This window comes from Palaemon carinicauda, chromosome 43 (assembly GCF_036898095.1).
Source record: "Palaemon carinicauda isolate YSFRI2023 chromosome 43, ASM3689809v2, whole genome shotgun sequence".
Classification (NCBI taxonomy): Eukaryota; Metazoa; Arthropoda; class Malacostraca; order Decapoda; family Palaemonidae; genus Palaemon; species Palaemon carinicauda.
The window spans coordinates 10,081,246-10,153,334 of NC_090767.1; the positions used below are offsets into that span (position 1 = coordinate 10,081,246).

The 72,089-nt window shown below is 40.8% G+C and overlaps 1 protein-coding gene and 1 long non-coding RNA gene across 8 annotated transcripts in view; both read right to left on the bottom strand.

The window, feature by feature from the left end:
* Positions 1-13,849: 13,849 nt before the first annotated feature.
* LOC137634016 (uncharacterized) lies at positions 13,850-54,238 on the bottom strand. Its single transcript, XR_011042421.1, has 7 exons — positions 54,104-54,238; positions 44,847-44,917; positions 43,554-43,732; positions 28,545-28,753; positions 28,079-28,181; positions 20,006-20,118; positions 13,850-14,351 (listed from the first exon to the last, which is right to left on the bottom strand). It is a non-coding gene; the product is annotated as an uncharacterized lncRNA (long non-coding RNA).
* Positions 54,239-65,804: 11,566 nt separating this feature from the next.
* Positions 65,805-72,089, bottom strand: part of LOC137633945 (uncharacterized) — a 79,684-nt gene continuing 73,399 nt past the window's right edge. For 3 of the 7 annotated variants that reach the window (XR_011042370.1, XR_011042372.1, XR_011042371.1), the window contains 3 exons: positions 69,342-69,478; positions 67,816-67,979; positions 65,805-66,842 (listed from right to left, as the gene is read on the bottom strand). Coding sequence is in view for 1 of the 7 variants with exons in the window: in XM_068366189.1 (XP_068222290.1) it covers positions 66,701-66,842; positions 67,816-67,979 (306 nt within the window). In the remaining 6 variants the exon portion in view is untranslated. The remainder of the gene's footprint in view (positions 66,843-67,815; positions 67,980-69,341; positions 69,479-72,089) is intronic. The other 4 variants (XR_011042374.1, XR_011042375.1, XM_068366189.1 and 1 more) reach the window with 2 other exon arrangements.

The window sequence follows — 72,089 nt, forward strand, 5'->3', positions numbered from 1 at the left end:
ATTCTTAACTATCATAAACACTACTGTCAGTTTTTTCATTTGAAAATTTCAACACAGAACAAAGCGTAGAATTAAGTTATACTTTATTTGCAACTTGAAGTATCACTGAATCAGCACTTCATTAACTTTGATCACTATCTCAGTTTTTTGCTATCTTGTGTCATACTAAATTTCCTAGAAGCCTAAATATTAAATCTCTCACTTACTAATGTAGTGTATAATCATCAATTGAAAATTTTACTTATAATTTTTTCGTATTTATACAGGGTATAAAATGATGGTGATATCTCGTTTTATCAGGACTATAGAAAAATGTTAAATGATTTTCAGTTGTGTGCCACTTAATTTTAATTTGATTTGACCACAATGCTTGTATGTTAACCATTCGTCTAAGCACATATGAGGTAATGTTTTTATGCTATACCTGAATTTGCCCTTCCAGATAATTGATAGTTATAATTTCTATGTAACATTTGAAGTGACACAGACACTTGATCGTAGTACTTTTATAAATCAGACAACATATTTAGCTAGAACTTTTAATACTAATATTAAACGGCTAGTTTTTTATAAACAAGCATTGTGGTATCTTTAGGTCTATTTTTTTTCCTTGTTTTTACTAAAATAATAGATATATTCTGATTATATTGGTATAATGTATGTTTTTGAAATGATATATTATCACAAGTCCAGATATTTGATCTGAACTATATATATTTTTGTGACCTAAAGTTCAACTGATAACCAGTTTCTCAATTAGGTGAGGTCCTACTGGGTGAGAATCTTTTTCATACAGTGATTTCTAATGTTTATTGTATTCCTATGGTACCTTATCTCTTGGTGGTACCTGTGGATATTGGACTAAGGCTGATAGATTGGAAAGCTACTTAACAATTCCAGGGTTTTGACCTTGTGTTTTAGCTTAAGACATTTTAAGGTTTGGTTTCTATCCTTCCTTTCCATTAGGGCTTCATATTCTGTGAGGATTTGTTGGACAAGTCTGTGATTTTGACCTTGTTTTTTTTTTTTGCTTGTCATTGCAATGTTTTGTCTTTACTTTCCATAGGCATTTCTGTTCTTTGAATATTTGTTGGTCATTCAGCTTTGTCTTTAATTAGAACACATCATTTGCACCTATGACGATTGTTATGCTTTTCTGAATTCACTTCTTGGATGATGCATTTTCTGGGAATAACCAAGTTTCAGCTACAGTGATTTACTTCCATTCTTCCTGCTTTCTTTCATTTGGAACCTTGCTCATGATGTTGAATAATCAGGATTCTCACCCTATATTAATTGACTAGTTTGAATAGACAGTGGTATACTTTGGTTTATGTTTTTATTAACTGATTATACACAAAGGTTCTGTCATGTAAGTTATTTTCTTGGAGAACATGTAGTCTCTTTTCATGGATCTTGTGGAAGGCTGTTATTTTATCATTGGCTAATTATTGATGGTTCGAAGAGTTGGAAATATTAAGGTTTTTAAGGTGTTGTGATGGAGAGACAAATTGAATGTGTTTGAGATGAAGTGTCTAAGGAGTATGGCTGGTGTATCTCGAGTAGATAGGGTTAGGAACGAAGTGGTGAGAGTGAGAACGGGTGTAAGTAATGAGTTAGCAGCTAGAGTGGATATGAATGTGTTGAGGTGGTTTGGCCATGTTGAAAGAATGGAAAATGGCTGTTTAAAGACTAACTAGATTGTAGATTTATTCCTAATCAAGCTCTGAAACCTAATAATTTTTACTTTCTTAAGTTTATTTCCCTTTTCATGATAGGTTTATTGTGATTTTTTAATATAGAAAATATGGATCTCATTCATAGATGTAGTGATTATTTCACATCTTAGTTTCCTTTACAACTCAGGTTTTCTGAAGGATTCCTGTTTGTATCCTTTTTTAGGAATAGCTAAAATTATTTTGCTCCAGTGGTTACTGGAGGAAAGTATTGAAATTGAATTTGAATTTAGAATATTTCTAGATTTTGGGAATTGAATGTTTTTATGAGATCAGTAGCAACCAATAACTAGTTCTTAATAATAGTAAAATTGTCTCATGTTTGTTTCCACTTGGTGGCCGATGTGGTAACGCCCCTGACTGGTGACTGCCAGACTGGGGATCGAGTCCCGCTCAAACTTGTTAGTGTCTTTGGTTGCTGCAACCTCACCACCCTTATGAGCTAAGTATGGGGGGGGGGGTTGTTGTTTGGTGAAGCATATAGGTCTATCTACTGAGTCATCAGCAGTCATTGCCTGTCCCTCCCTGGTCCTAGCTTGGGTGGAGAGGAGGCTTGGGCACTGATCAAATAAAATATGGTCAGTCTCTAGGTTATTGTCCAGCTCAGTAGGGTAATGTCACTGTCCCTTGCCTCTGCCATTCATGAGCGGCCTTTAAACCTTTAAGGACACCAGTATAGTATATATATGATTTTCTTCTTTGATACTTTTTATTATTTGTAAACATTTATAAGAAAGTTATGTAAACAGTTATGATCTTCCCATATCAATTTAAAATATTTTCCTTCATACTTAAGTTGGCAAAGTTTTACAAGGCTTTTCTAAGTTTCAGGATTATTCTTACCTAAGGAATTTTTAAGCCACTTTACCTGACAGTTTTGGAAAGGCTAGTGTGGTTTCAAGAGATTTTGAATATTCCCTTGACTTGTTTTTCCTGAGGGGGTGATACAGCTTGGTTTTAAAGTATCTCTGTAGAGTGAATTCTGATGTTCTGTGTTAGTTCTCGAGTCTGTTGAGTTACATTGGGCACTCCTTTCTGTATAGAATTATTTGTAAGGAATCTTTGTTTACCATTTTTTCCAGGTAATTCTGTTTTAAAGATATATAATTGGTCACCTTGGGGTTAAAAGAGCTTTCTTTACTAATCAATTTTTTTTACGGCACATCATGTTTGAAAATGTCTCGCAGAGTTCCCTTGTCTTATGAATTTTTGTTGGGCAAAAATTGGCTGTTGTGTAATGCCTTGTTTTACCGAGCTTTCGGGATTATACTCCCCAGTTCCTATTTGATTAAAGCTTCTTTGGTCTATGGAGTTATTAGAGGAACTCCTTAGTCAGTTTGTGGAGAAATTCAGGCTCTACATGATTTTTAAGGTTATTTGCGATATTCTTTGTCGCCTCTTACGACAGGCAGGGATAATGTTAGCGCTATTCTAATTGTTTTTATGCCCCCGCGGCCACAGGGGGCATAATATTCATTAGTCTTTCGTAATCTTGGAATCATTTATATATCGAGTTATTTGAGGAGTTTTATTCATTAAACTATCAAAGGCACTTATTTGATTTACCAGTTTTTAGTATTCCCTCATTTGCAGAATATTTTGTAGCACACACTGGTTTATTCTGAACACCACTATGTCCGTGGGTTATTTTGACCTTATTCCTTTGCCCATTTGGTTATTCATGACCCTTCTTGTTCTTGGAAATTATTCTGGATACTTTTGTCTTTTGTGTTATATAGAACACATTTATGGGGATGCCTTGGCCACTCATTGGATTATGAAGCGATCTATTAGTTTTTTAAGCAGTATATTACCTATGCAATTATTTGAACAATCCGTTGTCCTCTACATACCTTAGTATAGGAGCTATTTTGTGCGCTCATTGAATTGACTATTTCATGTGACTCATTACTTTCTTGATTCTATTCAAGTAATTCCTTGTTTAATTTTTTTCAATCTCTCTTGTTTTCAAGAGTTCCAGTTTCCTTACCAATCTTTAGGTTCCAGAGTTGTTTGGGATTCCTCCGTGACAAAATATTTGTAATTGGCGAGTTCAAGTTTTATTTATATTTCTAGTAATTTTGCTTTGATTTTTGGGTTGATTTTCAAAAAGAGAACTTCATTATCAATAGAATTCAAGGTATGGTGCTCAGATGTAGCACCTCAAGTTTTTCTTCCTAAGCTGTCTGCCAAAACATAAACCTGGCTAGAGATTTGCTTTGTCCCCTTTAGTTTCTTAAATAAGAAAATATTAAAAGCATAATATTCTCTAAATTCATTGTATATTGCTAAGGAAAACAGTGCACAATAATTAACTTTTGCTTTTGAAAGTAATGTATTCCCCTTTTCAATTCTGTTTTCTAAGGATGAAAACAAACAAGAATAGTTCATATTATTTATATGCTAAAGATAAAGAATAGAATGGTATCGTGTATTTTTCTATTGTTCAATATTTGAATAATTCTTGAAAATTAGTCAAATTATATCTCTCTCTCTCTCTCTCTCTCTCTCTCTCTCTCTCTCTCTCTCTCTCTCTCTCTCTCTCTCTCTCTCTCTCTCTCTCTCTCTCTCTCTCTCTCTCTCTCTCTCTCTCTCTCTCTCTCTCTTTATTTGCTTGGGGCTACATGAATATACCTTGAATGAAATGCTAATTGTTAAAAGTAATGGGAGATTTTATACAAATTTTCTAGTAAGTTTGAATTAGGAAGAAGTTCTCTTATATATCAACCTGATCCTCAGCTCCAATTTCAGATCTCCCAATCCCTATCCTTGATCCTTCCTTATCCCAAAATTGGAAATGTTTTAAAAAAAAAAACAAAGACCTTCGCCTCATATGGCTGATGAGTCTCCCACTGCCCCCCTCCTCTTTGAGCATCAGCATTTGCCATTTTATTCCTCACCATAAAAAGGGCTGAAGGGTTCATAAGGTAGATCCTGATCTTAACTAGAGTAACCACTTGTTCTTTTAGACTGTTATTTTATTCCCCATGTACAGAACTTGTTCATTCTTTTACTGGTGTCTTGAGAGTTGTAGCACAATGTGTTAGCTTGAATATATTGTATTTGTCAAAGGCTGACAGTCTGTATTGGTAAACATGTTTGACTTTAGTCTGCTTCTTGATCCAGGTGTCTTGTCAGTGTAGGTTTCATCCTGACAGCTAAAGTCGTGATAAATCTGTGTGTTATGCCATTATTAATTTGCTCAAAAGCCTCAAATTCTTTAAAGTTTGTAATGGTTTATCAGATTTTAGAATTTAGTATAAACGATCATATTTAAATCAAATTTCAGAATTTTTTAAGAAGGTTACGTTGTAGGAGGTTATAATGTCAAATGTACAGGTTTTGGTATGATCATTTTCATTTCTAGTAAAGTTTTATGCACTTGTGTCAATGACAAAAACATCAAATTTGTTTTGAACTGTGTGATGTAAGTAGTGAAAAGTCTCTCTAATGTAAAAGGATTGTGATTTAATATACTCCAGATATGTTTATGCTCTTTTTGAAATTAATGTGTAATTCATGGTAACTTATATCCAAATATTTCATAAAAACTTCAAGTTCAAGTATAATTATAATGTTAAAAATGAATAATAAGTGTACTTAACGTAAGTGTTTCAAGGAATTTGGTAAGAGGGTCATATTAGAGTCTTGCATTTCCGAGCTTTCTATTATGGCGAAGATACCTGGGCTCTCTGAAAAGGTGCACAGCTCGGTTCATAAACTCCATCTTGTTTCTTGGCTTGTGTCATTTGTGCCCCTGACATAAAGGAGGGATAAATAACACTTTAATCATTTTTAGATGAACTGTGTAATAAGTTCTTGTCTAGGTGTAGGTGTGTGTGTGTGTTTATGCTGTTTAAAGGGTGGGAAAACTAATTTGGTAGGAAGAATAGGTTTATAAAATGTTGACAAAGAATCTCATCAGGTTTGTATGTTTTAAATGCTGTCTCCTGGATTTATGGCAAAGAAATCTTTATTTCCTTACATTAGTTAAGATATGCAAGTTCCATTTCCCTAAAATTGCTTGGTTTACGTATCCTCCTAACCTGTGTTTTAAAGATGCATTGATTTCTGGGTAGGTTTTCTTAGTAAATGCAATACTGATGTGCAGAAATAGACGTGTCTTGAAATAGTATCCTTCCTTGAGGGAAATTCTCAACATTGTAAGACATATTAGGTATTTTACACCTGCGTAGTTTACAACGTTTGGAGTGTCGTACTCAAAAGTTTGTTAATTCCCTCTAATATAGATCATTCATAATCCACTTTACTCCTTTTTTAATCTATTAACTGTTTCATGGTTACATATCTTTACAGTATACAGAAATTATACAATTATTAGATTATACATTAGATTAATGGTAGGTTCATACATGACATTTTTTTTTGTAGCCATCTTAGCTTTTGTTTGTTTGTTATATTGTCTGGTCTTTTGGCCAGTGTTTCTTATAACTCATTTGATAACTGGCATCAATTTATCACATTTGAAACTGACATGAACACTAAGAGTTGTAATGATTAAAATAGTTCCCATTCAGAACATTGATACTTGTCGAAGTAATAACAAACCTTACTTATTATTTGTAATGAGACATTCACAAATTGTCATATTTAAAGAGGGTACAATTTAAAATGTTACCATACAATACTAAAGGATATGTTTTTTCATTTCTCTAAAGTACCTGTTACTGACCTTGTAAGTAATTATGTCTGTGCCCGCACTCTTTGAGGATACCAATGATTTAACTGTTAGCTCATAACAGGTCATCGTAGCTCATTTGGGATGTTGCATAACCTAGCTACCTTAGTGTTAAATATTTGTTCCATGATGCTGTGATAGGGTTAATCTCTCTCTCTCTCTCTCTCTCTCTCTCTCTCTCTCTCTCTCTCTCTCTCTCTCTCTCTCTCTCTTATGTTTTCATTATTGGTAACAAAGTAAATTGTTATTTTTCAAGTCACTTTTACCATACAAGATTGTTATTCATCGCACATCAGTATAGCAAAATAATTAAAACCCAGTATATTTTGATCCTCAATATCAGTCCGATTTGATTGTGATGAGAATTTGCTAATATTTAATGTTGGGACTGGGTGGTGTAAAAGTGTTATGAATTCTACTGCAAGGAATGAGTGTGTTGTGCTGATATGTAGTGATTGGTGTGAGATTCTTATGGAGAAGTTAGCTCGTTCTTTTGATTATTTCTCTTCAATAGATCACATCCCAATGGGGATAAGGGAAGTCTGTAGTTTACCAGTGTTTCCTTGAAGTCAAATTAAAAGGATTGTAGGTACAGCATTTTATTTGTAGATAAATATGAATTATGATTGCAGGTTTTTTTTTTATGTAGAATTCGGTTGGGTTTTACCTTGTAATTTATGTAGCGTAGCTTATGAGAAATTTTATTTAACTGAAAAGGAGAAAAATATCATATCCATATAGTAAGTATAACTCGCAGTCACTCCATTAACTAGTTTCGAAATAGAGTTTCTTCAAAAAAAGGCAGTTTCAAAAAGCAGAATCCTAAGTTTCAGTAAGCAGAGCATATACAGTAATAGAAAATGTGATATTTTAAGTTTTTGAAACATCCTCTAGTTATAATCTTGAAAATGTATTAGAGTAAAAAAAAATCACTTGAAGTTTTAGTATATGCCTAAATAAAGATTTTTGGAGATATATGTGTATTTAACTTGAAGGATTATTTTGTGTTATTAATTCATATAAGAAAAATCTTCAAAAAGCAAATTCTTTTCTCCATTTTAAAGTTTTGTGATATTAATTATATGATTTTCTGAATTATCAAGGAGAAAATTTCCGTCTTCATAAAGTCACTGAGAAATAAATGATAGAATATTATAATTTGTCCTTTTGTTCAGAGATTTGAGTTTGACGGTTTTACTCTTTTACAAATACAGTATATATTTTCGTAACTATAATTAACTTCAACTTTAATAGAAGTTATGATTCCTGGTCCTGTGTTCCTTTATTACAAAAACGATTCTAGTCTTTTATCATTTTGAATTAAAACATGTAACGATTCATCATTATTAAATTTCATTACGTTGGTCAACTGCTGGTTATTATAGATAATTGGGTATTTAATCATCTAAAGATATATTTGCCTTCATTAGTACGTTTTTCTAACTAACGTATAAGGAAATCAGGGACGTTCATGTTCCAAACAATACTAAAATCATATCTGTAATTTAATATCTGTTCATCTTTTACTGGTTTTCAGCAGAGAATATTGTTCTTGGCGAACATAATCTCCGTCTGTCCGTCTCTTGTGTTTGTCTCTTGTTTCCGAGTTCATTTGGTGATGTTAAAATTTCATTTTAAACTCGGTTTCATGTTGGGTTAATCTAAAGTCTGTTAAGGACAAAAATCCAGAGAGTATCAAATTATTTGGATTACTAGAAATAGCATGATCATTTCTATTTTAACCGTAACGTGTAAGCGATATGTTAAGTTACACAGGACCTGCGTAAAATACATAATCAGTAATAAAGAATCATCTTTTATTAATGACTGAGGATGCCTTAGCAAGGAAGTATATGCTCATGGTAATGTAGTAAGGGATTATGAGCTAAGAATAGTATTTTAAGAGGTTATAAGATTAGGAGTAGGTTATAAATACTTATAAAATGATAGTATATTAATGACCTATATGCTGAGGATAGTATACTGCATTAAGGGATTATAAGTTGAAGATAGCAAACGTTGAGGATGGTATTTTGTGGGGTTGACTTTTATTTAATTCTATATGTGTATAAGGCATACTTTTATTTATAGGAGTAATGTATAGTTTTTGGGTATTGTTTATAGGCTTAAGTTTAATAGGATTCATATGAATTGTTTCAGGTTAAACTTGCTTTCCAGCATTACCTTTTCTAGGGTTTGCATTTGAGAACTTTATTACACAGCTAAAGTGATTCAGGTGTCCACGTGTAAGATGAATGCGTACTTCGGTCCGATCTGACTGTCTGCTGGGGGAAGTAGCAAGGATGGTCAGGGCAGTAGTCTTGCACGGCTCTTCTCTTTTACCTGACTCAATCACGTGCATTAAATGGGGCGAGACAGGGAGGCAACTTTGGCATTTGTGAATCTTGTCTGCTTTTCAGTGAGCTTCAGGTGTCTGTAGTAATGGATCGTTGTGAAACTGCACAAAGGCCTGAAAATGACTCTTTTATTACGTTTAGATTTTTTTATTTATTTTCCAATCTAGAAATATTAATGATGTTTTTCTTGTCTAAGTATATAATTTCATTTCATTAAAGAATTAATGTACTGTAACTATAACTAGAATCTGCCTTATAGTAATGTAAATAATGACATTAAATGCTTTACCATTCAACTTCAGGAGAGCTACAAACTATTCCTAAAGTCATTAAATCACAATCCTGATATCATTGTTTGTAAAATTATCAATAAATTAAAAAAAAAAAAAAAAAAAGGAAAAGGAAAGCATTCAAGGGCCTAGTACCATTGCTTCCTCAGAAGAAAATTTTTTGCATCAAGTTTCTGGTTACTAGGTGGGACAGGGGATGGCCTTGGTGGGCTTTCCTTTTTCTCCTTTTTTTTATTAATAATTTTACTTTCTATTAGAGAAAGCACTACTTACTTACACAATCATGAAATATGTAACCCCAAATACTGAGCTTTAAATGCAAGTACAGTTGTTAAAAAAATAGAAAATGGATATACAAAGAAAAGATTTTTTGTCATATATGAAGAGTGACTCGCTTAAGAGCCTTTCTTGGTCGAATCATGAGCTTTATTCATGACAAACATCAACTTTTCTTTGAATCTAAGGCATTTAAAGCTTTCAGAAGAAGGGGTTTCATGAATTTGATATATGTCATTGACTTGTGTTTATTTCAATTATTGTATATAACTAAATTGATTACACTGAAACCTGTTTCATGTTTGACATTTGATCTTCTACAATAAAAGTCTTTAATGAATTTCAAAGTTTTTCTTCACCCATACTGTATTAATTGGAAACTTTAAGAATAAATTTAGGTATACTTTTGTACCTATTATTTTCATTCAGTATCTCCAAGACTGAATAAGAGCCTTTAGAGGAATATTAACTAATGGAAATAAGGCCATTATCATCATGACTTTAGTTAGGAAAAAACCTATTGAACAGATATCTGGTTCAAGAAGTGGACTTTGGTCCAACATGAAATGCCAATACAGTTCAGCCATCTTGACTTGGTACTTTATATTCATCAAACATTTATACTGCTGCTCTCATCGCCCAGTAGGGGAGTGAACGAACTCTGTATGTGAGGGATTAATAACGGTCCTAAAGGACAAGTGGCTAGTTAGGAGAAAGGACTATTTCATTAGCCTTTTAGCTCATTTTTTCATGGGGAATAAGGCATTTGCTGGTACTAGAAGGGGCAGGGGGGCCATTTGAGGAGAACACTCAGTCATATGAGGTTTAGTAGAAGGAGAACACTCTGTCTCATTGCATTTTCTGTTTTTTTTTTTCAGGTTTTCTTTGTATATGTGAGGTTAACTGAATTAAATACTGTGATACCTTTTATATGCATTTTATTTCGGAAATCACGCTATGTTACATAAAAGAAAATTGATATAGGAAGTAAGCACTGTAGACATTTTCTTCTTCATGAAAATAAAGCAGAGTGCCATATATTAATTACCCTACTCAAATACCAACAAAACAATATTTTCAAGACAAGTTATAATGATCACTTCAAATATTTTATTGTAAATAATAGACGCTACTGAATAAGGTCTATTGCATAACTTGGAATAATTGGTATAGACAAGAGCTAGGGTCCTGAATGATTACTTATGACAAAAAAAGCGACAAAGCTAATGGTATAACATCAAATTAAATAAAGGTAGATGTCCCAGCATTTGGACGTCAGTGGTTAATACTATAGACATTAATGACTACTTTAGTCATATCTAGGGTTCAGTATAGTCTGGAACTGCTTAGGGTTTATTCATGATATGAGTAAAAGATATTTGACCAGCTAATTAGAAACCACTTCATCCAAACTGGAACTGAGAAGTCTTAAGTAGATTCAAATATCTTTAACTCAATACCACGAATAAACCTCTAGCAGTTATCTGACAATAACGAACCTGAGGCAAGTCAGTAATGTCCATATTGCTAATCACTGATGTCCAAATGCTGGGACATATACCTTATTTAATATATGTAGTTATACCATTTGCAATTTTGTCTTTTTTTTTTTTCATAAAACATCATTCATAACCGTAGCTCTTGCATTTTCAAGTATCATCTATACCAATTATTCTTATGCACTAGACCTTATTAAGTAGCAATAATTATTTACAACAAATATTTGAAATAATCATTCTAATCAATATACAGTACAGTCATTTGTTATAAATGCATCTCACAGTTATAATGATTGATATTTGTATCTAATAAAACCTAGAATGACAAAAGTATATTGTATATATAAATCGACTGGTTTTAAGCATTTGATATCTGGAATGCTACCTATATGTGAAAAAATCTAAAATTACCATTTTCAAATTGCATCCTATTTATATGAAATTATTTTTAGCAGATTTGCTAAGTAATTTTACCTATAAAACCACTTTCGGTAGGTTAAAGAACAACCTACATTTCTATTAAAACTGAAAATTTCAATCGCACGCTACCCTGTAATCTCTGTTAAGTGTTATTTTTCAAGAAATAACTTTTAAAATACCATGGCCCTACTTCAAAATTATTATTATTAGCTAAGCTACAACACTAGTTGGAAAAGCAGGATGCTATAAGGCCAGGGGCCCCAACAGGGAAATATTTTAAGAACAGTAACATTAAAATAAATATTTCCTATACAAAATAACATAAGTGGAAGAGAAATAAGCTCCAATAGTGTGCCCAAGTGTACCCTTAAACATGAGAATTCTAACCCAAGACAGTGGCTACATTGAAAGATTATCTCGCAGTATTTTTTTTCCTTTGAATTTCTCTATAGGTAATTATTCCTCCCATTGTCCTAGATATTTAATCACAAAAGGATTATTTTTTTCCCTCTGTAGCATCGACCTGGGTACAATTCCTTCTTTCCTAAGATCCCTTAAGTTTAGCTTACTTTTCAAGAACCAGATGTGTCTGCATATTCTCTCTGTACAAAAATATCAAACCTAACCCTTTCCTAAAGTATAACTACCACTTTAAACCTTTCGGGAACAATCTATTTGTTTGACATTAAAAACATTGCTAGAACGTCCACTATAAGTAATATTACGAGAATGTTAATGACAAAACTTAAGACTGTTTCCTTCTCAAGTCTATCATGGAAAAACTAATGCTTTGATATTGACAAATTTAGTCACTATTTGTTTCATAAAATCTTTAAATACAAATTTAATTCTTAAAATGTTTCAAACTACAACTGTATAACTATATAAGCTACATTCTAAACTAGAATGTGAGGCAATTAATTGTATCTTTTGTATAAAGAATATGCAAAGCTTAAAACCAGTGGACATGAGATTTGATCCTTTCAATATTAATTTTGTCATTTCATGTTTTGAAACACAAAAATAAGCTTTCATACTGTAAACAAGCTACAATGTTATTCGTGACTTGAATAATAAAAATATTGATATTTTGGGAGCATTACTCTAAGAAAAAATACTTAAACATATTCTATGTGAAGTTATGATATTAAACTCAAACACCATGGGATGAAAGTTTCCATAAAATGTACTTATCTTGAAATAGGTATATTTTTATTGTGAATATAACCCTTATATATATGAGAGAGAGAGAGTGTGTGTGTTTTCTAATGCTCAGTAATATTTAAGCCCTTAAATACAGTGATCCCGTTCACAAATATTACAAATTAATCTATTCATATCTACCCTTACTTCCAATTACACAAGACAAATTTAATTGCTCCCACAATATGTAAACCTATCTGAAAAGGCAAAACTTGACATAGCATACTTGGTTCTCCATTGGTTCAACTGAAATTTATAAGATAAAGTAATTCTAGTGAAGCTGAACACTTTTCATTATTGCAAGTGGGAAGGGAATAAGATGCTTATTTTGAAACATTAAGCCAAAATCAATAAGTATGTTTCTACTTTATTATATTTATAATACCAATATTTATACAAGAGTTGACTCTATATAAGATAAACCACAAATTAAAAAAAAAAAAGATTTAACAGCTCTGAAAAGGTGTGGCTGATCGGAGAACCAAGTTTTTTTTTTTTTGTTCAATAGCTACTATCTGAAATAGCTCTGCTTATACATTTTAAGATAACAGGGACCCTGATTGGACATTCAACGATAGATAAGAGAAGAAATGGTACACACAAGGACGAAATTATATTCATAGGTGTAGGTTATATTCACATACAATTAATATACTTTCATATAAAGATTGTAGAACGAATTTAAATCCATTGCTAAAAATGTTAATTTCCCATCAGTCACAAACTTGTTTACAGTACTTTAGACAATAAAAAAAAAATATGACCTAAAGGTATACAGTACTGAGAAGTCCAGAGGAAATTGACATTTGATTTAACATATAGATAATGAAAATTGAACAAAAATTTGCAGCAAATTTCTAAGGGAAAGGGCCTTCCTCAGTTACATTTGATAGTTGATTTTTATTCAATTTCCTCATTTAAAAAAAAAAAACAATACAAATATAAATTAATCCATATAATTTCAGCAAATTATCTTTAGTAATAGGAATCCATTAACACTGTCTATTCTTATTCACCAAATAGTTTTAGGAAACGTAATGAATCATTACACGTTTAATAAAAATAGAAAATTGAAAACTGAACTTTATAATTTGAATGTCAAAAAAGCTCATACTGTAAATGTTGATCTGGACCTAATTCTCAAGTTAAATTTAAGGAACTTGGAATTTAATAGAAAAAAATAGCAACATGTATTTTTCTAACAGAAAGATGTATACTGTATAATTTAAAATTAAACTAAAATTAGCTTCATATGGACTGACTAAAAATTAAGAGCGAATAAAATAATTGCTTAAATACTGGGGAAAAGTTAATGGCTTTAACAACTAAATTCATGTCTTCCAGAAATAAACACAGATAAACTTGAAATAATCCGGTAATATTGTCGTAAAAATAAAAAGAAAATAAATTCTTCTAATACTAACTTTTTTTTTTATCTTAACATTGTTGTAAAAATCAAAAACCAAAAAAAATTACTTTTAACTTCAGCTATTGAACCTATTGGATGTAAATGGTGTGACCACTGTAACACACAACCCCTTAAAATCTCAATAACTTTGGTAGAATGACCATTTCAAGATATTTATAGTATTGTAATGATATTCGAACACTACAGAAAAATTTCATAGATTGGCTACTCCAGTTGAGACTATCCTGTGCTTCTTTTAAAATGGAAAATAAATAAAAACAATCTATTATAATGCGTCAGAAACTGGATTTTTTTCTGTAGTAAATCGCAGATTATTCGTTGTTGATCTTCATCTTGATGTCATGAAGGATGTCTCATGTCTCATGATACATGATGGACAGTTTCATTTTCTGCTTTGAGCTGGTGAGGCTACAAATGATTTACTTCTTCTGATGAGTCTGGTCTGAAAAATAAATAAAAGATGTAAAATTTTACATATATATCAATCTTATTCAAATATTTTACTGTACACTTCAATATCAATATCACTTTCAATAAAAGATTCTGCATGACAAACTAAAACAAATATAAAATATTCTAATGTAATAAATATCAAAATGAAAATAATTATGGCTAAAAAGTATGTCTTGTGAATTACAAAAGTATTACCTCCTAAATATAACAAGGAAATCCTTCACTACAATAATCGAATGACTAGCCTCGGGTAATACACTGATTCGCAGTAGCTCCCCTGATTGATACATTTCCTTCAAGAGATACTAAATAAAACAATTCCTTGAATCAAATATTCTACCTTACATCAGAGGATATCTTGTCAAACACACACTACTCATGACATTTATATAAACAAAATGGGTATGTTTAAACACTATTCTGAGCATAAATAGAATTTATTGAAAGACAACTTCTGGAGAATACTGTTTATTATAATAGAGTATAGTGCTGCGCAAAATGACAAATTTGGAAATTTGTATTTTTCCTGACCATACAAACCTGGAGCTTTTTAAAACAGAGATAATTATGCGATAGCTAAAACTATAGTCCATTTCTTTTAGCGAGTCATATTTGCACCGACTCGCAACGGTGCCCTTTTAGCTCGGAAAAGTTTCCTGGTCGCTGATTGGTTAGAATTATCTTGTCCAACCAATCAGCGATCAGGAAACTTTTCTGAGCTAAAAGGGAACCACTACGAGTCGGTGCAAATATGACTCGCTAAAAGAAATGGACTATAGGCGTTAAGCTTTTTGCGAGGTATAACTACCCTCTGCTATTTGACGGAGGGGAGAGCAGGAGTAGACCAACCAACCTGCTCACACCTACACTAGCAACTGAACATCACTTTGTAATTGTGGCAGGACTTCTGGGGGAAGATGAAGGCAGGAACAGTATTTGTAAAGAGCTCCAAAGTTTGTATAGTTAGGAAAAATGTAAATTATTTCCATTTTCATTTGTTCTGGCACTATATACAATCCCTTATGTTCTTTACAGTGGAGACTCAATACATTGTGAGTGGAAGTCCAAAACCCAAATGGCTGGTCACTGACCCGGGGTGCTACTCTGTGCTTCACGCAATCCATATAAAGACACCCTGACACCTCGTTAGCTCTTTGAGTGTTATCAGCCAGGGCCATTCGGGCTAGGTGTAAGAATTTAGTAATATGACTTGAACAGATAATTGTGAAATTGGAGTTAAACAACACTTAACCTAGACATTGCCTGACTCTACCTCGCTTGGAGATCGAGGACAACGAATATATGTACATATATCAGGTTTCCAGGGGAAGGGGGGAACCTGATGTATGTACATATATTCATTGTCCTCGATCTCCAAGCAAGGTAGAGTCAGGCAATGTCTAGGTTAAGTGGTGGTGAATTTAAGGGGAACCTGATATGATGATCTGCCTTGACTAGACTCACTTACTGTAAACGCAGCCTAAGGGTCAATATCATGATCTCCGTGTCAATTGGAAGGGAAGAAGTGGTAGATCCTTCAAGAAAGTAATACCTTCACTGATGGGAGGGGGTCATGGGTTGGGATCCTGTACGACATGCTTGCTCTTAGATGCCTCTTCATCAAGTCCTGACCAGGGAAGCTCTGAAGGATAGTATTGACCCTTGAAGGACACCAAAGTGCCAGTCAATAGGGGTCTTCCCTCCCTTCACAGGGTTCCTTTATGCCTCACCCAAGTTTTTTATCCCCCTGATTAGAGTTAAGGTCTAAACAAAGGTTGATTCCATCTCTAGGTTCAATGCCTTTGCTGGAGCAGAACCTTGGTCGGGGGTTATGTGATCTGTGGTCTCTCGCTGACTGATTATTTTTTTATTAAGGAGACTGGACATGTGTTTTTGCCATTTTTTACTAGTTGGTTGCCTGGCTCCAGTGCGAGCCTTGGGCTACCTAATCCCTGACTCGATACCATGGTCTGGAGAATGAATAAGGGAGAAGGTGACCATTAAGGAATCACAGCGTGGAGAACAATGACGTTCTTGCAGCAACTGTCAATCTTGTGAAGATCTTCCCCTTGAGATATTCTCCTCTGAGGGTCTTGCCTTGATCAAAGTGTGCATGTACCTTTGGGTACGTGATGGTGAGTGCCTGCATGTTGGTCAGTCACGAACAGGTGAGCGAAGGAGCTGGATTGTAGGGGTATCCCATAACTGGAGACTAACCCCGGGTGTGAGTGTGCGAGTGTGTGCAGGCCGATGTACTTTCTCGTACCAAAAAGTAATCAGGTGAGCAATCATGAGTAGAAAGAAACTAGACAAGCGTGGGGAATTGCGCATGTCCAAACCAGGGAGTGCTCGGTCTCCTCAGAGTGCACTGTTAGAGATAAGGACAAGGCACAGGAGAAAGTATTTCAACAAAAGCTGTGCATACCAAGGAGATGATGCCTTCGTCAGGGTGCGAGCAAACAGGTTCATCTAATGAACATCTGATGTGCAATGGGGAGCGTGTAGCAAGGGATGAGAGCAAGTGCGTAGGAGCAGGCACAGGCAATGGGTGCATGTGATTAGGGGTGTGTGGGCGATTGGCACTGCAGAAAAAGCGAGCGCATGAATAGGTAAACATAACTGGAAAGCGTATGTACCGTATATACTAGTGTAATGTTCGATTTTTTTAAGGCCTATTTTTCAGTTAAAAAAGTAAGGGTTGAACATTACACGAGATATATATTTGAAAAAGTAAAAATTTCTGGCCCACCGGTAGGTAAACATAAGCTAGGCGTACAGGAACATTACCCTAGGCTATGCTACCTACCGGTAGGTAATCGTAGGCTATGCTTACACATATATAAGGCTACCTACCGGTAGGTAAACATAGGCTAGGCCTTTATATACAGTACTAACCATGTTCATTTAACACCGCGCATATTATTAGCATGGATCATATTTCCTAAACCATCATAAATAGTTTTTTTCCGCTACGAGTTATGACTTTACCATAACGCAGCAGGTATGAAGCTAGCAAACAGTCGGGTTGCGTATGTTATAACGTGATATGGTTAATGAAAAAAAAAAAATAATTTTTAAATAAGTAAATAATATGATATCCTATACAGTATGTTATAATTATTGTAATTAACACTAGCATTAAAATTACTGAAAGATTAGCGAAAGAAAAAGTTGCTAACAACGCAACCAATACTCGATGTTTACATTTTCTCAGCTGTGCTCGTATGGTTAAAAGTTGGAATTATTCCTCGAATTTATCATTTATGCCATTATTATATACGGTAAAAATTGTTTCATTATTTTCATTATACATTTATATATTAATGTAAATCATTTCATGTGTGTCGGTGGTTATCGCACCTCAACCTAGGTTAACCTACTGATAAACCAGACATAGAATTATAGGTGTAATTTTTATAACGGTTGTATAAGACGACCCCCGATTTTTAATGGTTACATTTTGGAATATAGGGTCGTCTTATACACGGAAATATACGGTAATTGATATTAATAATAAACCCCCCAAAAATTTCTTAATTGAATCCACATTTTTTTCCTCCAAGTTTGAACGCTAGTTTCGTTAACTCCAAACATTTTTGCGGCTTGAACGTTATGTCTTTTCAGCGGCTGCAATAACTTAAGCTTGAATTTTGCAGTAAATTTTTCATATTTCTTGGTAGACATCTTGATGGGTTATGAGCAAATTCTTATTCATATATACTGTGATGAAAAAAAAGGATCAGCATAACGGGTAATTATAATAACCTCTAGCCTACTGCCAAAATCAAGACTCGAACATTACATGAGGTATATGATGAATTCATGATTTTGAAGGCAAAATAGGGGGTCGAACATTACACAAAGTCGAACATTACACGATTATATACGGTAAGTGAAATGGGAGAATGTATATAGATGGCTGCTCACTGTCCAGGGTGTGCAGGCAAGCAAAGAGAAGGATGAGAATGTGAGGTTTCACACAGTGCTCCAAAGAATCTGATGGCCCTCCTTTGACTTGCAATCAAGCGTCTATCATTTCACCTCTGCAAGGTGTGCAGGGATCAGCAAAAAAAGAGTGGAGTGTAAGGCTGATTAAATTAGACCAGTCAGAGAAGGCATTCAAGGTTGTTGCTTTTCCTTTCTTGAAATGGTAGTCAGTGTTTCCATGGTCTGAGTCACTGGGAATACAAACAAGGAAATGCAGGTCTAAATTAGGAATTTCCTCTAACCTACATGGCAGGTGAGGAAGATACCGGACTGTAATTACCCAGAACTTGCAACAATTTAGGCTGAGAGGATGCCCTACAAGCCCATGGAAGGCTGGTGTCTCCTTATGGTCATTTTCTAAGCATAGTTGTCAACATAGATTTGAGGCTCATAACCAGGCGAAGTGCGGGGAATAGCTGCCTCTTCTGGGCAACCAGTTACTACTGTTTCTCTCATAGCTTTCCCATGAGGGAGATCAGAATTACCAAATTACCATCTTACTTGTCACCACCCCTAGAAGGGTCAAATGTTCAGGCACCGGAAGAAGAGAGAATGCACGGGGATTTCCTCCCCTTCGAGGATGATCCCAAAGGGGAAAGGTTTTGTTTTGGCTCCTTTTTCTTCTTGCTATACATCACTCAATATGCTGATGGACAATCCTTATATTCACTGCAAGGGGAAGACTGCAAACAGTCATGCCCCATGGCTCCAGCTCATGAAGGCGACATCGAGCTTACGAGTGTACAACCCGGCAGCTTTAGTCAAAGTGGCTTCTTGGTGTACTGGAGAGGGGACAGGGCCTCCCCATCACACGGCAGTAACTACTGTACTAACACCTCATTATACATCTTAACAGCCTAGCTTAGGCTAGTTCAAAACACTCTCCTATTAACCCTTTTACTCCCAGGCTATTTGGAACTTTCCAACCCTTAACCCCCAGGGGTTACTTTTTCTTCAAGCTCATTTTGCAGTATGTATTTTTCAAATTGCTCTAACAGCCTTAATTTTCGTCATAAAGAGGTCAAGTTGGTCTCATTCTCTTGGAAAATGCCTGAAGTTTCTCAAAAAATTATCAAAAATATGCAAAAAAAATTGAAAATCGCAGTTTTTTGCAAGGACGTACTGGTACATCTATGGGGGTAAAGGGATGTGTTTTGTGAAACGTACCAGTACGTCCTTTTGGGGGTAAAAGGGTTAAAGGATGATTATTTGTGTAGGAACACACATTGGACATCCAACACTATCTTGATCTATTAGCAATCAAATCCCACCTTAATTCATTAGTAATCCAACACTACTTTAGTCTTATAACAAGAGCACTTTAAACCTCAACGTCCTTCATTCATGGAAATCTACAATCAGCCCAACTAACAATTGTCAATGCAGTGCAGAATGAAGAAAATCCTACAGTAATTTACTAACAAGAAAGTTCTGCCATAACTAATTATGAATATAATTATAATTTCAATTAAATCTTACTCAATCCCTAAACTTGACTGTCCTAATCCACTGACAATCTATAATTATCATAATCCACAACAGTTTATAAAATTTTAATTTACTTGAAAATTTAATTTGATCTCCATCTACAAAGAAGCCAACATTTTATTATAATTCCATTCAAACCTAACAAACGATGCTCTTTATTAATCTTACCTTTAACATTCCCAATAATGCATTTAGCTTGTTTTTGTCCATTCTATGCTTCCACAGAAGAGCAGCAAAATTAGAAACCTTCAATTTTCAGTCTCCCATTGCTCAAGATGCACCTGCAATAGAAAAAAACTTGTAAAAACATTTTTAAAAAATCTCCCATTTTGTATAATCACAACAGAATTAAAAATGATGCTCTTTTATAATTATCTAAATAGACTTTTCAAAAAGCAATGTTAACTGATAATTATGGATTGATATGCTCGAATGGGAATGCAGTAGCTGTAAAAAAACCCACTACTGTTATCTAGTGATTTTAGGCAGTTTTCAAGGAACGAAATTTAAGACCAAGACCTGTTTACGGATGGATTGATTTGACTAAGCCTCATCTGAAACTAACTAACTAACTAACTAAATATATATATATATATATATATATATATATATATATATACATATATATATATATATATATATATATATACATATATATATATATATATATATATATATATATATATATTAACCCTTTTACCCACAGGCTATTTGGAAATTTCTAACCCTTAACCCCCAGGGGTTATTTTTTTTCAAGCACATTTTGCAGTATATTTTTTTTTTTAAATTGCTCTAACAGCCTTAATTTTAGTCATAGAGAGGTCAGGTTGGTCTCATTCTCTTGGAAAATTGTCTGAAGTTTCTCAAAATATCAAAAATATGCAAAAAAAAAATTTAAATAAGTTTTTTGCAAGGACGTACCGGTACGTCCATGGGGGTGAAGGGATGAGTTTTGTGAAACGTACCAGTACGTCCTTTGGGGGTAAAAGGGTTAATAGTTTCAGCGTTTCATTTCAAACTATAAAAATGGAGAATTCATTTTAAAATAAATTTTTAAACATAATTACCTGGTAGTTACATATATACAGCTTAATCCTGCCAATTCGTCGCGTGCACGGCAGAAATTCAAATTTCGCGACAACCACCGCCAGGTGAGCAGGTGGTCATACCTGTGCGCCCTCTAACTAGGTAACTGGAACCATTCCTAACATTCCTCAGAAATTCCATGCCCCTGTTTTCTGATGGGAGGAGGGAGGGACCTTTTATAAATGTAACTACCAGGTAAGTATATTTAAAAATTTATTTTAAAATAAAAATACCATTTTTAAACATGTAACTTCCCTCGTAGTTACATATATATAGCTGATTGACATCATTGGTGGCGAGTTAAAAACCTCAACCCTGTCAGGAATTCGTATAATTATTAATAGCTACAAATTAGCTGTACCAATAATCTGGTTCTTAGCTGATAAGGAAGCTGGCTTCATAGTTATCCTTCCTCATTGCCTGCATTCCTTAAGAGACTTGGCGATCCACCCAGGGGGCTGTAAAAGTCTCTGTGGGGCTGCCACAAGGTCCACGACCTTAACGCGGCTAGACCTCCACCCTTGCTATCCTGGCATACCTGATAAGGAAGCTGGCTTCATAGGTTTTTATGCCTCATTTGCTTGCGTTCCTCGAGACACTCAGCGATCCACCAAGGGGGCTGTTAAAGTCTCTGTGGGGCTGCCACAAGGTCCTCGACCTTAACGTGGCTAGACCTCCACCCTGCTATCCTGGCATAGCCATGGACAATGATTCTGACTACCTACTCAAAAATAAACTAAAAGCACAAACCATAAAAACTAACTTGACTTGCGTTCCAGACTGTGGAAGGCTGCAACAACCTTCACAGACAACCTGTGATACCAAGTTCAAGAAAAAGGCAAGGGTATATAATAAAAGGTTATAAGATAGAGGCAGTAGTACCTTCTCCAACTACGACGCCGGAGGCAACATACGGACCCAGGGAGCAACAATCTTCATGTTGGGTCTGTACCTCTTTAAGGTAGCAATCTGCGAAGATTGATTTACTTCGCCAGAATATCGCCTCCAAAATCGACTTTGACTTATTGTGTCTATACGCCATAGAAGTCGCCACAGCTCTAACCTCATGTGGTTTGACCTTAAGGATTGGAAAGCTTCTCTCCTCACAGTTCTGGTGAGCTTCCCTTATCAAATCCTTAATAAAAAATGCAAGAGCATTCTTTGATAAATGTAAAGAGGGCTTTTAAACCGAGCACCAGAGGTTATCTGCTTGTCCTCTCAGGTTTTGGTCGCCTGAAGATAAAATTCTAGAGCTCTCACTGGACAAAGGCCTTTCTTCTTTTCCCATCCTACTAAGTGAGATAACCCTGGAATGGTAAAGGATCTGGGACAAGGTCGCGGAGGATTCTCGTTCTTGGCGAGACAACCTAGCTGAAGGGAGCAAATTGCATTGTCTCCATTGAAGCCCACCTTCTTGCTGATGGCTTGCAACTCTCCTACTTTCTTGGCTGTCGCTAACATAACCAGGAATAGTCTTTTTAGTAATATCCTTCCAAGAAGCCTTGTCGAGAGGTTCAAACCTGCTCGAGGTCAAATATGCCAGGACTACATCCAGGTTCCAAGAGGGGGTTGGGTTGTCCTTACTTTTTGCGGTCTCAAAAGATCTAATGAGGTCCGAGAGATCCTTGTTTCCTGACACGTCAATATGTCTGTGACGGAAGACGGAGGCTAGCATGCTGCGGTATCCCTTGATGGTCGATACAGCCAATCTTTTCTTTCGTTCAATAATGTAGCAGAAAATCTGCTATTTGGGTTAGAGAAGTACTGGAAGAGGAAAGGTTGCTAATCTTGAACCATCCTCCTAGCTCTTGCAGCTTCCCTCGAAAAGCCCTTCGCTTTTGCCAGCTTTTCGATAGTCGAAAGGCAGTTAGATTGAGAGCGGGGAGATTTTGATGGTGCCTCTCTATGTGTGGCTGTCTGAGTAGATTGTTCTGACTTGGCAACGCTCTGGGGGTATCTACCAGCCACTCCATCACTTCTGCACTACAAGGTCTCAAGGACCAAAACGGAGCTATCAGGGTCATGCGGGCGTTGTTCGACTCCCTGAACTTTTTCAAGACTCTGTCCAGGATCTTGAACGGTGGAAAAGCGTACACGTCTAGTCCTTCCCACTCCACGCGAAAGGCGTCCACTGCCACTGCTTCCTGGACTGGGACTGGAGAGCAATAAACTGTTAACCTCTTTGTCTTCTGTGTAGCGAAGAGCTCTATTGAGGGTTCTCCCCACAGCATCAAAAGGCTGGTGCACACCTCGTGACGTAGGATCCACTCTGTTGTGAGCACTTGTCTTTCTCTGCTGAGAAGATCCCCCCTGACATTCTTCTCCCCCTCTATGAAGCGTGTATCAGGGTTATATTCCTCGCTTTCGCCCACAGTAGGAGATCTTTCGCTGCCTCGTAAAGGGAATCTGAGCGAGTCCCTCCCTGTTTCCTGATGTAGGCCAACGCTGTGGTGTTGTCTGCGTTGACCTGAACTAACTTGCCCTGGACTTCCTCCTGGAAGTGCATCTGTGCTAGATGAATGGCCATTAGCTCCTTGATGTTTATATGCCATTCCTTCTGAAAACTCTTTCTACAGACCCGAGATCTCGCCCTTCCCCAGTGATGCACCCCACCCCATGTCTGATGCATCAGAATACAACACTAGGTCGGGGTTCTTCTGTTGAAGTTCGAGGCCTTCTGGGAGTTTGTTGGTATCGTTCCACCAACTCAACTGATTCCTGATGCCCAGAGGAATCGGAATCCACGTCTCTAGGCCTTGGTCTCTTGTCCAATAGTTAGATAGATGGAATTGTAGAGGCCGTAAATGAAGTCTTCCCAGGGATACGAATTGCTTGATTGAGGAGAGGGTAACCAGCAGACTCATCCATTCTCTCACCGAGCAGGTCCATCTGTCTAGGAAGTGCTCCACCTTTCTAAGGCATTCTAGAATGCGTTTCAGGGCTGGAAAGGCCCAAAAAACCACTGATTGAATCCTCATCCCCAGGTAGATGATGTTTTGTGAGGGTGTCAGTTGCGATTTGGCCAGATTTACAACCAGACCTAGCTGTTGCGTCAAAGACATTGTAACTTGAAGATACTCCAGACACTTTTCTTGCAACTTGGCTTTGATTAGCCAATTGTCCAGGTACATTGATATCCATACCCCTTTCAGATGTAGCCAGCGAGCCACGTTGGAGACCACTCGAGTGAAAATGTAGGGAGCCGTGCTAGTCCCAAAACAAAGTGCTTCGAACTGATAAGTAGTTTCTTGGTAAACGACTCAGAAGTTTTCTGTAGTTTGGGTGGATTGGAACGTAAAAATCTGCGTCCTGCCAATCTATCGACACCATCCAGTCTCCTTGTCTGGTGCCTGCTAGGACTGACACAGATGACTTGACTGCTTACAAACTTGTTCAGAGGACTTACGTCCAGAACAGGTCTCCAACCCCCCGAGTTCTTGGAACTAGAAAAAGTCTGTTATAAAATCCCACTGACGAGAGGACTTCTACCACTTCTATTGCTGCTTTTGACAGCATCTGGTTTACCTGCTCTTGAAGAGCTGCTGCCAGTAGTGGGATACCTGTGTCTGGAGATTGAGTTCACTTTTTGGGTTTCGGTTGCTGCTTGGGGCTACGAGGTTGCCCTCCAGCAGCCATTCTCTGTCCTCTTCTAGAAAGGTTCTCCCACGAAAGGGCTGACACGTGGGAGGAGCTTCCTTCTCCTTCCTGGCTAAAAATTTAGCCGGAAGAACTTTCCTCGCAGTCCTTGTAATCAGATTTTGCGTTGCTTGTGCGCAAGAGCTACCGATAAGTCCTTCACTAGCTCTGAAGGGAAGAGGTATTTGGTCAAGGGAGCATACAAGAGCTCTGCTCTCTGAGCGAGAGTCAATCCTGACGACAGGAAAGAAACAGCATAGCTCTTTCTTAATAATACCTGCTGTGAAAAAAAAGGGCTGTGAGTTCGACCGACCTGTCCCTCACGGCTTTATCGAGACAGGCAATAAGGTGCATCTGCGTCTCGTTCTTCTTGTCTGTGACGTCTATGAGGACTCCTAGAGTCCAGTCCATCAAGCTGAAGACCTCGATTGTTCTGAAGATGTCCTTCAGCAAGTGATACATCTCCGACGTAGACCACATCACCTAGCCTTAGTCATGGCTGATCTACGCGAGGCGTCAACGAGTCTGGAGAAGTCTCCTTTGGAGGAGGCAGGAACTTTCAAACTGAGAACCTCCCCAGTCTCGTACCACACACAGGATCTAGAAGCCAATCTCGTAAGGGGAAGGAAAAGGTTGTCCTTCCTTGTTCATTTCTCGAGAATCCAATCGTTCAGAGTCGAAAAAGCCCTCTAGACCGATCTGGATAACACTGTTTTCTTGAAAGAGGAAGGTTTCTGGGGTCAACCCTTCAAAAAAAAAAAAAAAAACTGCGAAGGCAGGCTCCGAGGTACAACCTGCTGAAAGTCCTCCGGATATAAGTCCGCCAGAACTGCCAATAATCTTTTAAGATCTGCTGCATGAAGAGTTTCCTGCGTTTCCTCCTCTGAGATCTCTTCTAAAGGGTTAGCGATCTCCGATGTGAACAAGTGGGAGAAACACGCCTCGTCTTGCCTGCTTGTGTCCCGCCTGCTGCGAAGGAGCATCATGCATGCGTCCACCCTGCTACGAGGAAGCGTCATGCTTGCGTGCATCCTGCGAGATAGCATCATGCCTGCGTCAAGCATGCTGCGAGGGAGCGTCATGCATGCGTCCAGCATGCTCCAAGGAAGCATCATGCTTGCATGCGACCTACATGCAGCTGCTGTGGGGAAGCGTCCTGCTCGCGTGCGTCCAGCATGCTGCGAGGGAGCGTCAAGTACAGTATGCGTCCAGTATGCTGCGGGGAAGTGTCCTGCTTGCGTCCAGCATGCTGTGAGGGAGCGTCAAGATCCTTGCCGCCTCCCGTAACGCGTCCACGAGCGTTGCAGCTTGCCGTGATTCCGCGTCTTGTAGGGTGTTCGCGTCTCGCTCAGATCTTATTCTCTTCCTAGGTCTGTTGACGTCCTTAGGTTCCTTCTTGCGAGCTTCCTCTGTTTGTGACTTGTAAACGTCAAACAGGGACGTAAAGGACCGTTGAAGCTCTGACAGGCATGCTGCTTGCAGTGCGTCCTGCATGCGTCCAGCCTGCTCTATGACGTTCACAATCTTGACGCTCGGAACTATGACGTTCGCGATCTCGACGCTCGGAACTATGATGTTTGCGATCTCGACGCTCGGTTCCATAGCGTGCAACTCTCTTCTTGTCTAGCAGGAAGGGAAAAACGTAAGACGGCAGCCACGTCTGTGAGCTGCGTCATACGACGGCGAAGATAACACTTTTACCTCGCCTTTCCCATGGCGAGGGCGAGCGTCCTTAGAAGCGTCAACAGGTACGCTCGAGGGGACAACTGCTCGGGGGCTAACGCCTCTCGCCTCCCTTTGCCTGTCAACATTCCTTCTCCCAGGGGTTGGGGAGCATGGAAGAGGTCCAGGGCTAGGAGAACGACAGGTTCGAGCAGCCGTATCCTCCACTGCACTGATTTAAGCACTGAACACTAGCACTTTTAACTATTTCACATCAGACCTGCCCGTTGCGAGAGATTATACTCTTTCGCCAAGGGCTAGAATGAAAATTTAATAGGCTAAATGATTAATATTAGTATTCTCAATATCGAAAAATTAAATTACGATACAAAGTATTGTGAACCTGTAACGGTCATCAAAAGTACTATGTAGCGTAAATTGACTGTACGCTAGTGAAATCTCTATAATAAATCGATGATTAACTAAAGAAAGTATACTAATAGGACAAATATTTACTTAAAAATAAAATATTTCCCTACATTATAAAAATTAAAATACTTATGTTTAGTAAGTTAGTATTTTCTTTACATTTCTTGTGAGAAAAAGAAAAGAATTTACATATTTGCAAGTCATACTATGTAGTTTATGTCGCATGATTTGTGACGTCATAGCGATGGTGGAATGAATTCCTTCAAGGCATTCTGCTAGGAGTTTACGTCACATGATTTGTGACATCATAGTGTTGGCGGAATGATTTCCTTCCACCATCTTGTCTTTAAGAGTTGTTCGTTAGTTTTAAACTAGGGGGAAAAATTCCTTGATCCTATCCCTTTAAAGCTTACGAATATAGCGATCATATTCCAAAATAAAAATACACACATGCCCTCTGCATTTCTACATACTGTGTAGGGGATCAAGAGCAGCTTTTGGAAGCCAGTCTTGCAGCCCTTCACACAAAATCTAACAACAGAGGTAGCCATCTAGAAAATCAAGTTAAAATAAACTGTCCAAGTTGACCAAAAAATAAAAAACTATCCTATTCGTGTGAAAAAGAAAGGAAAATCTAATATCAGCGAAAGCCATAAAAAAAAAACAAAAAACAAAGGAATGGGTACTTCACCAATTTGTAGTTAAAAACCCAAACAAAGTAGAGCGAATTTCCGACGTGTTGCTAGAACGACGGCAGGGAATTTCCGAGGACTAATGGGAATAGTTCCAGGTACCTGGTTAGAGGGGGCACAGGTATGATCACTTGGCCATCTGTCGGCGATTGCCGCGAATTTTGAATTTCTGCCGTGCAAGCAACGTATCGGCGGGATTAAGCTATATATATATGTAACTACCAGGGAAGTTACATATTTAAAAATAAAATCTAAATACCAAAGACATTAAAATCTTTGACTGACTAAAGGTTACATGGTGGAACTCAAACCGAGCCCTATACGCACAGCTATATTAACCCTTTTACCCCCGGGGTATTTGGAAATTTCCAACCCTTAACACCCAAGGGGTTATTTTTTTCCCAGCACATTTTGCAGTATATTTTTTTTTTAATTGTTCTAACAGCCTTAATTTTTGTCATAGAGAGGTCAGGTTGAGCTCATTCTCTTGGAAAATGCCTAAATTTTTTCAAAAAATTATCAAAAATATGAAAAAAATTTTTATAGCATTTTTTTGCAAGGACGTACCGGTACGTCCATGGGGGTAAAGGGATGGCTTTTGTGAAACATACCAGTACGTCCTTTGGGGGTAAAAGGGTTAAGTAGCATCCCTATATATTGATACTGCAGTGTTGGAGAAAGGATAATGCGAGAAACCAGATCATCAAGGCAAACACAAGCCTCTTCTTCGACTGACCTTTCGAGAGGTCGACTTCCTCCATGAATATGTTGTCAGGAAGTCCGTCCACGTCTTCTTCGGCGACACAGGGGGCCAGCTCTGAGGTCAGGCCAGGATCCCCCTAGAACAACATGGGAAAAATTTAATGGATGTTTTAGGTGTTCGACAATAAAAACCTTATGTTAAAATCTATACTTGAACATTCAATATAAGTATCTAGACAAAATAAACTATTTTACAATTATGTAATTTAAGAGACTTGAGTGATGAGTAAACAAGTTTGGTAAGTTGAAGAGACAGTTTGATAATATCTGTAAGTGACATGTAGTGTATATGAGCCTAAGTTGATACTAGATTGATAATTGCACTTCTGAAGTTGAATAAGATTCACTTTAGAATAGCCATTCTATGACAAAAAAGAGAGAGAGAGAGAGAGAGAGAGAGAGAGAGAGAGAGAGAGAGAGAGAGAGAGAGAGAGACCCACCTTGGACGACAGGGAAGAAAAGGACGAGAGAGACTTCCGCCCGATCATGAACGTCAAGGAGAGGCTGAACTTCTCGGAGAGACTTAAGTACGAAGATTTCCGAGAGGAGGACCTCTTCCGCTCTCTCTCCACCTTCTCGCGCTGGGCGACCGAGCGGTAGTGCAGGTACTTGTAGTGGACATTATCCTAGTCGGCCCAGCCACCAGTCGCTGCAAGATACGGCGACCATGGCGTTAAAAATTCGGAGGAAAATTGTGTCTACAATCAGCTTAAATATGTACAAATGCCTGTCATTAGTAGTAATTGAATATTGCCACCTACTAGGAAGGAGCTTCTAACAGCATAAAAGTACTAACTGCTAGGAATTAACTATCATAAACTAACTGTATACTATACAGTACTGTAAGAAGGTCATAAACTTACAAATCCAACTGAAATCATAAACCTTCAATACTGTATAAGAATTTCATAACGAAATACTGCAATAAAACTATACTATATAAATAAGATGACATTTGCAACATGAAACTGGACTTTGTTGAATCTTGCAGATGAAAATCATAGGCATGTGAGGTACCTGTAGGTGAAGCCTTGAATTGAATATAAAACTTAGATCTTAAGCCAAGCACTGGGGCATCAAAGGCCCTTTTCAGCGCTGTGTAATGCAAATGAATCAACCCTACCTGTACTCTTACATTTGGTATCATTCTAACTTCTAAAATCAATCGCACAACTTTCATACAATAATATATGAATGCAAAATAAAGAGGGTTTAAAACTATTAAAAAAATTTAATAAAATTATCTAATCTAAATTTTCCCCCAATATATCTCCTAAAAGTTTGTCCTGTAGAAAATGGGTCCTCTGAAGATTGAAAACAGGACAATCAACTAAAATATGTTTGATATCTACTGTCACTTGACAGGTGAGTTAGGTGAACCTTACACTACAGCAAAATTGAACAGAATTTGAATGACAAAAGCTCCCTAGAACCTACAAAGTTTGCAAGTTGCGGACTTTCCATTAAGAAATATGACAAATTCGTAGATAATTTGTATTTTCCTAACTATACAAACCTTAACTATTTATATGGGGTAATTACTTCGGCGTAGCTGAATGATGAGCCATTAGAATTTTAACGAGGGTTTACTACCCCACCGCTAGTTAGCGGGGGGGGGGGGGGGGTGTAGGGAAGGGTAGCTTACTACCCCCCCCCCTCACACACACACCAGTGAATGCTTCACTTTGCTTAGAGGTAGGACTTATCCCGGGGACAGGGCAGGCGGGCAAATACAGTGATACCTCTGGATAAGAAAGTTTCTGCTTACGAAAAATTCAGGGTACGAAAAGCGATACGAAGATTTTTATGCCCCAGTATACGAAAAGCTTACGCGATCCCAACTCGCCGCTGAGAGTAACTTTAAAAAGCGCGCGCCGCCAGACTTTGAACTTAGGTAAACTCACTCACAGCCTCCCGCTCACCCATCGGTTATCTCCCTACACGGATGCTAGCTGACGCCATAAGATCCTGCTTTCCTATTGGTCGGCAACTATCCCACCTTCCTTACGCACGGGCGTTCATCTCTCTCTCTCTTTTCGTTCCGACTGCGGTATCGTTAACATTGACTTCGTGTGCTTTTGCTTGTTTGACGTAGTGTTAAATACATTCGTACGGCACGTGTTATCGTTATTAAACATTCTTTACTGTGCACTGTACTGTATTAGTGTTTACTACATAGTATATAACGTACGTAGTGTATTATTGAGCTTAATACTGTAGCCATGGGTCCCAAGAATGTTGCCGAAGGAAAGAAGACGACGACGATGCTCTCGATGGAGACGAAACTCCAAATCGTGAAAAAATACGAGTCTGGCATGCGTTTAAGTTTGATCGACAAGGAGTATGGCCGGAATCCGTCTACGATAGGCAGCATCCTGAAGCAGAAGGCGGCCATCAAAGCAGTGACCCCTTCTGAGGGCGTCACTATTTTATCCAACAAGAGAACCCACGTGCATGACGAGATGGAGAGGCTGCTTCTTGTGTGGATCAAAGACAAAGAGATCTCAGGAGACACCATCACTGAGACTACAATTTGCCAGAAGGCCTCCGTCATTTTCGGTGATCTCGTGCGTTCTCAGGCCGAAGAAGGGGCAGGAGAAGGAACATCCCAGCAGGAACCCCCAGAGTTCAAGGCTTCTCGGGGGTGGTTCGATAAATTCAAGAGAAGGACTGGTATTCATTCAGTGGTACGGCATGGGGAGGCAGCCAGCTCGGACACGAAGGCCGCCGAAGACTTTGTTAAAACGTTTGAAGAGTTGACTCTGCAGGAAGGCTACAGTTCGCAGCGAGTTTTCAATTGCGACGAAACTGGGCTTTTCTGGAAGAAAATGCCTCGTCGGACGTTCATCACGGCGGAGGAGAAGAGGCTACCCAGACATAAGCCTATGAAGGACAGGCTTACCCTTGCTTTTTGCACACACGACAGTGGGGACTCCAAGATAAAGCCCCTGCTGGTGTACCATTCTAAAAATCCCCGAGCCTTCAAAGCCCACAAAGTCATCAAGGAGAACCTTCCCGTGATGTGGAGGGCGAATGCTAAAGCCTGGGTAACGAGGCAACTTTTCATTGATTGGGTGAATGTCTGCTTCGGTCCGACTGTCCGCAAATATTTGGAAGAAAAGCGCCTCCCTATGAAATGTCTGCTGGTGTTGGACAATGCTCCAGCTCACCCTCCTGGCCCCGAGGAATATCTTCTGGCCGAGTATTCCTTCATAAAGGTCCTGTATCTACCGCCTAACACCACCCCTCTCCTCCAGCCCATGGACCAGCAAGTTATTTCTAATTTCAAAAAATTGTACACGAAGCATCTCTTCCAGAGATGTTTCCAAGTCACCGAAAGTACAAACCTCACTCTGCGTGAATTCTGGAAAGATCATTTTAATATCGTGATATGCCTCAAACTCATCGATCTCGCTTAGCAGGAAGTTTCGAGGCATACCCTGAACTCATCTTGGAGAAAGCTGTGGCCTGATGTTGTCTCTGCACGAGACTTCGAGGGGTTCGGGAAGCCTGGAGGCGAAGCAGAGATCGTTGACGATCCTGAACCCATTCAGCAGTCTGAGGTGGGTGACATCGTACATCTTGGTACGTCCATGGGGCTGGAAGTTAGCGCCGAGGATATAGATGAACTTATTGAGGAGCACCACGAGGAGTTGACGACGGACGACCTGAAGGAGTTGGAGACGATGCAAATGAGTGTTGTTCAAGAGCAGTTCTCTAGCGGTGATGAGGAGGATGTTACACCTTTGAAAACGGCAGACATCAAGGAAATTCTTGCATGTTTCCATAAAATGGCAGACTACGTTGAAAAGGAACATACAGAAAAAGTTTATACCAACCGTGCGCTTCAACACTGCAATGACGTTTGCCTAACGCTTTTTAGAAATGTGTTGTAAAGTAGACAGAAACAAGCTTCCATGGATAGTTTCTTATTAAAGACGCCAGCAGTATTAGTAGGCCAAGACGAAGGTGAAAGTGAAGAAAAGAAACAGAAAAGAGGAAGTGATGAAGAATTAGAAGGTGAAAGTAAAGAAAAGAAACAGAAAAAAGAAAGTGATGAAGAAGTAGAAGAAATTTAGAAAATGTGAAACACGTAAAGTTATAAAAAAGCAAAAAAAAAATCAAATTTTAAGTTTTATGTTACTGTTAAGTGTTAAAGTAATTTTTTCTTTCATTTTATAGTTTTCCATACGTAATGTTGAGTGTTAATTATTTCTGCCATTTTTTTATTTTGTAAAGTTTAAGTGTTAATGTGTTAAGTGTGTAAATTACTGTACGTATTCAGTCACTTATGTTTTCTGCCTTATGCCATCCTCCTCTGCCGCGACTTCGCTATCGAACATCGTCTCAATCAAAAGGTAAGTTTCAACTTTTTTGTTAATTAACTGTAACTTTTTTTTTCAGGGTATCAACCCTTAATTTCAGTGTACAGGTAACAGTACACCTTCACTGATCCAAATGCTTTACAGTACATACTGTACCGTAACTTTTATACAGTAGTAAAGAAAACGGACCGTTTTCTTAGGGCTTGGAGGAGATAACTAGGCTAAAACTACATTATTGAATAATCTCATGGTGGTTTCTGGAATGGATTAGGCTGTTTTTAATGGTTGGGTTAATTATTGAATGATAGAAATGGCTGCATTGCATGTTTATTACTACAGTTTAGCGTGTTTATGAAAGAAAAGGTGTCTTTTCGTAAGGCCTGGAACGGATTAGGCTATTTACATGTAAAACGCGACTCAGGATACGAAAAAATCAGCATACGAAACCGTATCCTGAACGGATTACTTTCGTATCCTGAGGTATCACTGTATGTGTAAATAGCTAAGGTTTGTAAAGTTAGGAAAAATACAAATTATCTATGAATTTGTCATTTGTTCCGTAACTGAAATACAAACCACGCTATTTACATGGGGTGACTCAACCCTTAAGAAGTGAGGCAAGTCCCTGCCATACTGGCTTTGGCTTGCCTGGGGATTCCATATTCGAGTGTGTAAGTACTCAAGAAATAAGGAGTCCCTGCTCCTCGCTAGCATGCTGTGAAACTCCTGCGGCCTATATAAGCTGTGTGTGAAGGTGAGGAAGTGACTCGTCCTAGGAAGTTGACCTGGAATTCTTCAGATGGTAATCTAGGCTAGGACTCTCCCAATACCACCTTGCCAGGGTATGGGGACATGACAGTATTACACTTAATACTAGGAACACAAGGAAGCATGGTTTACCTGCAGTGGTTCGAGGTCAGCTATGAAGAGAACCCAGGATGCTGCTTTCTCCAAGGGAGGAGAGGATGAAGAAAAGAATAAGGGCCAGACAGATCTTTTCATTCACGCAGACTAAAACTGGGTAACAATGCCCTCAACCTTCTGCTACTTGTCCATAAAGGAGACTGAGGTTAGACCAGCTGTTGTGCAGCCACCACAGGGCCAATAGAGAACGTATCGAGCCTCCTGTAGTGGGCCGTGAAGGTGGTCTGACGCTTCCACACCCCAGCTTGTAGGACCTGCGTCACTGAATAATTTTACCCTTGAAGGCCAGGGATGTAGCTATGCCTCCGACATCATGCGCTCTAGGGTGACGTGACGGAGAAGGGTCAGGATTTAAGGCCAGATGTATTACCTTGCGAATCCAGGCCGAGACAGTATTCCTGGTGACCCTCCTCTTCATTTTCCAAGTGCTCACAAACAAGGCTTGCACCTGGGGACGAACTGCAGCTGTTCTTTTAAGATACAACCTCAGACTCCTCACTGGGCACAGTAGGAGATGGTCTGGGTCATCTGTTACAGAACGAAGACTTGAAACCTGGAAAGAGTCGAACCTAGGGTCTGGCACTCGCGGATTCTGAGTCTTGGCAACAAACTCAGGGACGCATCTGAACGTTACCTCCTCCCATCCCCTTGAATTGGCGATGACGTACGAGAGACCATGCAGTTCACCGACTCACTTGGCAGAGGCCAATGCTAGCAGGAAAAGTCTTCCAGGTAAGGTGGCAATCTGAAGCCATGCAGTTTACCGACTCACTTGGCAGAGGCCAATGCTAGCAGGAAAACAGTCTTCCAGGTAAGGTGGCGATCTGAAGCCTGGCGTAATGGTTCGTAGGGAGGTCTCTTTAGAGACCTGAGAACTCGAACCACGTTCCATGGAGGAGGTCTCGCTTCCGACTGAGGGCAGGTAAGTTCATAACTTCGTATGAGAAGGGAAAGTTCCAGCGAGGAAGAAATGTCCATTCCTCTAAGCCTGAAGTCTACACTTAAGGCTGAGCGATAGCCTTTCACTGCCGAGACTGAAAGGCGCATTTCCTCCCGCAAATACACGAGGAACTCCGCTATTGCTGGAATAGTGGCATCGAGTGGAGAGATACCCCTTCCACCACACCAACCACAGAAGACTCGCCACTTCGCCTGGTAGACCCCTGCGGATGACTTGCGCAGGTGACCAGACATCCTGTTCGCAACTTGTTGCAAAAATCCTCTCTCAGAGAGGAGATGCTGGATAGTCTACAGGCATGAAGTCGAAGCGAAGCTACGGCTTTGTGGAAGATGTTGGCGTGTGGTTGTTTGAGTAGCTCGTGACGTGGAGGGAGTTCTCTCGGAACCTCCGTGAGGAGTTGCAGACGATCCGGGAACCATTCTGCGTGATGCCATAGCAGAGCTATCAGGGTCATTGATAGATTGACCGATATTCTGGTCTTGTTGAGCACCCTCCTCATCAGACAGAACGGGGGAAAGGCGTACAAATCGATGTTGTCCTACCATTGCTGGAAGGGATCCTGCCAGAGAGCCTTGGGGTCCGGGACTGGGGAGCAGTACAGCGGGAGCTTGAAGTTCAGTGCTGTAGCGAACAGATCCACCGTCTTTGTTGGCTACTCGAGGATCCAAAGGTGAAAGTAAAGAAAAGAAACAGAAAAAAGAAAGTGATGAAGAAGTAGAAGAAATTTAGAAAATGTGAAACACGTAAAGTTATAAAAAAGCAAAAAAAAAATCAAATTTTAAGTTTTATGTTACTGTTAAGTGTTAAAGTAATTTTTTCTTTCATTTTATAGTTTTCCATACGTAATGTTGAGTGTTAATTATTTCTGCCATTTTTTTATTTTGTAAAGTTTAAGTGTTAATGTGTTAAGTGTGTAAATTACTGTACGTATTCAGTCACTTATGTTTTCTGCCTTATGCCATCCTCCTCTGCCGCGACTTCGCTATCGAACATCGTCTCAATCAAAAGGTAAGTTTCAACTTTTTTGTTAATTAACTGTAACTTTTTTTTTCAGGGTATCAACCCTTAATTTCAGTGTACAGGTAACAGTACACCTTCACTGATCCAAATGCTTTACAGTACATACTGTACCGTAACTTTTATACAGTAGTAAAGAAAACGGACCGTTTTCTTAGGGCTTGGAGGAGATAACTAGGCTAAAACTACATTATTGAATAATCTCATGGTGGTTTCTGGAATGGATTAGGCTGTTTTTAATGGTTGGGTTAATTATTGAATGATAGAAATGGCTGCATTGCATGTTTATTACTACAGTTTAGCGTGTTTATGAAAGAAAAGGTGTCTTTTCGTAAGGCCTGGAACGGATTAGGCTATTTACATGTAAAACGCGACTCAGGATACGAAAAAATCAGCATACGAAACCGTATCCTGAACGGATTACTTTCGTATCCTGAGGTATCACTGTATGTGTAAATAGCTAAGGTTTGTAAAGTTAGGAAAAATACAAATTATCTATGAATTTGTCATTTGTTCCGTAACTGAAATACAAACCACGCTATTTACATGGGGTGACTCAACCCTTAAGAAGTGAGGCAAGTCCCTGCCATACTGGCTTTGGCTTGCCTGGGGATTCCATATTCGAGTGTGTAAGTACTCAAGAAATAAGGAGTCCCTGCTCCTCGCTAGCATGCTGTGAAACTCCTGCGGCCTATATAAGCTGTGTGTGAAGGTGAGGAAGTGACTCGTCCTAGGAAGTTGACCTGGAATTCTTCAGATGGTAATCTAGGCTAGGACTCTCCCAATACCACCTTGCCAGGGTATGGGGACATGACAGTATTACACTTAATACTAGGAACACAAGGAAGCATGGTTTACCTGCAGTGGTTCGAGGTCAGCTATGAAGAGAACCCAGGATGCTGCTTTCTCCAAGGGAGGAGAGGATGAAGAAAAGAATAAGGGCCAGACAGATCTTTTCATTCACGCAGACTAAAACTGGGTAACAATGCCCTCAACCTTCTGCTACTTGTCCATAAAGGAGACTGAGGTTAGACCAGCTGTTGTGCAGCCACCACAGGGCCAATAGAGAACGTATCGAGCCTCCTGTAGTGGGCCGTGAAGGTGGTCTGACGCTTCCACACCCCAGCTTGTAGGACCTGCGTCACTGAATAATTTTACCCTTGAAGGCCAGGGATGTAGCTATGCCTCCGACATCATGCGCTCTAGGGTGACGTGACGGAGAAGGGTCAGGATTTAAGGCCAGATGTATTACCTTGCGAATCCAGGCCGAGACAGTATTCCTGGTGACCCTCCTCTTCATTTTCCAAGTGCTCACAAACAAGGCTTGCACCTGGGGACGAACTGCAGCTGTTCTTTTAAGATACAACCTCAGACTCCTCACTGGGCACAGTAGGAGATGGTCTGGGTCATCTGTTACAGAACGAAGACTTGAAACCTGGAAAGAGTCGAACCTAGGGTCTGGCACTCGCGGATTCTGAGTCTTGGCAACAAACTCAGGGACGCATCTGAACGTTACCTCCTCCCATCCCCTTGAATTGGCGATGACGTACGAGAGACCATGCAGTTCACCGACTCACTTGGCAGAGGCCAATGCTAGCAGGAAAAGTCTTCCAGGTAAGGTGGCAATCTGAAGCCATGCAGTTTACCGACTCACTTGGCAGAGGCCAATGCTAGCAGGAAAACAGTCTTCCAGGTAAGGTGGCGATCTGAAGCCTGGCGTAATGGTTCGTAGGGAGGTCTCTTTAGAGACCTGAGAACTCGAACCACGTTCCATGGAGGAGGTCTCGCTTCCGACTGAGGGCAGGTAAGTTCATAACTTCGTATGAGAAGGGAAAGTTCCAGCGAGGAAGAAATGTCCATTCCTCTAAGCCTGAAGTCTACACTTAAGGCTGAGCGATAGCCTTTCACTGCCGAGACTGAAAGGCGCATTTCCTCCCGCAAATACACGAGGAACTCCGCTATTGCTGGAATAGTGGCATCGAGTGGAGAGATACCCCTTCCACCACACCAACCACAGAAGACTCGCCACTTCGCCTGGTAGACCCCTGCGGATGACTTGCGCAGGTGACCAGACATCCTGTTCGCAACTTGTTGCAAAAATCCTCTCTCAGAGAGGAGATGCTGGATAGTCTACAGGCATGAAGTCGAAGCGAAGCTACGGCTTTGTGGAAGATGTTGGCGTGTGGTTGTTTGAGTAGCTCGTGACGTGGAGGGAGTTCTCTCGGAACCTCCGTGAGGAGTTGCAGACGATCCGGGAACCATTCTGCGTGATGCCATAGCAGAGCTATCAGGGTCATTGATAGATTGACCGATATTCTGGTCTTGTTGAGCACCCTCCTCATCAGACAGAACGGGGGAAAGGCGTACAAATCGATGTTGTCCTACCATTGCTGGAAGGGATCCTGCCAGAGAGCCTTGGGGTCCGGGACTGGGGAGCAGTACAGCGGGAGCTTGAAGTTCAGTGCTGTAGCGAACAGATCCACCGTCTTTGTTGGCTACTCGAGGATCCAAACCACTCGGTACTCACTATCTTCGTCGCTCTGCTCAGACTGTTGGCGAGCACATTCCTTTTGCCTGGAATGAAGCGAGCCGCTAGTGTGATCGAGTGGACTTTGGACCATCTCAGTATCTCTACTGCAAGATGGGATAACTGTTCTAAAAAGGTACCTCCCTGCTTGTTGATATAAGCCACAACCGTGGTGTTGTCGCTCATCACCACCACAGAGTGGCCCGCTAGGACTTGGTGGAACTTCTGAAGTACCAGGAACACGGCCTTCATTTCTAGCAGGTTTATGTGAAGGTACTTTTCTGATTCTGACCACAGGCCTGAGGTCCTGTGGTTCAGAACGTGGGGCCCCCACCCTTTCTTTGATGCGTCCGAGAACAACATCAAATCCAGGAGAAGGACGAGAAGATCCACTCCCTTTCATAGGTTCTCGTCTGCCACCCACCACTGGAGGTCTGTCCGTTCCCCATGACCCACAGGGACCAAAGTGTCCGGGGAATCGTGTCCTTGATTCCACCGGGACTTGAGTCGCCACTGGAGAGATCTCATTCTGAGGCGACCATTGGGAACAAGACGGGCCAGGGAGGAGAGGTGGCCGAGACGACGCAACCACATTTGGGCTGGGAGTTCTTCTCGATTGAGGAAAGGCCTCGCGACCTTCCTCAGCCTTGCTATCCTGTCGTCTGATGGATAGGCTTTGTGGAGATTGGTGTCTATGACCATGCCTAGGTATACCAGTTTCTGAGAGGGCTACAGAGAGGATTTTACAAGGTTTCCCATGATCCCTAGATCCTGGCAATGTTCGAGAAGCTTATCTCGGTGGCGAAGAAGGGTTGCCTCCGAGTCCGCTAGGATCAGCCAGTCGTCCAGATAATGAAGGATACGGATGCCGATCATGTGAGCCCACGATGATATCAGGATGAACACTGGTGAACACCTGAGGGGCTGTGGAGAGACCGAAACACAGCACCTTGAACTGGTAGATCTTGTCATCTAGGCAAAATCTTAAGTACTTCCTTGAAGACGGATGGACTGGGATCTGGAAGTACGCGTCCTTCAGGTCCAGTGTACACATGAAGTCTTGTCTCACTGCAAGTCTGACCGAGTCTGCCGTCTCCATACTGAATGGAGTCTGTTTGACAAACCCGTTCAGGGTTGAGAGGTCGATAACTGGTCTCCAGCCTCCAGACAAGGCCTTTACAAGAAAGAGTCGATTGTAGAAGCTTGGGGACCCGTCCACTACCTCTTGGAGAGTGTCCTTCTTCAACATGGTCTGGACTTCTGCCCAAAGGGCTTGCCCTCTTGCCGATCCCATGGCAAGAGAGCTCAACAACACTGGATTTGTTGTCAGGGGAGGTAGAGAAGCTGTGAATGGGACACGATAACCCTGAACGATTACGGAAATCATCCAGGCATCTGCCCCGAGTTGCTGCCACCTTGCCGCGCAACTTTGTAGGCATCCCTCCACTGGTGGACATGCAGGGGGACTGCCAATCCTAGCGTCTACGGCCTCGGCCGTTTCCTCTAGGGTTCTTACCTCCCCTGGAGGACTTCTTGCTTCTTCTGCTCTTGGCAGGAAAGGGCTTAGACACCTTCGGCTTTGCTGCTGTCGTCTTCTTTGTGTCCTTAGCCGGACTGCTGGAGGTTTGTAGGGCCTCGATGTCCGGCCCTATGGATGAGGGAATCCTGGTTGGACTTCCTCCACCTCTCAGCGGTTAGCTCCACGTCCTTAAGCTCAAACAAACTCTTACCGAGCACAGAAGAGTGTCTGAGCCTGCTAACATCCGAACTGGGGACCTTCTGGTGGAATCTCTCAGCCACTGCGTCCCGTCGTTTGAGAATCGTATTGGCCCACAAGCTCGAGACTTGGTGGGTCAGAAACTTGATGGTCCGCGTGCCTGAGCAAGAATGTCTCCAGTGCCTTCCTGGTGCTTTCTTTGGACAGGTACTCAGACCGCACCAGGATGCCCAGAGACCCCAGCCAGATGTCAAGCCACAAAGTTGCCTGCATGGCACACTTCGCCAAATTCTCCTGGCTTAGGATCTCAGTAGCTGAATAGGACATGTGTCTGTTGGAGAGTCTCTCTAGAGGGACTCCCCCGGTGAGTTCTTCCACGGAGTGGTGAATTGGAAGACCCAAACAAGACTCCTCAAGGATCTCCAAGTACCTCCTCTGATGGACTCGAGGAGGAGGGAGGAGCTTGTTACCGGCGCTGGATCTACTGGAAGAGGCAAGCTCAGAGAGCTGGCCCTCGACCTTGTCCCTGGCACTCTTCATCCCCTGAGACCAGGGCAAAGCTGTACTGGCCCTAGAGGGTTTCTGGGTGCCTCGTGTCCTTACCCTCACGAGGAGGAATCTCTGGGTCTGGAATCCCGTTGAGGTTCCTCGTGAGGGTCAGGACTTGCCAGAACGCGTGTTCTGACTCTTAGTGCTCTCCTCCTGAAGGACTGGCAGCAAAGTCTCCTGTCCCCAGTGGCTCTTCCTGGGGGGACACGTGGACATCCTCGGAAGGTCTAGCTGACTCCTGTCTGATCCTTGCCGACGACTTGGGAATCGTCTTAGAGTCCTTCGGTCCCCTCCTGGGAGGGATACAGGACTCGAGTAACGATGGCTGAAGGCTCTTTTCCACCCCTGAACGAGAAGACTTCTCAGGGAGAGGAGTTCCCCCCATTGGTGCGATGGGGGAACGGTCCTGCTCGTCCGACTCTCCTGAGGATGGGTAATCCTCATTCGCAGGGGAGGGAGAGAAAGTCTGGGGTGGGGGAGGAGCCTTGCACAAGGATCTGCGAGGAGACAGGATAGCACTCGGAGGTGTCTCCACAAAGGGGACTCCTCTCTTCCTCTTCAGGGGGGAGGAAGCTGCCACTGATTTGTGACCCACGTCAGAGAGGACGGGCTTCATAGCCTGCACAAGAGCTCTGACCAGGGTTGCTGGCTGAAAGTTGCGCTGTCAGACACTCCCTCTGGAGGGAAGGGGATCGTTCGATCCCTTGGAGGAGTCGACAAACGAGGGTTCGCCTGAAAAGAAGCTGAAACAAAAGAGTCCTTAGACCTGTCCAGGAACTGCCCCTCCTCCGGCGAGTGCAATGTTCTGCCCTTGCGAGGAGGGGAACGAGATGATGACCTGTCCGCCTGGCAACGATCGCGCTGGAGGTAGCGCGATGGGCCCTGTCCAGGATCGCACGTGAAAGGATCGCGTGCCATAGGAATGCATTAGCGCGGGCGTGAGAGGTTGGTGGAGCGGGCGCGTAAGAGATGGCGCTGGCGCGAGTAGGAGATGGCGAGGGCGTGTGGCGCACAGGAGCTGGATCGTGAGGAGGCTGGATACGAAGGCGCACAGCATCCTGATGTGGTACTGATGGGCGCGAGAGTAGTGACGCATGGGCGCGTACCCGGGAAAATCGGGCGAGGGCATGAGTGCGCAGGTTCAGGATAGCGCGAGGGTGAGTCTGCGCGTTGGAGCACAGGTAGGCGCTGAGCCCTTCGAGCAGGTATATTAACCTGTGGGCGCGCAGGGGATAGTGGGCCCGCATCAGGATGTGGGCGCGCAGGTGTGCGCTGCTCTGATGGGCGCGCGATCGGATTAGGGCGCACAGGTGTGCGCTGTTGGGTTGCATGGGGCGCCTTGAGAGAAACTGGAACCTGGTGCGCAACTGGAGGAGCGCATGCAGGATTGCATGGTCTGGAAGGAGAGTCCAGGGGTACCTGGGAGCGACCGTGAGCTAACTTAGGCACCTCCTGGACTGCGAGCTGAGATGTAGAAGCGCACTGGCGAGCGCGTGTGCGCTGTGTCAGGAACTGCGCGCGATGGGCGCGCCTAACTCCAGAAGGGCACTGCGAGTCTAAAGGTACCTGTGAGCACCTGTGCGCTAACCTAGGAGCCTCTTGGACTGCACGCGACGTGGCAGGAACCGGAGAACGCTGGGGCGCAGGTGAGCGCTGACGCACTAGATCAGGAACTGCTGGCGGGCTCCGGGGCGCAGAAGGATGTGGACGCGCACGGGAACCGTGGCGCGTAACAGGAACAGGGGCGCGCACGCGCGCAGATGAGCGCTATGACGCTAAGACTGGAACGGCAGCAGCATGAGGGCGCGCAGGTTTAACCTGGCGCTTAAGGGCAAGAGGTACAGATTTATGCTCAAGTCCCTTATGCCCCGAAGGGACCGGTGCCTACACAATGGCAGGTTCAGGTGGCGCGTAAAGCGCATCAGCATCCTCGAAGGGTGATAGCAAGTCAGCAGGTCTGGAGGGAGACTGGTCACAGGGTCCCGAAGGACGACCTTCCTCCGAAGGGGAACGCGAACGATCCCCGGAGAGGTCTAAGGTGGTAGCTGGCAGGATCGGCAAACGGCGAGTCGTCTCCTCCGCAGAGGACTGTGGGGACGACGAGCTGAAGAGGCGCCTCCTAACTCCCTTATGAGGGGAAGGAAGACCTCTACGGCGAAGGGGAGGAAGAGCCTTCCGCCTTATATGCCCACGAGGGGCCGTAGGGTCAGCGAGCTGACCATCGTAGGGCCTCCGAAGAGGAGTCTCTGTGAGTGAGCTCCCCCGCGGGGGAGAATAACCGGCAGGAGATACCGTAGGACTTAGTTCCTCCCTCGAAAGATGTTCGGAGGGGGAAACTAAGCCTTCAGCTACCTCAGCAACAAGAACGGGGGTTTGACTAGACCCACGAGATGCTGCACCAAGTTTGATCATGTCAAACAGGGCTTCCCTGGAGCCCCAAGGAAGCCCAAAGCTGCAATAAATCATTGTTATTAACAGATAAATCAATGTTCATATCCTCCTCCGGCGGAGGAGGGGCAGCTGCCTCGCTATGGGAGGCAACTACCTCTCCCGCACCCCAGGATCGGTCAACAGCAATACGGTCTACGTTACCACTCGCCGGCCTCTCGGAAGAGACCGCTCGAGGGGGAGCTTCGGAGGAGGAAAGGGCTATGGAAGAAGAGGTCTTGGAATTTTCTCTCTTCAAAGAAGCCTCTGAAGGAGAAAGATCCCTTTTAGACTTTTTCTTCTACGCCAGGCAAACATCTCCCACTGGGAAGTAGACCACTCCCTACATTCGATACATACGTTACCGCTATCACACTGTTGGCCCCTACAATGAGGACACAAGGTGTGGGGATCGGTGTCGACCGCCGACATAAAAGTCCCACAAGGGCGGCCAGGAAGTCCAGGGCATGTACGCATAATCAGTAGAGGCCAACTTCAAACACACTGTGAGGGAGAAAAAGCAAAAACAGAATAATGGCAGTCAAAGCGAGGGAGAGAGCAGACAGGTCTGTTCTCTGCCCGAGCCAAAGGAAAGTGAAGCACTCACTGGTGTGTGTGTGTGTGGGGGGGGGGGGGGGTTTAGCAAGCTACCCCTCCCTACCCCCCGCTAACTAGCGGTGGGGTAGTAAATCCTCGTTAAAATTCTAATGGCTCGTCATTCAGCTCCGCCGAAGTAATTACCCCAGGTAAATAGCGTGGTTTGTATTTCAGTTACGGAACAAACCTAATTTCTACTAGCACCCACTGGTATCAACTAGGTATGATTTTCATGTCATTCTTTTTTTTTTTTTATTCCTTATTCATATAATTCATAATTCCCTCCTCCTACAATGGACAAATTTCCTTTTTGTAGTTACAGGGCCTACCCAAATAGCAGGCAGTTGGCTCTCACTAACAATGACCAAAGCCGATCGTAAAAATTCGTAAAGACAAAGAACCTACCCACGGTTTGGTCACTGAGGTTGATGTCTCGGGACGTCCTCCAGCAGCTGGTGCAGGCCAAGTAATGGACCTTCCTGGCGACGGTCTTGCTCGAGTCCTCTGGATTAGGGGCCTGGATGCTCATCGCCCGAGTGGACAGCGTGTGGCCACAGCTCGGGCAGTCGAAACAGTTGGCGCATCTGTTGGAAGTGAGAGTAATGTTTCCGTTGATTAGTTTGCTTCATGTGGAAGAGAGGTTGAGTAGAAGGATAAAAAAGGAACAAGTGGTAGAAATGGAGAGTAGAAATCTGAAGAAGGAAACAGAAGGTGCAGATGAACCTTGAGTAATGCATTCAGTGTACAGCCTGAGGAGAACTGAAGGCACTAGTTGACAAACCTTCTCTGTACATTACTTACACACACACACACACTCTCTCTCTCTCTCTCTCTCTCTCTCTCTCTCTCTCTCTCTCTTTCTAGTTTATTTTAATGTGCAGAACAATAAACTAAAATTAACATTTAAAATTGAAAATATCCTATATATAATCTATTCAAAACAACTGAAAAGAAGATAGTTATTGCAATTCAGAAATTTGACGAGTAAACATCACTAAATCTATACATAGCATAATTTATAATAAAAAAAAGTCCAAAGACTTAATGATTTAGAAAGATATTATATAATGGACTGTCAAATTCTTTCTCTCCAGTAATATTCAATCGCGTAACATCCTGTATTCTTTAATTATTTCTAAAATGTCTATAGAATCGCTCCTTTCTCTTCTCGTCTACCTCAGCATTTAGAAATGGTAATAATAATACGAGTCAACACTACAGATAACTAATCGTCCAAAATATTGACATTGGTTCCTTCATAAAAGTTCTTTTTCCTTTTAAAGGTTAAAAGTAAAACAGATTCTCCCAGCAATTCTGTACCCTGCTTCCCCACCTTTATATAATGGTCCTTATTCAGTTTTTTAATAAATTTTTGTGCTTTATACAAAGCAAATTCTGTACAGTACTTCCATTCATACACAGCAATAGATTAAATGGAAGAACATTACTCTCCTTACAGCAATATGTCAAAACTTGTGTATGGCATCTCTCAAAAATGACGGCTAAAGACATTTAGATTGATACACACATATACACCTCTCTCACCAGGTTATGACTACTCCTTACACCCATACACGAGGGACGGGGAAAAGCTGAATGTGACCGAAAAAATATATACAGCCATACACTTATTCTATCATGTTGGAGAGATTATTAAGTACCTGTTCAATTAAATATTTTCATTACGCTCTCTCTTACCGGTTCTTCTTGAGCCGAGCCTCTGTCGACGCCATGTTCTCCAGGCAATTTGGGCAGAAGAGCGTGTCCACCTGCAACGAAACGAGGGGCTTAGTGTGGTGAAAATTAATGTGTTAAGTTCTAACTCACTTAAGAAACAAACTCAAAATATCAGTTCTTGTATATTGTACAACATCAATCTAGGAATTTTATTCCAGCTGTGACCAGATTGCGGAATGATTTTCCTGATCACGTAGTTGAATCAGTGGAACTTAAGCTGTTCGGACTCTAAGATTACAAATGACAGATATATTTGAATGTTTTTACTGATCTTAAGATATTTCAAATGTTTTATTCATTACTTCTCATATATTGAATATTTATTGCCTCTCCTCACTGGGAGATTTTCCTTGTTGTAGCCCTAGGGCTTGTAGCATCTTGCTTTTTCATAAAGGCATAATGGGATACAAGCGAGCAAAAATATCCGCACTGCATTATGATGTCCGTGGTTATAATTTCAACAATAATTACCATTGCAAACCTTTAAAAATGTATGTACATATGTGTATTTATAGACGTTTGGAAAACATTGAATTTCCTTTATATCTCACATGAAAAAATGTTTTAGTTTATGAGCATTTCAGGTTACGAGTTTGTTCTCAGTATGACCTGCACTGAAGGTGCAAGGCCACGGGCTCTTGCACTAGCTAAGGCAGCCTGTAAGAGGAATAAAATGATAAAGTCAAAACTTATACAGGAAAGAAACGTGAAACAGACTGGGGTATTTACGTTGAAGCTACACAAAAAAAATGAGTGGATAAACCAGTTACCCTTGAATACAGTCATTAAAATCTGGGGTATCAGTCATGACTAAGTGAAATGCCAGAATCAAACAAAAAGGGAAATGCAGGATCTCAAAGGAGTAGAAAAATTATCCACCTCAGTATTTCAACGGTAAAACCGAAGTCTTTCATACATCCAGATCGAGAAAGAAAGAATCCAAAGAGGTTATTTTGAGGGTTCGGAGGAGTGTCGACCCTGACGGAAACACAGATACCTCCTCGAAAAGGGGACCAGCCACAACACACAGCACACAGTCGTTCCAACATGAACTCAACATAGGGGCAGTTCCCTACCCTTGCCTGGAAACTTCTTCAAAGCATCCTTGTGACGACCTTCCACGATATCAAGATGAAAGTAGCTCATGCAACACTGCACACCATTTAACGTCTATAAATCTGAGGTGTAGACACAGCTGAACACATTGAACTCAGGGGAATCAAGAGAGAAGACAGACATCCAATCAGGACGATGTCAAAGGCAAGAAGGGGTGAATTAGCCACTAAAAGTCTAGCATAAGCTAGGCATTACCACAACACTCTTTCATTCTAGGCACCAGCTAAAGACTGCTCAGCTAGATGCATCCACAAATAAAGACGGCACAGTTTACTCTGTGTAGTAGCAAATGTATTCTTTCAGTATTTGAACCAGTTTCTAAAACTCACTACCACGAGGTTCAAAATAAACCGAGAATAGACGGCAGTAGGTTGGTAAAGGTGCAGAGTTGTCTAGGATCCAAACTCTGAAGGGAAAACATTCCAATCCTGATTCAAGTAAGGAAACATTTTCTTGACAGATATCTTATCTTTCATATTTTCTAAGGAAATTACAGTACTAACATCTGTAACTTAGTAAATGAAAAACATCACTGAAGAATGCAGCTCTTGTAAAATATACTGTACTTTGTTACCATATTCCTTTTTCTCCTTCTTCAACAGCTCTTAGTGGAACATTTACATCGGAAACTTAGGAAAAAAGGAAAAAATAGAGTATCTAAACAAATAGATTATCTACTTCCAAACCAGTTATGTATATCAGAGTCTGGTACATAAACACCTAAATTTGAGTGATATTACTGCTTTAGGAAGTACCAAAAATGACGCTTACTGTAATTCAGTGATGCGCAGAATAATCTATGCATAAATAATTCATTGTCTTTTTATCATCGTTATATAATTAAAGTTTCAAAACCTAAACTTAGTTCGCAATCTGATGATTCAAACAACACTCGGAGCCAACTATCCGAGTCTTCTAGCTCTGTTTATCTGCCAGAACATGCCTCTTGCCTGGAATGATTCAGACCGAGAGGGCTACCGAGTTGTCTTTCATCTATCTCAAAAATTCCACAGCTAGATGAAAAAGGGACAGTGAAAAAGTACCTCCTGGTTTGTTGACGTAAGCCACTACCGTGGAGTGGCTCATCGGCACCACACAGTGTCCTGAAAGGAACTAGTGGAATTGCTTGAGGGCTAGAAAAGCTACCTTCATATCCAGGAGGTTTACGTGGCACTGTCTCTCTGACTTGGACCACAGTCTGGAGGCTGTGTGGTGCAACACGTGAGCCTTCCAAATTTCTTTTGGCACATCTGTAAAAAGCATCAATTCAAGGGGAGCGGAGAGGTCTACTCTCCTGATGAAACAAACACGGGTAGGGTGAATACTGGGGAGGCGAGCGTTGACGGGGGGAGACCTCTGTTAAGCTGAATACTGGCGAGACAAGTGCAACTGCTTGCTACTTGACTGAGAGTACTGTACTTGGGTAAGGTGCTGTGTGACCTTGTTGGTTGTGCAGTGTACAGTACTTGAAAAATCATCAAATCCGAAGGTTTGCGAGGGAGCGAGTATGGTCTAGTAAACTCGCTACTCTGGACTAGCAAGGAGATTCTGGATGCATTAAAACTCTCGCCAAGGAAGAGTTCGCCCACCCACCTCGCTATGAGAAGGTGAATGGGCGTGTTCCCTAGCGAGGAGAGAATTTGTGCCAATTTGACTGTGAAGAGAAGAACTAGACATTGACAGTTGTAGTTCGTGCTGACTTGACTGCAGAGTAGAAGATTTTACTTTGTCAAAAGTAAAAACCTTTGGCGATACTCCTTAAGAAGTAGTAGCCATAGCAGAACGGTAAACATTTTGCTATGTCCTACGGACATGACGGTGAGGGGCAGGAGCTGTAAAAACCCTCGAACCTTCTCGTCATCTTGCTCTAACAAGCTATGCTCCGAAGGGATTGGAGGCAGCATGGAGGAAGTCTCGTACTCTTGCAAAATCCTCTGGGAAGAGACCAATCAAAAAGGGCATCGAACCCTTGGGTGTGACGAGCGATCTTCGGCTGACTGTGGAAGCAAATTTGCATACCCTCAGCCGGCTGAAAAGACTCAGGATGAGGGCAGTCATCAAAAGGAACAGGAGAAACCTGACTGTAGCCAGTTTCTGGGTTCACCCAGAAGGGATCCCCCCACGGGAAAAAAGTGTGAACCTGTAACAAGTACCAGAATGTGTTTTCTGGGATGGAAAAGGCCCCCATACAAAATGTCTTACCTGGCAAACGAAGCGGGAACGTAATGCAATTATCTACCCGGAAGGGAATGTTCTCGATACTCATGTTGAATTCCCAGGCTTTCTAGCTGTTGGCATCATCAAATTATCCAAGGAATCTCCCTGGTGTAGGAGAAGCACAAGGGACACTGCAAACGTCCTGACTAATACCAACAACTTATAGCATCTCTAAGGAAGGAACCACTCCCAATATAAACCTCTCGTCTCTTGTACGAGGTGAGTGACCCAGGAAGACCTTCCCTGATAAGTCCGCTGACGGAACGTACTGAAGAATCGGAGTCGTCGAAGTGTCCTTGAAAAGTCATGGAGTGGGAAAGGGAAGAAAGGCAGTTGGTAACATCCTAACCAGCAGTGCTCGGGTCTGGTCTCCCATGAACTCTCACAGCAGCATTTTCAAGTCCTGTATTTCCTACTGTAACTTGTTCCAGGGAAAGGGAGGATTTTGTTACAGTTTAGCTCCTCCCACAAACCCATATTGAGGAGCAGTCAATGTCATTAAGAGTCTGAATACGATAAGACATCTTGTGCCTCTGTGGCTAATTGCTCTTCCTAATTAAGATGGGACTTCTGAAGACTTTAGGAGAAGAGTAACAATAGGGTAAAGTGAATGTGTTCCCCTTTTTTTCCCTGTCATTCGTTCAGGAAGTGGGCAAAAGGGTGGTGCCATTTCTCCCCATCGCCCGTAGGAGTGCTTGATTCCAGGAAGAGCAGGAAAGGTCACAAATTCCTCTCCAGAGGGGAAGGATGAAAGCACTGTGGCATTAGATGACCGTAAACGTATGCAGGGCAGCCAAGAGAAGTTACCTGCTTCAAATTAAAACTGAGGACGAGTGGAAAGGTCCCTTGTCGCAATCAGTATTTGACGAGTGTGATAATTTCATACCCAATATCGTCCCTGGAGCGCCAGACAGCCCTGTGCTCTTAGAAATGCATTTGCAACATCAGCATAACACTGAATAAAAGTACAGTATGTGAGAGATGCATTGTGCCTTGAACATTCCATTCCCTGAAGCATAAGCAGATTGTCAAGTCCAGCATCATTTATTCTAAGTCAGCTAATGCAAGTAAATGCCTAACCTTGCTGTACAGACAAGAAGTGGATTTTTCACTGTGCTATAGCCACTGAACGGTCTCAGCAGAATTGGTCGACTATAACTACGAGACGAGAATGTCTTGCTCACTACTCGTTGGGCGTCATCTAAGGCGTTGTCTCTCAAATAGTTTCCTGGATGCAAATGTTGGTCTGGTACAGAACAGATTACAGTAATCAAAAGAACTACAGTGCATGAAAGAACTTGTGTTCCCGGTACATACCGTTTTCTTGGTACAGCACATAAGTTTACTCTAAGTGGAAAGTTGGGCGTGTTCTAAGTGCGTGCCTTTCTTCTTGGTCACATATACTAATTAGCTAATGCATTCCAACATAGTAGCCCAAACAACAGAATGTGCATACTCAAGACTGCGTATGAAAAGACAAAAGAGAGGGCGAGAAGAATTGAATGAGCACTAACAAGCAGGCGGTCATCTAAAGGAGCTCTTTCCAGTTCAGAAGAAATACCACTAAATGTGGTGTGTGTGTGAACAGTAGGTGTAACATTAAGATCCGATGAAGATGAGCTAACAGTGCCATCAGTGTTACACGAGTGTCCGAAGAATCAGCTCTCATAGGACACTGTGAGAATGGGTGAATGCATGTGCATAAGAATCTGCAGTCAAGTGAATCCTCAAACATCTAAAGCACGACAGTCAATTTGAATACTATAGCTTCCTTAGGTGTTCCCAATAACCAACAGGTGAAGTGGCACTCCCATAAGAAAGTACAACCACAAACAGGCTAAGTGGCACTGCCATGGGAGCACAAGAGCACATGGCATAAAGATTGGGAAACTGTCTCTCCCACCATGATTGAAGTGGTGAGTCAAGTATATGTAATGCCTACAGATTAGTCTTTAAAGACTAATCAATTAGGTAACATGGAGAAAAGAAGGGCAGAGACATTTTTTCTTCCAAGTGGCAATGCCCGATGAAATCGTGGATCCGCTCTCATTGCGAAAAGATGATGTTTCACCTCTTAGTTACGATTTACATCGTCGTCCCCAGTCCACACTTAAGAGGGAATAAAAAGCAACAGGCATGATGTTAAACTGGAACAGAAAGTGTATATGTACACTAGGTACTGTACACAGAAACTGTCAGTCAACTACAGTTATTGGGAAAGCTGCAAAACATTTAATAAAATATAGTCAGTTGAGGATGATGTATGCCTTTACTGCAAAGACTGAAAACAAAGTGACCACTCAAGAATGCTGGAGGGGGTGACATCTTCCCCCGCCACCTGCCAGTAACTACCAACAACTCATTATAATCTTAACAGCTGAGTCTCAGCTACGCTGAAAACAGAAGAACTATTAAAGGACGAGGGTTTTCATCCGTGTAGGAACAATCTTCATCTCAAGTCTGAATTTTTTCAGTCATAACAATTCCAAATTAACACAAAATCAGAACAATTATTCTAAAGTTTAAGCCAGGAAGATATAAATCGACAACTTCTTGTTCTGAATAATATAGGAGTCACATACCTAACCTAACTAAGCAAGTTGTTAATGTAAGGTTCTCAAAATCAAACATCAAGTGAAATTAGGAAAATGGGGTCAAAGAATGAAGAAGTTCCCCCTGTGTTAAGTGAAGAGCTCCTGGCATGCCATGGGTTAGGTTAGGTATGCGCTGCTAGAGGCTGACGCTTCTCTATACTCTACTTATACCGTTTTCACTTGCCCAACAAACCCGGGGTCTTACTCTACTCCAAGGGGATTCTCTACCTCTGAAACTACAGATATCAAACGGAAATTAACCTGAAACAGAATTTTGTAAGATAATTACTTTATCTGAATGTCCAAAATTACCCAACATACTACATCAAAGACTTAATTAACTGAACATTTGTCCATGTTACCATAAGTGATATATAGAAGACATATTCAGCTCTATTGCAATCTTCGGTTTTTTCTATTTTCAAACAATTTTTATTAACGACACGAAACATCGACGTAAGTGGGATGACAAGTGACATCATTGTTCCCCGGCCAAAGTCCTGAGTCCGCCAACGATTTTGTCACAGCCAGGATTACCAGAGGGTTAAAGGGAGCCTAAATCCTATTCTGCTATATCAGAGAGGGAGTTCCTAGCCTAAGGTGCCCTCATAATCTAACCTAGATCAATGTCATTACCAGAAGGACGTTTGAGTGGGCCTAAAGTCACCTCAACAAGGTTTAGTGGTTTTACTGTACTATAATACAACATAATTAAAGTGATTTAACTTTACTAAAAAGCTTGTTTGAAAACCATAACAAAGATACAGCAATCCATTGCCATACTGTATTGCAGATTTATAATTATATTACTGTATACGTAAATATATACGGCGGCCTCCTCTCTATATCATGAGTTTCTCAGGGCAGATAAACTTTACAGTACAGGTATACAGTATTTTTCATATGATTATTTCTGTTCATAGTCATTTTTGGATTTATAAAACCTTTAACTTATAGATAAAATAATGAAAAATGATTAAAAGTAATGCATAATGAATATACAGTAAATTTCCGTTATAAAATAATGAAAAATTATAAAAGTACTGCAAAATGAATATACAGTAAAAATCAGTTTTTACTTTGCGGTTTTTCAGCCATCACAGGGAAGGGAGCTTTTTATATAACACTGACGATAGCCAAGGGTTTACTGTACTGCATATAATGTCATTAAAAAAAAAACTACTTTCACTCCTGCTGTTTTGACATAAGCATCTCCTGAGAACAGTTCATAAAATTCCAGACAAGTGGCGCTTCTTTCCAATCTTTGATTTATCATTTTCTGCATTATTAGTACTTTTATCCACTTCCAGTCTCATAACAAGAGTTGTTCTTACTGTCATGTGATCTTGCCCAAGCTCGCCCCTCCACAACTACAATACAAGTTCCAACATTTTTAATATAACCTCCTCCCTGGACAACAACAGTCTTTTAAAGTTTTTTATAATCATTTAAACCAGATGTGCTTATAAATATCATCCCAAACAAGTTGCCATTTTCCTTTTGGAGAAAATAAAACGTATTTATAGTTATTTTGAACAGTTTCGACGTAGTTAATCGTCAAACATACTTGCGATGTATGACGACGGCCATGTCACATAACTGCCTTATATAAAACCGTATCGCTAAGAATACGCCAGTCTATGGAGGGGGCACAGGCAATTAGGTAAGTGGGTAAGGACACGGCTTATAAGTTAGGTTAAGTGGTGTTCTGTGAACGAGGGAAGTCCTGTCCGTCATTATACAAAGACTCCAAATAATTATTTTTTAAGATTTATATATGAGCAAAATTGGGAAATAAATCAGAGGAAAGTTTCATCAGTCGAGGGAAGTCCTGTCCGTCATTATACAAACACTCTAAATAATTATTATTCATGATTTACAGACAAGCAAAATTGGGAAATAAATCAAGAGAAAAATTTGTTTTATCAGTCTAGCTGGTTGGGAAGCAGACATAAGATTGTAACTTAGACTTCAGGTAAACTAAGAAAACGTCAGACTAAGACAAAGTTGATCCCTTGGTGTCATAAGCTGGTAAGGATACAGCTCCTAGGTTGGGTTAAATTTTTTCCAACTTTTAATACTTGATATTCTAGTCATAACATTTACAATTTTAAAAATAATTAATTCCTTCAAGCATTTATATATGCATTGTTCACAGTACAGTAAATATTGACCAAATGCATCCTAACTAGTCATAAATAAGAAATTTTAGTGACAGTAGTTTTGACTAACACACTAATATATCTATATTACATATGTGTATGTATATATATATATATATATATATATATATATATATATATATATATATAAAACTTATGTAGCTACATAACGTTACCATCATCACTTTTACTACCAACAGTGTCAAATAGAGCTAACGCTGCTCTACAACCAACAAAGTTATCTTAAAAAACAAGTTAGCAGATATTCTTGACATTATACAAACCACAGAGCCTTTGTAAATCAGTGGCCAGTTCCTCCTATTGGGATTAAAAATGGACATCAACTAACCTAAACTTCCCCCCCCCCCAACCTAACCTACAAGCCGTGTCCTTACCTACCTACCTAACAGGGGGGCTAACGCCCCCATGCGACACCCCCTTCCATTGCCGTATAATAAGTTAGCCGTAATCATACATACAGGTAGCGGCTGTCATACATACACCTCGCATATTCCCATCATTCTACAAACTACCCCTAGAGTAATATATACATCATTAAGAAGATTTCAGCAATTCGAATCCGACTACACACTTTAACCTAACATTTCTTAAAGAAGGAATTATATATATGGGAAGATAATAATGTTTAAGATATAATGGTTACTGTAGGCGGAAACTCCTTGCCATACTAACCAATGAGAGTTTTTAATTAAAGTTTACCATTAAATTTTACCACCAAAACCATCAACTAATGGGAGCATTTGTACATCAGTGGCCAGTTCCTCACATTTTCATTAAAAATGGACATCAACTAACCTAAACTTTCCCCCTAACCTAACCTACAAGCCCTGTCCTTACCTAACGGGGGCCTAATGCCCCCTGCGACCCTCCTTACACTGCCGTATTCTAAGTTAGACATAATGATACACACAGGTGGCCGCTATCATACATACACCCCAACTAATGTAATAACCCTCAAGGTAATTACCACAAGTTAATCTTAAATACCCTTGTAATCACTATTATTACGATGCCGAGTCAATTCTAGCCATGAGTCATAAGACAGATCGGCGTAGCAGAACGCTACATAGGATAACATTAAAATATAATATATTCTGTAAATTCTCACCTCATGTGACACACAATTCCCTCATTTCAGTTTTAGACTGACTGCAGAAGTAAATTGAAGTAATGGGCCTCGAAGGCCGCAAGAACACAGAAGCCGACAGCTGGACACAGTCAACATGGAAAAGGTGGGCCGCCATGTTTGTTTACATGTGACGTCATGTTTGTTTACATGTGACGTCATCGGCTTTTCTTGCGGGTTTTCGTGCACACTCCGATTATCCGGATATATCTATTTCATTTTTTTTCAGTTATAAGTGAGTCTAAGACATATAAGTGATTTACTTAAATTATATTAATAACAAATAATATATTCATTTATTTATAAAAGTAATTATATATCACCATAACCGTAAAAAAAAATATTTACCAAATTCTGTGAAGCAATTGTTTTATCTACTTTATTTGTTTTACAAGTTAATTTAAGGCATATAAGTGATTTGTGGGTATAAATAAATGTTATTTATAATAAATTTATATATATTTATTAAACAAAGCAACTATATATAACCAAAAGCTTAGATATATAAACTGGAATTTACCCCCTGACAGAATTCCATTACGATTAGTTTATTTCTCATATTATAAATCAAATGTATTTTAAATGTAAATATCTTATAAATATTTATTAAGAATATCTTTATCACCCTAATTATTGATTTCATATATTCATAATAATATTAGGTTTGTAACAAATATATTGGAATTTCTAGTATCTTACAAAAAATCGGTTATATATTTTAATATATCTCAAAATCATAATTTCTAATACAATATGTTTTATAAAATATGTGTTTATTACTGATTATACACTATATTTATTAAATACAATCTTACTCCAATTTTCTAAGGCCTACTAAATTCACGATTTTTCCCCATATGGTGGGAACATATGAGGAACTAGAAAGCAAAAAAGGAGGTGCACCTATAGTCATAGGGGATAATGCAGAGATCATAAGGAAATGCCCACGGTGCACTTCACAAGGTGCACTGCTAGCACCCATCACCTACTGAAACTCTTCTATCTTATTTCTGATTGGATATGTTATATTTTATTTTTCCTTGTTTCCTTTCCTCTCTGGGCTACTTTTCCCTGTTGGAGCCCTTGGGCTTATAGCATCCTGCTTTTCCAACTAGGGTTGTAGCTTAGCTAGTAATAATAATAATAATTGTTTGGTTCATAAGAATTTCCACCAATTCAACTGTAAGATTTGGAAGGTCATTCCATAATCTGGTCGCAGCTGGAATAAAACTTATAGAATATTGTGTAGGCCTAGTGTTGAGCCTCATGATGGAGAAGGCGAGAGAGAGAGAGAGAGAGAGAGAGAGAGAGAGAGAGAGAGAGAGAGAGAGATTTGAATCAATTTATTGCACCCATTGGTGTCAGACATTTGAGGAGAGAGAGAGAGAGAGAGAGAGAGAGAGAGAGAGAGAGAGAGAGAGAGAGAGAGAGAGAGAGCACTAATTATCTAATCTGGAATGAGTGATTGGGAAATATAGCTAATCACCATTAGTTTAATTCCAGTTTTAACCAGGTCCTGGAATATTCTTCCTAATCTGCCAGTTGAATCGATGGAACTTTTAACAGTTCAAAATTGTTGCAATGACGGAGGTCTTACCTCATAGTTTATGAATTTAAATATTTTAAATCTTTTGCAATAATGGAAGCCATAGAATACATTTTCTGCTTTATGGGAAGCCTTAAAACCTCTGTTCTTATATCCGTTTTTAATTTGACCATTCATAGAGAACTAGGTTGCTGTGGCCTGATTGGTAACGTCTCTGCTTGGTGTTTGCCGGTCGGGGATTCGAGTCCCGCTCAGACTTGTTAGTGCCATTAGTGTCTGCAACCTTACCATCCTTGTGAGCTAAGGTTGGGGGGGTTTGAGGGAGCCTATAGGTCTATCTGTTGAGTCATCAGCAGCCACTGCCTGGCCCTCCCTGGTCCTATCTTGGGTGGAGAAGAGGCTTAGGCACTGATCATATAATATATGGTCAGTCTCTAGGGCATTGTCCTGATTGCTAGGGCAACGTCACTGTCCCTTGCCTCTGCCATTCATGAGCGACCTTTAAACCTTTAAGGGAGCCGCCAGTCATAAGCTTGAAGTCTTTTCAAGATACATAAAATATTTTAGGCTATTGAGAAATGCAACAAGATGTCGAGATCATTCGTTGAGACAGACTTGGTTTATGAGGCCAATATCAAAGGGTTGGGGTGGCCTATGTAAGCTTATTTCAAAGAATTCATACTATTTTCATCGTAGAAACCTTTGGAATTAATCCATTAATGTAATACACAAATTTGTACATGTGCATTTTAATTGTGTATTACTTCTTATATCGTTTATTTATTTCCTTATTTCCTCATTAGGTTATTTTTTTTTCTGTAGGAGCCCTTAGGCTTATAGCTTCTTGCTTTTCAAACTAGGGTTGTAGCTTAACTATTAATAATAATAATAATAATAATAATAATAATAATAATAATAATTATAATAATAATGTGGTAACGTCCCTGACTGGTGATCGCCAGACTGGGGTTGGAGTCCTCCTCAAATGCGTTAGTTCCTTAGGTTGCTGCAACCCCACCAGCCTTGTGAGCTAAGGATGGGTGTTGGTTTGTCAGAGCCTATAGGTCTATCTGCTGAGTCATCAGCAGCAATTGCCTGGCCTTCCTTGGTCCTAGCTTGGGTGGAGAGGAGGCTTGGGTGCTGATTATAAGTATATATGGTCAGTCTCTACGGCATTGTCCATCTTGATGGGACAATGTCACTATCCCTTGCCTCTGCCATTGATGTGCAGCCTTTAAACCTTTAAATTAACTGGTGTGCAATATGTGTTCGTAATGTGCTGCCAACTGATACTGGGCTGCAGTCAGTGGGCTCTCTAGTGTCTCACGATAAATATTTCTGTGGATCCTGTCTCAGTGCAAACCCAACATGGCGCTTTGACTTTTTGACCGAAGCTAAGTCCTTGATACGGCAACCATCCAAGCTAACGTCGAGGCGTACCTCTCCTGCAATGTAGAGGAATTGTCATGGGCCGCGATGAAGGCACAAACGATAATTGCGGACCGGCACAGACAGTCATCTATTAAATAGCCAATGACGGCCTGGCATAACACAACAAGACTTGCACAACGGTAATCACGACAGATTGGAGAAAGGAGGGCATTGGTTGAATCACCTCCCACAGCAGTATTGTATCTCAACCCCACTGAAGCAGGGTATGCCATTGTAGAGGGAAAAGCTCTTGCTGTCACCTCGATTGGAAATGTAGGATGCTATAAGACCAAGGACTCCAAAATGGAAAAATAGCCCACTGAGGAAAGGAAATAAACTACAAAGAGACTTAATGAATAATTAACAGTAGCAACATTAAAACAATTTTTAACATATAAACTCTAAAATAGACTTATGTCAGCCTCTTCAACATAAAAACATTTGCTGCAAGTTTAAACTTTTGAAGTTCCACCAATTCAACTATCTGACTAGGAAGGCCATTCCACAACTTGGTCACAGCTGGAATAGAACTTCTAGAATACTGTGTAGAAGACTAGGTTGTTCCTGCTAGGGTGCCCCAGTCTAACCATCATAACATGCGACTGCCTACTTGTCAAACTGCTGGGCGAAGGGGACCTTAAGGATTCGATCAACACCAAGGATTTTCTCTAAACACACCTGACTTTGAAATCGTCCCACGAAGCTTTTGACATTGACTTGTAGGATGACCTTCAAGTGGTAGTAGCATGTGCAACCGTGCACGCTTTCGTACAGAATAAAATTGTATAGAATGAGGACCAAGATCTCCATCCAAGGACTTGGTGTAACAGCTATAGCCAGCCAGAGTCAGACCAGGTGATTGGCCCCAACAGAATTCACAAGACATCGCCTGCCTTCACCCCCTTCTTCAGTGTTGGTGATATACTAACCATAAGGTAGAATCTGGTAGCTTACTCTGTGGATCAAGGATACATATATCTAATCATCCTGAAATATTTAAGTTGTCAGGTAGCCACCATGGCTTCCATTCTATGCTTAGAGGGGCAGGAATAGAAGATTTTTAGCAGTGCTGTGCCCCATGCACAGTGTGCAAGAACATGGCCCTTCACCATCTCCTGAAGCAATAGTGCTCATACCCCAGGCAGAATACCACTTCCAGTGGGTCCTCTCAGGTATGTTTCAGGTTGAATGCAATGTATACATGGCATACAGGTTGGCTACACATAGCTCACTTCAACAGTGCCACACCTAACAACATAAGTAACCACCTTCGGTCCTACCTTTCACATTGGGGGACACCAGAACAAATATCGACTAACAGGACAAACTTAACCGGTGAAAAGAAGGTCTTCTTCAGGAAATGGGGATCAAGATCTATTTGTCATTAGCCCAGTACCCCTCCGTCCAACGGTAGGGAAGCAGCAGCTGTCAAATAGGCAAAGAGGCTCCTCCAAGAAAACACGTCAAAAGGAGGCGCCCTTGAGTCACTAAAGAAAGCCCTAGCAGAGACTCCAGTATCTCAACATGCCTCTTAATGGGTTAACAGCTTGCGACAGCCTGCCAACTATGTGATAGTGTTTCCAAAGCTAAAGTACACCTGTTGGTTGACAGGTACTGGAGACTCACAGGAGGCTATACGCACTCTTAAGCCCACCAGGAGACTCCTGCCCATCAAACAGGGGACCCACAAGCGTATACAGAACCAAGCTGCCGAACAGTGGGACAGGACAGGCGTAGTCTCGGAAATCAGGTCCCACCATCAATAGACAGCCAAGCTTGACAGGAGCAGTAAGCTCTCCAAGAGGAACGGACAGCACATTGGCCCCCAAGCTCACTGGTGTCCCAGCCCAGTACCCCTGTCAGCCCTACACCCTCACAGCCAGTTCAAACACTACCTTAAGGAGCCCAGTGTCGTTAGTAGCTGGTAAAGCCAAGTAGCTTAAAGAGTTTATATGACATTTGTTTTAGTTATTTCATACAATTAAGCCAATGAAGAATTTCTTTATTTTCTGTTACCTGTACTGTCTGATTTGTTAAGATCAAAGTTTATTTTTTCTGTATGTTTAAAGTATATTTATTTGACTATATTTCAACCAAAAATAAAGTTATATAATTTATTCTTTTTCTTTCGGTTATAACTATAGTAGGACATTTTCCACTTTAATTGTTACATTTAATGTGCTGCCGTCTGATACTGAGATGAAAGTTATTCTTGCTCCACTGGTTGCTTTTGCTGGGAGAGGAAGAAGGCTTGAAGTCATGGCTACTTAGATTCTAGGGCCATGACACAAACCCCTGAACAAAGACAATGGAGATTATCTATCCATCAGAATGTTTATTGACACAGGAAACTATATGCCATTTTCCAACTTGCTTTGCCAGGGCTAATCTGAGTTTGAGTGGGTCGGATAAGGAGACCCGAGGACTCGTGGAAACGTTTTGAATGGATTTAGCTCGTACGAGGTAAAGACTGTGACCTCCCTCCGAAGTCTAATTGATTCTCTTGTAGAGTCCAGGTCCGATTCAAAGTTGAACTCTAGTATCGGGGACCAAGAAGAGAGATGAACTGCTAATCTAGGTACTGAAACATTCGATATGTTGATGCTAAGGAGCTATCAGGGTCCCTCTGAATCTCAATGTCTTCCACTGACTGTTGAAGAATCGGAGAGACAGGCAAAGAGGGGAGTAAATGCGTAAAAATCTAGGATTTCCCGGAGATGTTGGAAGGCCTCTTTGAACTTTGCCGACAGTCTACAAATGAGAAAATCCTGCAAATTTCTTATCCTACCGTATGGCATACAGGTTGATTGCTGGTGAGAAATTAAGTCATTCTGCCAGGCAACGACGCAAGGACACTGTCTTCTACTCCCGAGAGTGCACCTGCTTGAAAAGGGTTTGTAACATTGAGCACGGATGGAAGCATTGTCGACTGTTATCGCTTCCAAGTGCTTTATCAACCATTTGGAAAACTGCAAAGTAAAAGCAATGCAAGAGTTCCCAGTATTTTGCACGAGAGGAGTTCTCACAACAGAGTTCGTCACGCAACTGCCAGGGTAGATCACCCCGCATTCCTGTTGTGACCCTACCCGAAGGAAAGGGGAGCTCTGTTTTGTATACAAGTAAAGCTTCAGGAACTACAAGAGCAATTGAAGGGTAAGTGGCCAAGTGGAACTGGCATTCTTGTCGATGAGGAAATTCTCTTAAGGCATTGTCTGTCAACCCAGAAAGAAGTGTATGAATAGTTAAGTTTACACGGTTGATCTGATTATTTGCCTGGAATCCCCACACCTGTTATGTTAAGGTTGTCCAAAATATTCCACTCTCTGTCTGGAAGTCCACAGATTGAGACAAGATGCAGAGAGTCTGTCTCCATGTTGAACTGAATCGCTTGGAGGAAGGTATAAAGAGGTAATTGCCAAACCCCATCAGAAAAACAAGTGCCTATTGAAAAAAGACTAGTGTGAACACATGCATGAACTCTTGAGGAATGATAGTCAGTCTGAAGCACTTGGCTTTGAATTGGTAATTGTTTTTCTCAAAGACAGAGCAGAGAAAACCTGTAAGACAGAGGGAATGAATCCGACGGTATGTGTCCAAGGCTACAGGGACGGAGTGGTCGTCATTTCTATGATAGACCATACGCAGCTAGCTGTGCCTGGTCTGAATTGCATCTGGGGAACTAAGCATGAAGACTGATGATTGGTCTCAAATTCCATTTGTAAGAGTAAACTGTAAGTCCATAAACTCCGACAGCCCTCATGCTCCCTCCATTCCTGTCATTCAGGGTTAATTTGGTAGATCAAAAGCAACCTTGGCAAGCAGGCCTGGAACATTGTGACACTCCTCATACTACCCGGCATATACTCACTAAAAGATCCTGTGGGAAGTCACTGAATTCCATGATCCTTTCTGCCTTTCTTCCTATCCTTGTAACTGGAAGGCCCAGTTGTGGGTGAAAAGGAGTTCTGTCCCAGCTCTTCCAGGGGATGAAGAATATGGAGGAGCCAAATGGACTTGTAGGTCGCTAGATTCTATCTCAGTGCTTGCTAAAGGTGTGATGGGGATCTCAGAATATCATTCTTGAAGGGACTAGCCCTCAGCGGTAGCTGATCACTGGAAGAGAAGACCTGTTTGGGCCTTCTTCCACCACTACTCACCTGATGGCATTCCTTCCATTGGAACCTCGATTCAGATTCCATGGCAGTCGACTCACTTGTCTGGACGTTGTGTCCTTGTGCTAGTCTCTTCATCCGGGTCCCTACCGTCAGCGTGGAGACTCTACTGGTTTGATCAATTGGGGAGGATGTTTGAGAAACCTAGGAATTTGGAATTTCCGTACTAGGCTGCCCTAAGGGTAGTAATCTCTGAAGTTCTCTTCCTGAAGAAAATACACAAGAGCACTTGGTTGGAAGTAATCATTATTGACAACTGCACACGCAATGTGACATCTTGGCGTTTGTACGAGTGCCAAGATCAGAATTGAGAAGTCACCCATTGTAACGTTTGGAGAGCGACCGAGAAGGAAGATCCTGGTCTGTGGGAAAACTCAAGCCATGGATTATACTCTGGAGGTGGGAAGACCTAAATCAAGGATTGATATCAGCGAGTCGGAAGATCTCGCACGATGGCGTCACCTACGTGTCTCGGGAATGTCCCAAGACAGGAGAGGGACGAAGGGTTGGATCTATGGGACATTGCTGATCCTACAAAACTATGCAGAGACATTGGCTTAAGTCTTCAGTGAATATGATAGATTGTCATGTACTTCAGTGATTACTTCCTCCTCCTTATCTGTGGTAGGAGCACTGTGAGGGAACAGGTTGAGTGAACAGGGGAACTAGTTTCCTGGTGTCTAAAAGGTGATGAACCCTTGAGGCACGAGTGTAAACTCCAATCGTTGTTCCACATCTCGTGAATCCTGAACTCGGTAACTTATTGCAAGTTTCCTGATTGCTGTACACGATCGTAAGATTCCAGACCTCGGAAAGCAATCGTAAGGTTCCCTCTTGCTGTACACGAGCATAGAGTTCTGGACCGCGGTAAATGATTGTAGAGTTCCTGATCACAGTAAACAATTGTGGTTTTCCCAGTCGCAGTAATGGCGCATGGCTGATCCCATGGAAAACGCTAAACAGGGAGAACAACCCAACCTATCTTGCTGGGAGCGAACAAAACCGGGATATTCCCCTAAAGACGAAACACAAAAGGTAAGGGAACAAAAAAACCTCAAGCTCATGCCATAATCTCGTAACCTGTACACGCAACAAGAACACTCTTAGGTTACTCTTACGTCGTGTCACGATATGAAAGAGCAAGGACGAAGCAGATGCCAGAAATTCCAAGAGCTGAAAATCACTGAAGAAGATACATGAAGTGTCCAATTGCATAGCGTCAAGCAAGTACAGTGAATACAGAAATATGATAACCAAGCGTATTCTCGGGGAAATAATTTCTAATAGTGTACTTAACAACTTGCGCTCACGAAGCTAGAATGTACAGTACTCCATATCCAACTCACATGGGTTGGTGAGCGATCTTTCTTCCCAACAGAGAAAACAAGAGCTCAAGAATTGATCTCATACCAGGCCGAGTGCTAGGAACACGTGTGCGAGTAATTGTATCGCAAACCTCTCACAGCTGGATACTCTCTTGGTACAAACCACTCATCACTGGGTATGATCCAGGTACATACCACCCCACAATTATTCAAAGATCGTCGCAGAAATGTATTTACATTGATCTGACCTGCTACAATCAGACGTCATCTTCCCCTTCAAGTGTTGTAGTAGGATTCTGTTGAGGGTACAAAGCATACAGTTGTCTGTTTCTGAAGGAACAACTTTTGGTACACATCTTTTCCCTCGCTCTCTTATAAGCTAGAGGGTTGCTGATGCTGAAACGAGAAAATAACACAAAACTAAAATAAAAAATAATGATATGCAACGCATTCAGTGAGGATGATGTAGTAAATGCTTTGATTTATAGAAATCCTTGTTTTGGATCCAATTCAGAATGTAGAGGAGAAATAAGTCCTATACTAAATAAAGATAAATGCAGCGTGTAGGACTAGTAGGACTATCCACTTCATGCTGAAATTTGATCCTGAAATTCAAAATGAAGAGGAGGATGAGGCCTTTACTCATTCTAGTGAGAGTGCACAGGTAGGCGTTGTTTAAGTGCACTTGAATCGTATACCTATAAGTATAATGTATCTTCTGTTAAGGAATGGACCAAATACATATTCTCTCCTCACGCAAAATTCGCAAGCAAACGTCCAACTGTCAAGGTTCTTGCTTTAACAGAAGACGAATGTGATCTCTCTGAGGATGAGCATAGCTTTCTAGAAGGGTGTGCATGTGAACAGTAGAGAGCCCTTGATCTGGAGATTGCACACCCGCAGTAGTATGAAGAGAGGTGACACCAAGATCCAAGGAGTGTGCGCAACATGGGGAGCACTTTAGCGAGGGGTATTTGTGATTATAAGATCGCATCCAAACAGGTGAGCATGATTGTGAACGAATAGATTATTATTATCATCATTATTAATTGCTGAGCTACAACCCTAGTTGGAAAAGCAGGATGCTATAAGCCCAGGAGCTCAAAGAGGGAAAATAGCCCAGTGAGGAAAGGAAACAAGAAAAAATTAAATATTTTAAGAGTAACATAAATATCTTCTATATAAACTATAAAAACTTTAACAAAACAAGAGGAAGAGAAATAAGATAAAAGTGTGTGCCCTAGTGTACTCTCAAGCAAGAAAACGCTAACCCAAGATAGTGGAAGACCATGATACAGAGGCTTTGGCACTACCCAAGACTAGAGAACAATGGTTTTATTTTGGAGTGTCCTCCTAGAAGAGCTGCTTACCATAGCGAAAAGTCTCTTCTACCCTTACCAAAAGAAAAGTGGCCACTGAACAATTACAATGCAGTAGTTAACCCCTCGGGTGAAGAAGAATTGTTTGCTAATCTAAGTGGTGTCAGGTGTATGAGGACATGGGAGAATATATAGAGAATAGGCAAGACTTTTTGGTGTATGTGTAGGCAAATGGAAAAAGAACCGTAACCAGATAGAAGTACTGTCTGGCCACTCAAAGGATCCCATGACTCTCTAGCGGTAGTATCTCACCATGCAAGCATGTGAATGCTTATTTGTCCAATGAATACGAGAAGCAGTGATCACTAACAAGTGAGGTGGTAATCCTGTAGTGAGGTGGCAATCCTGTAGTAAAGTGTGGCAATCCTGTAGGAGTGGGAGATTGGGAACAGATGAGAGAGCACTCTTAGGACTCCCCCTAGTAAAGTGAGAGCACATAGTAAAAAAGCTAATGCAAAGTACCTCGTAGTTTTGTCGTCTAGTTCTTTGTCCTTGGGGAAGGATTGGGCGACACTCTCCCATGAGAGAAGAAACTGTCATTCATAAATATGTAACTAATCTCGATCAATCTTAAAGAACTAATAGTCTCAAAAAGGGGAAAAGGGCAAAGTCCTTATTTCTTCTGGCTGGTTGTTTACTCAAAGTCCGATGAAAGACCGGATCCCCGTCGGCACCAAGAGACGAAGGTGCGGCAGAAGGTGAAGGAATAACGAAGTCCTCCTGTCAATAGTGCAATGACGTTTCATTCTTCAGTTACGATGATGTCGATCACACTAGCAAACATTAGCGCGGGAGTAAACAGCAATGAGAATGCTGTTGTCATGAACAAAAACTGTATATCATCAGGTTAAACAGAAACTGTCAGTCAGGCACAGTTATCGGGAAAACTGCAAAGACTTTCGTCTCCCTTATAATTCCTCGAACATAACGAGCCATTGAGCATCATGTAGAGGAAAAAAGCAAAATTTAGAATGCCCACTTGATGGCACCAGGAGTATGCCTGTACTCCCATACTCTCCAGCAGCAAGATAAAGGCTACTCAGCGTGCTGGCGGGGAGGGGGGGAGACAGGGCTTCTCCGCCACCACCCGGTAACTATCAACACCTCGTTAAAAATTCTAACAACAGAGTCTAACCCAAGACGAAGGACGAGGGTTTGCATTCATGTGGGAACAATGACATATCTGCGAGATAGGTGAGTTTGCTCTGTTGTTTATCATAATAAAACCTGCAAAATTATTCTAAATTCTTCTTCCTCACCATCTTGATTCATAGCTCCTGTACACAATCCCATCAGGAATCCTGCTGGATTTATTTCTCAACGTCTTTCCAAAGGATATACAGTATTCTTGACAGAAGTCGGCTGCAGGATGTGAGAATACAGCGGCTGTCTCATAGCATCGAACGGTATTGTGGTTGTGTCCCTAGGAATAATACGTGTACCACCACAAGATGTGAGACTTGTACAATACTGGTTCATAGTACAGTGAATGCCATTTGATAACTAATTCTCCTGAAAATAAATGCAACTGAGTAAGGGCAACCAACTTGGTTACTGGAGAGTAGCTGTGAAATCTGGCGATGAAGCATAATGCCATACAGTTACTGTATGGATACCTGGTGAAAATAACAATAATAACCAAATGCCATACAGGTACAGTAGGACGTCAGGTGAAAATAACAACAATAACCAAATGCCATACATGTGCGGCATGGTCGCCAGGTGAAAATAACAACAACGACCAATTTATTTAATTTAATTTCTATCCATACAGAAAGTATACAAAGAATACAAAACCAAATATATAAACTATATTACTCCCAACCCCCCTCATCCCACCCCCGGACATCCATCCTTCCTTCTGTCACGTAAACAACTGCCGGCATTCATAGGCTCGTCATAAAAATTATCTGCTAATTTTCGCACATATAAAAAATGTACCTCACACATTCACAGATTCACGCAAACAGACTTACACAGAGAACAGATCGTGCATCCAGCTGAGAATTAGAAGAAGAAGAAGCTTCTTCCGCATAAAAATCAAAGTATAAAAATCTTAAGAACCTAAGTGTTACTGAGCAGTCATTCAATAAAGACGTACGCGTACCATAGGCAAAATGTTTTCAATGAAGACGTATGCGTACCGTACATGAAAAGTTTGCAATGAAGGAAGATGATCGCGTACTGTACGTAAAATGTTTTCAACGAAGACTTACCTGTAGCGTACGTAAAACGTTTTCAATGAAGATGTACGCGTATTGCACATAAAAAGTACGCGTACCTTACTTAAACATTTTGTAGCGCTTAAAGAAAAAAAAGTCTATGTAAGCTGTCATTAGGAAATATAAAACTATGCAATCATAATTAACAATTACTCAGGACATCTTTAGATACAGAATATCATTATATCACAAAATAGCAGGAAAAATAAGCACTAGATCTCTTCGCCCACAGGCGACGTCACCCAACACCACCAAGATTTCTTCTCTCCCCTAAAAGCTCCCAAAGAAATGACGTCAATTCTGGTCTGAAGCTTTCCCTGGTTATCTACAATATTATTTAGCTTTTCAAATCTCATACAAATCTCTGTTAAGGTTAAGTAACCAAATACATCAACGGTTTCCAGCCTCGGTCGACTCGTAACAAACACCTTAACGTAAACGATTGATTACAACGGGACACTTGTTATATACATAACAGAATCTACATCGGCACAGTCGGCAGTCTCAGAAGAGTCGGACGCGGCTCAGTTTGGCATCGATCTCCTCGATGACGTTGTCAATGCGCTCGCTGACGCCCTTGAAGACAGATGGCTCTGGGCCGATCATTTTGATTAGTGCAGGCACCTCGGTGGACGAATAGCAGAATCTGTAATTTAATATATAAGATCAGTAATGAGAGTATTTGCTGCTTGATAATTCTCATCTTTCATTCATCTCAAAAGAGTTACCTCAAGTCAAAGGAACTTGCTCTAAATAAGGTACAGTATTTAATAAAATATTGCAAAGGTAAAAGCAAAATCTGGTCTGAAGGCAACAGATTATTCTTACAAGAATGAAGGGGAGACAATTAGATTTAGCCTTAATAATAGAGTCATGGAAGCAGACACACAAGGACCATTTGGAAGAATGGTAGAGTTACCGATGAGGCAGAAACAAAAGCTGGTGTTGAGGGAAACCAAGACGGGAGACTAATGACATCGGGACGAAATGACAGAGAAAAAAGAAGGATCTCTGTGAAGGACATGAGACAAAAGGCAGTGGAAAAAAAGGACACGAGTGAAGAAAAAGAGTCATGCAGGAAAAATATACCAGCAAAAGGCACCTGATAAAAATGGCTGTGGAAGAAAAGAACACAGGACAAGACAGTGGAAAAAAAAAGATACCAGCAAAGAATGTGAGACAACAGCGGAATAAAAGAACACTAGCGAAGGACATGAGACATGTGACAGCGGAATAAAAGAACACTATTAAAAGACACGAAAAGACAAATGCCAGTGGAAATGAAAGGACACCAGAAAACATGTAACAAAAAACAAGACATTTGTCTCTCTTGAGAAAGATAATATGTGGCACAAAAGCTGTGAGAAAAGGGTAAGTGGCAACTGTATTTAAATCTTAATTCTATCAAGGCGATTTGATCAGAAGTGGACTTTATACATCAGACTGTAGAATACTAGTCAGTTCTATGGGGACTGTAGAGTGTGTCTCTATGGGAGAGGTGTCATAATTACTGGTTCTGAAGGATTAGCAAAACAAAAAAAAGTGCATCAGAATTCTAACAATGAAACACGGCAGGGTATTTTGAATCCTGCCAATGAAACGGCCCCTTCAAAAGGTACCTGCAGAGCGCAGTCATTGTGCGCCACAAGAGTTCCTCTGGGGGATGGCTGTTGAAGAACTGCAGGATGGCCATCGGCAGTTCCGGAGTGACATCGTCAAACACGACCGTTTTCACTTCTTTCGTTCCCAGGTTGTACATGAGTGCCGTGCCGTATTCCTGCACCTGGGGGGGGGGGAACAGAATGGTCAGAAACTCAACTTTTGAATTCCTTTAGTAATTGAAATAGCGAAGTAATTCAAGACGAAAATGTGTTTCTCTTTTCACAAGACATTTTGTGCAATCTTTGTTAGGAAGTTGAACAGTCACTTTTGTCTTCTTCCGTACAGAGCAGAAATGTAAATCGAATCATCAGACTTTACTTTATGGATTCTTTTGACCAGTCACAAAGCAATCAGTTTCCCCTCTTTCATAAAATGATAACTCGGTGATAAAGAGAAATTAATACATAATTAAAAGTTAATTAAAGAATTTTGGATAATTAAATAAACGATTGAGGACAGCATATCTGTCTCCAGGAGAACGGGGTGGTTTGAGAACAAGATAAAAAGTAGACACTAGATTATGATTAAAGAAGGAGAAACAGAAATACTGATATCGCCACATACATTATTGCAAGGGTTTCGACATTTCAAATGTCATCATCAGAGCTACCTAAAGTCAAGATATAAAAAATAATACAATTTCAAATTAAAATCTACATAAAATAACTAAAGAATCATTAAAAAATACAAATACAAATTGAATAAAAGATGAGTCTCTTACGAAAAGGGGGAACAGCACATAATATAATTTAGTCCTAACCTTAATTGTAATACCTTTGCTGTCCCCCTTTTTGTAATAGACTTTCTCCTAAGAATAAGATTTCCAAGAAATGTTCCCAATTTCTCATCTAATTATTAAAGAATGTTGGATGTTTAAAACTAGGAGGAGGAGGAGAATGAGGAAAGCCATAGATAGAGGAAGAAATTAGGATATAAATTAAACAGAGCTGTAAGTGAATCTCAATTTCCACCATTTTCTAACGTCCTTAATAAGAAGGTGAAAGTGTTCTGAATAAGAACTTCTCTCTCTATCTCTAACTACCCTGGGTGGATATGAGTCTCTTACTGCCTATCATAATCGTACCTTCTTGAAAACAACGACTATTTCAATGTATCAACAGATTATTATCATTATTATTATTATTACTAGCTAAGCTACATTCCCAGTTGGAAAAGCAGGATTCTATAAGCCCAAGGGCTCCAACAGGGAGAGGAAATAAGGAACTAGATAGAATAGTGTGTCTGAGTAGCCTATACCCTCAAGCCTGAGATCTCTAACCCAAGACAGTGGAAGACCATGGTACAGAGGCTGAGCCACTACCTAAGGCTAGAGAACAATGGTTTGATTTGGGAGTGCCCTTCTCCTAAAAGATCTGCTTACCATAGCTAAAGAGTCTCTTCTACCCTTACCATGTGGAAACTAGCCACTGAACAATTACAACGACGTAGTCAAACCCTTGAGCGAAGAGCGGCCGACACTCACCTTCGAGTTGGAATGAAGAAGGGCGTTAACCGTGACCTTTGTCGTCACGCGGATGTTGCTGGTCTGCTGGCCGCCTTCCTGCGACTGATGTAGAGAAGCCACTCGGAAGGACTGAGGTGTTCAAACATGTTGCAGAACTGGAAGAGGGAATCAAGAGGTCAGCGAGACAGGACGAGTTCCGGACATGACGGAGATAAGGTATTATCATCATTATTATTATTACTAGTTAAGCTACAGCCCTAGTTGGAAACCCAGGATGCTAAAAGCCCAAGAGCTCCAACGGGGAAAATAGCCCAGTAAGGAAAGGAAATAAACTATATGAGAAGTACTGAACAATTAAAATAAAATATTTTAAGAACAGTACCAACATGTCAGCCTGTTCAACATGAAAACATTTGCTGCAAGTTTTAACTTTGGAAGTTCTACTGATTCAACTACCCAATTACGAAGATCTTTCCACAACTTGGTCACAGTTGGAATAAAACTTCTAGAATACTGTGTAGTATTGAGCCTTATTATGAAGAAGGCCTGACTATCAGAATTAACTGCATGCCTAGTATTACGAACAGGATGGTACTGTCCAGGAAGATCTGAATGTAAAGGATGGTCAGAATTATGATAAATTTTATGCAACACACACAGCGAACTAATTGAACGACGGTGCCAGATATTAATATCTAGATCATAAACAAGTGAGTCAGTGTGTTGAAATTGATAGGTAGCTCAGAGTGTCTGATTTGGTGTGAAAAAATTACGGTTAAGACATTGTGTTACGTTTCTATATTAATTTGATGTCTTTCAATGAGAGTGGCTGGTTTGGTGTAAAAATAAAACCCAAGAAATATCTGACTCAAAGAAATGAAGTTTGGTTGAAGTTTTACAGCAATATATAAATATTAAGACCTGTTTCATCTGGTAAAATTTTTAGACTTTAAAATATAAAAAAAAAAATGGTAAAATGAATCTCGATTAACTATTAAGAAGAAAAATTTCTTGCATGAAAGCAAACTTGACCAATTGAGAACTTGAAAAGACTATTTCGGTAAAAATCCCCCAACAATTGATATTAAATTTGACATAGAATCTTTTCTGCCTGTCCAAAAAATTATATAATTTAGCAGATAGAAATAACTCTATACGAAATATATAAACGTTCACGGGTGCTAACAAGGAATGAAGGGAGAAGGATAGGTAGGAGTGGTGGTGGTGGTGGTGGGGGGGGGGGGGGGCAGTAGCTGTAGTGAACCACACCTCGAAGTAATGGGAGATTTTGAGGAAGGAGAAGTCTAATTGGAAAGGGATCTCTGATAGTGGTATCACTCGCCCCAGTTTTAATACCGACACCCTTTAGGGGTGAGCGAGCTGGATATATTCCTAGCATTCCATGCAACTTTTTTCTCTGGTATATTTAGCAGTATTTATACCTTTGAAATGGTGCTTTAAGGAGCATTTAACGGAGCGACACAGGTTCCTCGCCCAGAAATAGATTTTTCCTTCGTCAAAATCCCTTTTTAATACAGTAGTTGGGGTATACGTAGCTGGTTGGGACATGCGTATACTTTCTCATGACTTGACAAATTGATTTTCTTTATGGGGATAATAATGTTGTTTATCTTGATCTGATATACAGTATGATAATATAGAGAGTTTACGATTTACGTAATATGACGAAGTCAGTTGGGAAACAAACACAGGGTCGAGACTAAGTCTTAGAGTTGATTCAAACTATCGGTCCGCTCTCGGTCCAGTCATGGTCCAGTCAAATATTATTACATGATATTAAATGGAAGCATTCACGCTGGCGCTTCGGTCCGCTCTCGCTCCAGTCTCGCTCCAGTCATGATAGAAAAAGAATCAATGTGTAAAATAACACGCTAACGTTCACTGCGCGGATACATTTCCTAGTATGACTGAACAATTATGCCTTTCAATCATATCTATAATTTTGCCAAGACACTGATCGGACCGAGAGTCTGAACACCCCAGTACCTAGACCGAACCGAGACTGGAGCGTGACCGGACCGATAGTGTGAATCAACCCTCAGGATAAGCTTAGGATACGGCAGTCTACGGCGGGGGTTTAAAGGTCGCTCATGAATGGCAGAAGCAAGGGACAGTGTTATTGCCCTATAACGCAGGAGAATGCCCTAGAGACTGACCATATATATATATGATCAGCTCCCAAGCCCCTTCTCCACCCAAGCTAGGACCAGGCAATGGCTGCTGATGACTCAACAGATAGACCTACAGGCTCCCCCAAACCCCGCAACCTTAGCTCACAAGGATGGAAAGGTTGCAGACACTAATGGCAATAGCGAGATTGAGCGGGACTCAAACCCCCAACTGGCAAACACCAGGCAGAGACGTTACCAATCAGGCCACAACAACCCTAGGGGTGTGGCACCCACGGTAAGTAAGTAGGCTCAAAGTAAATTCACCAGGAATGCTTCTTATTATCTTCAATAGGATTACTGAGCTACAGTAAAAATTTACCAGCACTTTCATCACCGACTCAGTCCCTTCCAACTAACTACAAAGGCTCCCAGTAGTTTCTTAACGTCAATAATTGTGGAAAACGTATGGAAGAGGCTAGTTAGCCGGTTCCGGTAAAATAGACAAACTTACTTTAAAGCTTATTTTGCCGGTACCGGTAAAATAGACAAACCTGCTTTTAAGCTTATTTTGTCCGTAAATATTGGAAGAGGCTATTTAGAACTGTTCAACAACTAATTTTCCTTTTTTATACAT